We start from the raw sequence: 72,089 nt of genomic DNA, 5'->3' as shown, positions 1-72,089 counted from the left end.
TGGTCTGTTGCGGTAAGCAGACCACTATGTCTGCAATTGCTCTTAAATGCAGTGCAGTGACAGGTTCATTGGAGCAGCCTTGCCCCATTTTTCAGCTCGACCGATGCGAGCTTTTACACAAAATAAATCCCTTTGGATTGCTTTGGTCATAGTGTTACAATTTGTTTGGACATACTTTAAGCTCTTGAATAGCTTTCTTTCCGGAATCTACGACCAGGAAGTTTTTTTGACTAAACCAGGATTAGTAATTCCATTTGAAATACGCATAAGGGTCGTACAACATTTTTAATTCACCGTCCTGAAGAAGGTCTGAGAGATGTATACACCAAAACGTCGACAACCTCATCTATTTCCTCAGTGATTTATTTTGTAATAGGAATTGATGTCTGTATCGATCAGGTTCATTTTCTGTTTATGTATTTGTTTGGAATAAATGTTTACGCTAATGACCCTGGGGAATACGTTTTAGCATATCATCTGTCAACCTCGGCCATTGTGTATTTTTCCAGTCTCTTGTACCCTTTCTTATTTACATTAAAAAAGTTTTTATCTTGAAAAAATCACGCCCGTCCAAAGAGTATTTCTGCTAGATGTATTGTGACACAAATAAACTAATTGAATTGTTCATTGTTCCATTGTAAGTTACCGGCTGGGACTTACTAACATTGTTCTATATTTCAAACTGTTGAACTAAGTGCTTTGAAAGAAATCCCTTTCAGGAATAGTTACTTATCAATAGATACATTACCCAAGCCCCCAAGGGTTAATTGGGTTTCCCACTTTTTCTTAAATAAAGCAATCATATTTTTTAAAATGCATCACATTTTCCTTAAAGATAATTGGACCACTACCTACTTTTAATAAACTTTTTGTCAATGATTATGAAGTAGAATGGGTCACTTGGGGACCCCTTCTCATTTGCAAATGGTTTACTCCCATCTTTGAGGAGGTGATAAACAAATTAATGCTTTGCAACCTGATTTTGGTTGCCAAAATATTATTAGGTCCCTTAATGAATTGGTATCTGAAATGGACGCCATTAGTATGCCTCTTGCAAGTACCAATTCAAAATGTATTTTCAAATTGTGATTCGGTAATGTGTTAGTAAATCGCAAGTTGGGCTTTGTGATTACAAAATGCCATTTTGAGTTCACAAAGGCTCCGATTTTTAGAATCAGAGCTTTTGTGAATGTTAAATTGTTTTGTACATGACGGCCTACGTTCTTAAGTTCCTAAATCAGCATCTCTAACCCTTAGGCCTCATCTCCTCTCCTGAATGATCAAACATTGCATGTGTATAGAGTGTTTTTAATCTGAGTCTACCAAAAACGCTTTTCCATCTCAAAATGGCATTCTGTACATTGGCGAAAACATAAACAATGACTTCTACGATAGTTATCAATACACGGAAGCAAGCCTTCACGTCCTCTCCTAACATATCTCTTATTTTCTTTCTTTCAATCTACTTGTGCCATACACACCAACTGTTATAATTTAACATTCTTACGATACTGTTAAAAATGAAGTCCAAATAACTTGTGCTGTAACCTATCCACTGTCAGACCCAGTAGACCATCCGAAAAGAATCTTACCGAGGAGATCATCTTCTGAAACTTTCACTCACACAATACAAATAAAAGAGTAAGTATCTTTTTAGCTCCCTTTTTTATTTAATTTAAAAATAAAGCTCGATGTGCACTTGAGATATGTATGACTGTTTATGAATTGCGTACATTGCTCGAGTGGACTACAAAATAATTGCAGTCTATTTATATGTTCCCACAAATTCTAGTCCATGTCCATTTTTGATAGTGAGACTAATGATTTTGCAATGGCTTGTTGAAGGGTGATGATATGACTATGTATGACAAGTAATGAAATGCCCCGTACCATATATTAAAATTATATTTCAAGTCATTTCAGATGTCTGTGACCCGATTTTACAGCATTCACCTATGTGCATAAAATACTCATCAGTTGATTGCAAAATGCTAATGCTAATAATGTATAATGTTGAGTTCAAAGTGCCTACACCGATGTTGGCCCATTGAGAATGTCTTCATCGGAAAATCGTTCATCTAGAATGTATTAACAAGAACTTGTAATTTAATAATGCATAAGTTATATTATCATTCGCTAGGTTATGCTGTTTCTTTCCATCTATGAATTATAGGAATATATTCCACATTTCATCTAAACTTGCCATTGCTCCAGTGTAATGATTTATCCCTGGTCCAATATTTTCTCTCTGTACCTTTTTTTTTTTAAACTCTCTGAATACCCATAATAACCACAACCCACGCACAGACACAAATACACAAATTAACATGCAGTCATATTCCAAACATACCAGAAGAGGTGGAAGTAATTGTGATGCATAGATATATTGAAGGCTGTGTGATTATATACAAAGACTAAAACAGGGCTTGATAAATATGGGTGCACACAATGGTGAGTGGGAGATAGTGGTTGGATAGCTGCATGGATTATAGATAAATGATTGGGCGTGGGTGGATGGATATTGTAAGAAATTCACACTTCTTTTTCTTCATTTTTTTTGTCCTCATTCGCCTTTCCCCATAGTGAGCAGACCAATTTCCCTTCTCAATTCCTTAGGATGACATGGGCTCTTTCAGTGGATTCTCTCCGTGCCATCAGCCCGAAGGGATATGTTTTCAGCCCAAAAAGCCACTTCCCCTTGATATAGGAAGGATGGGTATCACTCCAAATTGTTCTGAGAAGACCACATGAACTCACAAGATGCCCCATAACCACATGGGAAGATTCAACGTGGTCCAATGAGTGTACAGTTGGCATAATCATTGGACTCACAAAAGAAAAAGAAAAAAAACACCTCACCTCCACTGCAACAGCAAGTCCCAGTATGCGATCTTTTTCGTACTGCACACTCTGGCCAAATCCATCTTAAATGTTTCATATAGAGAAGTCAGCCAGTCCGAATGCTTGGGAGGGGTAGGGTCATCCAATTGTTTACAGATTTGTCTTCTTGCCAGTAAGATTAAATACAATAGAAGAGATCTATTCACACTTCCTGTCAGGGTGAACCAGAAAAGTCAATAAATAAAATGTTGCTTTACCTTCTAATAGCTTGGCAAAAAAGCAATCTGGCTTAACTTAGAGTGATGTATAAAGTACTTATGCAGTACTCAAACAGTACAAAAGTTCAAATAAAATGCAGTAAAAATACCAAACAAATATTAATAAATAGCAAATATTTTAATTTAAAAAATGACACAACAATGTAAAAAAATCCATTCTGTAGAACCAGAATTAGAATTTGTACGGTTTAAGTAAAAATAGCACAACCAGTGAAACTTTCAGGTATGCGAAGAGGCTTTGCGGACTTTGCGTCACCAAGCATCAGATCCAAAGAAGGCTTCCAGTAGAAGCTGCAAGGATCTGCGAGGCTCTGCATCATTCAGCAATGGATCCAGTGAAGCTTTCAGCTACATTGCAAGGCTCTGCGGAGCTTCAGGTTGGATCCAGTGAAGCCTTCAAGTGGAAGCTGCACAGCTCTGTGAGTTGCTGCATTGCTTTATGATGGAACCTTCAGTTAGGCAGGGAAAAGTACACTCTGACTTTAGCCAAGGGTTCAGGACCTTGAGGATAGCACTTGGGGGATCAGGACTCGCTCCCACAGAGGCCAGCAAAGGGGACCAGGGCAGGTCCAGTTTGGTCTTGTCAGCTGGAAAACAGGAGAGGTCTCTGGAAGCTTGTTCTGTCTTTTTAACTTAAACAGGAGGTCAGCCAGCTGACCCTTGAAGTCACTTCTGGGGCCATGGATTTTAGGCAAGCCGGTCCAGTCTTCCTTCTTCAGACATCAGGACAGTCCTTCTTCTGAATATTTTCAGGTCTTCTTAGGTCCAGGAGAGGTCTGATGGGAGTTTCTGAGGGTGACTTTTTTATGCCCATTGCTGGATTGTAGGTAGGGGTTCCCCCTTTGTCTAACACTAAGCTGAGTAAACACAAAATGATGATGGACAAGAGTGCTGAAAATGTTCAACCACTCAACCCCAGACAAGAGATCTGGGTTTAATACATCGTTCTTTTGCTCAATATGCCAGCCCAGTTTGGTCCCAGCCAAGACCTGGCTTAGCAGTTCGAGCTGTACTTTTCCAATGAAGACCAGGGTCAAGACTGATTTGCATATGGCTGAACTGGGGTGGCGAAAAAGCAAAAAAATGATAATGACTGGGGGTAAGTGTCTGAAAAATTTCAGCGTTTCTTCCATCAGGCCTACTTGGTCAACGGCCAAATCACCTGGAGAAGGTGCCACCACACTTTGCTCTGGCTAAGACCCTATGATCTAGCAAGTTGCCCAAAAAACATGGTGAATAAATGAGAACCTGTTGAGATCAACTTTAGAACAAGATAGAACAAGCACTCAGAATCCAAACAAAGAACTACAAACCTAAAAACTGTACATTTTAGGAAAGGTTTTAAGTAGAAAAGCTGATTATAAACACCCCCTTTACATCCACAAAGACCTGAGGCCACTGACCAAGCAGAGCAGACACAAATAGGCCGATAATATCAGGCTGTAGCAATATAGCACTAGAGGTCAGTCAAAATGATTGCTACTTAATAGTGCTCATGCCATGTACACTAAGCAACAACCCAGCGCCGTAACCCAAAATGTTCTTGGAACAAGAATAAGTATAGGTAAGTAGTTACATCCTGACATTTACAAGCTGCTTTGAACTTAATGCATATTCCTCAGAATTTTCTGAAGCACTTGAAAGTTAGATGTACTCAGCAAATTGTCAAAGATAGAATGGTTCAGCAAAGAAAGTCACTGAGATAGAAGCTCCTAAATTTAAATACAAAGGCTCGGTGGCGGCTTCCGGTCCAGGGAAGGCATGGCTTGGCAGTTCGGGCTGGACTCTTCTCATGAGGCACAGGGTCAGACTGATTTGCATATAGCCATGTCTGAACTGGGGTGGCAGAGTGGGCTAAAGAACGGTGATGGATCAAACCCAGATCTTTTGACTGGGTGTGAGTGTTTGATTGGTTCTGATGCTCCGTCCATCACCACCCCCTTTTGTACCGCTTTGGCCGCCATAAGTGTGGCAGGGTATGCTCAGACGTGAGTCCCTTGCTCACTTTGCCACTGGATTCAAGCAAGCCGGGCTGAAGACGGCTGGAATGCCAGAAACTGGTCCTCGGAAGCTTGTTTCCGGTCCAGGGAAGGCATGGCTTGGCAGTTCGGGCTGGACTGTTCCCATGAGGCACAGGGTCAGACTGATTTGCATATAGCCATGTCTGAACTGGGGTGGCAGAGTGGGCTAAAGAACGGTGATGGACCAAACCCAGATCTTTTGACTGGGTGTGAGTGTTTGATTGGTTCTGATGCTCTGCCCATCACCACCCCCTTTTGTACCGCTTTGGCTGCCATAAGTGTGGCAGGGTATGCTCAGACGTGAGTCCCTTGCTCACTTTGCCACTGGATTCACGCAAGCCGGGCTGAAGACGGCTGGAATGCCAAAAACCGGTCCTCGGAAGCTTGTTTCCGGTCCAGGGAAGGCATGGCTTGGCAGTTCGGGCTGGACTGTTCCCATGAGGCACAGGGTCAGACTGATTTGCATATAGCCATGTCTGAACTGGGGTGGCAGAGTGGGCTAAAGAACGGTGATGGATCAAACCCAGATCTTTTGACTGGGTGTGAGTGTTTGATTGGTTCTGATGCTCCGTCCATCACCACCCCCTTTTGTACCGCTTTGGCCGCCATAAGTGTGGCAGGGTATGCTCAGACATGAGTCCCTTGCTCACTTTGCCACTGGATTCAAGCAAGCCGGGCTGAAGACGGCTGGAATGCCAGAAACCGGTCCTCAGAAGCTTGTTTCCGGTCCAGGGAAGGCATGGCTTGGCAGTTCGGGCTGGACTCTTCCCATGAGGCACAGGGTCAGACTGATTTGCATATAGCCATGTCTGAACTGGGGTGACAGAGTGGGCTAAAGAACGGTGATGGATCAAACCCAGATCTTTTGACTGGGTGTGAGTGTTTGATTGGTTCTGATGCTCCGTCCATCACCACCCCCTTTTGTACCGCTTTGGCAGCCATAAGTGTGGCAGGGTATGCTCAGACGTGAGTCCCTTGCTCACTTTGCCACTGGATTCAATCAAGCCGGGCTGAAGACGACTGGAATGCCAGAAACCGGTCCTCGGAAGCTTGTTTCCGGTCCAGGGAAGGCATGGCTTGGCAGTTCGGGCTGGACTGTTCCCATGAGGTACAGGGTCAGACTGATTTGCATATAGCCATGTCTGAACTGGGGTGGCAGAGTGGGCTAAAGTACGGTGATGGATCAAACCTAGATCTTTTGACTGGGTGTGAGTGTTTGATTGGTTCTGATGCTCCATCCATCACCACCCCCTTTTGTACCTCCTGCTGATTGGTAACACATTCATAAGTGAGCAATGACCGTCTCGAGACTGTTGTGTTTGATTTTAGATTCCGTATGAATTTCCCGATTCATGCCCTTATATTGGTATAATTCACATTGCCCTTACATAGGCATCGAAATCCAGTCCTTATTTAGGCATAGCCCATGCTACCCAAATACAGGCATTGCTATTTACATCCTTTCATCTATGTCAAAACGAATTCTTGGAAAACCAGACTCTTAAGCCGTTAGGCACTTCCCCTTGCTTCGATATTGATTTCTCCAAGAACTCATTTATTATGCATGAACATCTATTCCTTAGGGGTTCATTCATGACATTCATATGCTTGACTCTTACATCAATACTGGCATTCCTAAACACCTTCAAGGTATAAATATACCTTCACGTGCTATGACAAAGGACGATGTGGTTCGGTGCAGTACGACGACCTACTTGCACGACGCAGCTTGCTACAGCAAGTGCTGAAGGAAGCCAACTCCCAAGCTGACGCCCTGACTAGAAGCTGTCATCCTCCTGCTGAGAATCCAGCTCCAGTGTTTCTGACTCCCCTTGCGGGGTGTTCGGAAATCGAGTCCTGGGAAAGAGATACCAACCTCTCTCATTCTAAGGTATGGAGCTGATTAGAACTTAGAGAAACCTTTGGCAGTTCTTGGCAAAACTAAACTATAGCTAAGACTGCACCTATGTCTTACCTCGTACTAGACATAGGTTAGGTACACTGGGGTAGGCGTATTTTAGCCTGTGTTATTTATGTATGTCTTTTTATATATGTCATAGCAACAGACCATGCTATTACAGTATTATTTTATATTACTGTTTGCACTGTACGCATTATACTTCGCATTCTGTCTAACGATTATAGCAGTTCATATCTCTTGCATGAGAAAGAAGACTGTTCAATAAACCCTTTTTATTGAAACGCCCGTTTCTCCATTTCTGTGCAACTCTGTGGAAACGAAGCATGCACGATTAACTGAGTGAAATACTTATCTATTATTTCCACGACTCTGAAGATATTATTACAACTTTAAGGGAAACATAGTTGTCATGTTTATGCGGTTGTCAGAGACTAATACCTTCTTGTTTATTCGAGAAAGTTTCTAGTGTCAGTCAGTCAAACCACTTTATTCGATTAATTAAAATCATAAAAGTACAATACAAAACACTGAAAGCAAAAGTATTATCTTTCAGGACAAATGGGCGACATAAAAAGTATAAAATTCCTACACAAAATCTGTAATTTGTCTAAGCTTCAAAAATATAAAGTAAAAACAATTACAATAAAATGGTAATTGAAGAATTCATATCACATTCTTCATAGGAAATCTTTTTTTCCTGAGGCGGACAGCAGCAGCATGTAAACTATCAATGTTAAATATATTCCAGGTGTCATCTAACAATTGAAGATACATTAAAGCTGGTCTGACCTGTAAAAAACCCTTTCCCCTCAGTAGAGGGGTTAGAAACCTCCTCCGAATGTCATTGTAAAAATTACAAAACATAATAAAGTGCATGGTGTCCTGAGGTGAAAAATTGTCGCAGTGACACAGGGCTGTATCATCTGATTTACACCATCCAGGGAGGTTACTCAGGGAAAAGTGAATTAAGTTGAAGCAGAACCTAATTAAGAGCCAGCGATGGAAAGGCTTAGTAACGATTCTCAAAGAGGGCTCTATTGATGGGGAGGAATGTATTAGGTAAGGAGCCCTAACCAAAGGTTTTTGTATCTCCTGTTCCTCCCGTTCCAACCTCAGTATATTCTAGAATTGTGATTTCACCCATTTTACATTAACTTTTTTAATCCCTTCTGGGGCGTTCAGGACTCCCTAGTTTAAGGAACATACCCTTAACATACGACAACCATGGAATGCTGCTGGCTTTATCTAAGGAAACACAGTCCCTTAAGATCTGATGGTTCAAAGTTATCTCTGGGTTGAGCCAAGTTTTCATCCAACAGACCAAGGGTGCTAATCTCAACAAGTCAGTCACATAACCCAACCCCAATTCCTGGTGAATAGCATAAGTTGGGGTTGATTGGGGCACGGACAAAAGGGTACATAATAATTTATTTTTGGCCAGCTGTACCCCTGCCAATTGTTTATAGCCCCAAATGGCAGAGCCATATGTAGTAATAGCCAGACATTTAGATCTGTAGATGGCAAGAATTGCTTCAAAAGGCCTGGCTCCCAATCACTTTGAGAAGCCCAGTAGAGCTGATGATGATCTAACTACTGCATTCTTTTTAGCTTTAAATTGGGGGATCTAGGAACATATGTCGTCAAATAAAACCCACAGATATGTAGAAGACAGTCACTCTGGACGCCTCAACTCCATTACATGAGAAAGTTTTAAGTTTTCTATTTCTTTGGCCCATTTTCATATCGTGATTTTGACATGTTTACCACCAAATCCAGGGATTTCATATACATCCCACATGCCTCCAAGAGTCTCTGAAGGCCTATGGGAGTTTGAGATAATAACACAACATCATCCGCGTAAAGGAGGACCGGGATGGTCCTACTTCCTACATGCAGGATGTCCAGGCTGGCCTGATCCAGGGTTTTATCTAGGGTGTTGATGTAAAGGGTAAGAAGTAATGGCGTCAGTATACAACCCTGGGGAACGCCTCTACCTGATTTAAAGTGTCTAGTGCATTTACTGTCCTGAGTAACCCTAACAGCTACTAAAAGGTCCCGATGTAAATCTGCTAAAAAATAAACCAGACATGGATCAATCCCTATGTCAAGTAAAATAGACCAGAGCTTCAGTTTGTTAACCAGATCTAATGCTGAGGAGAGATCCATAAGAGCCAAATGCAGGGAACCTTTTTTGGCTACTGTGTATTTGCCTGTCAATAAATATAAATTAAGGCACTGATCCATGGTGCTTCTGCCTTGTCTAAAATCTTACTGAAGATTGGATAAAGCCCCATTATCATTTACCCAATCCGTGACTTTGACCAAGATTACTTTACCTAAAATTTTGACGGCTGAACCAATCAACGATATTGGTCTGTAGCACCGCGGATCCCCTCTCTGACCCTTTATGAAAACTGGTATATTGTCAGAAAGGGACCAGGATGCAGGGAACCCCTGAACGACTGAGGCATTAAACACATTTGCTAAGATCTTAGCCCAACATTTAGGATCACCCTTATAGAGGTCTGTGGGTACACAATCAGGGCCAGGTGCCTTATTGCTGGATGTATCTATTATTGCCTTCTCAATGTCCACCTCTTTAAAACCCAACAAAGGTAAGTCACCACCTGTATCTGAAACTAAAAAAGACTCATGGACCTCATTTGAGCCATAAATACTCTCAAAGTGTGATAGCCACTGCTCCTCTGGGGTGTTAGTTTCCAGGCTGTCATTCTCTTGACTGAGAAAAAAGGAGTATTCACAATAGCCCTACATTTTGAGCTATCCTCCCCTATTGGATTTAAACAGATATTAAAGCGTTCCAGGCCTCTGATTTAATCTAATTTTTGCAGGTATATACCGCTAGTTTATATTGCTTCCTGAGACTAACTATCTGCTTCCTGTCTCTTGGCTTATTTTTCAGGGCTTGTACTAGATTTTGATGGGCCCTAGAGCAATTTGCGTCAACCTACCTTTCACCTGAGTTAAGTCTGGGCTTAGTTGTAACAGTCAGATCAGTTACAACCTGGCCGCAAATACCTTCAAACGCTCTAATAACCTCATCCTTTGGGGTGGAATATTCCGCACACTTTGCAATATCATTTTTAGCCTTCATACATAAATTAGCCAAAAAGGATTCAGGGATTACCTCAGACCATTTGAGCCTCCTCCCTTGGTCACTAGTTGCCACATTATTGACTCCCATGTTCCTGCCCAAAGAGCACAAAAGATCCATATTTTTGTTTAACTCCAGGTTTACTGGTCGCTAAAGGGAGATAGCCTAGCATTATAAAACACCACGTTAGCTAGCATTGAGGAGGACGAAAATATATCATCAATAAAGGTATCCCTTCCCCTAGCCTTAAATGTCGGTACCCTCTCAGATACATCATGAAAACCAGGTTCAAAGAGGTCAGCTCCTACCAGAAGATCCTCCAGAGCCTCCCCCTTAAGGGTGTGCTCAAAATGGAGGGACACAGAATAATCAGGGCCCAGATCATTGTCAATATGGCAATTCAAATCACACAAATGAACATTAAAATCGCCCATAAATATGGTATAGTAAAAAGTGGATTGCTTTGATCTATAAGCTTCTAAAAACATTTCAGATAAGAATGGTGTTTATTTCTAGAATCACATTTCACAGAATTATAAAAGTTAATTAATAATATTTTGGGATGAATTAGGGTAATTTGGGAAAGAGGGGACGTGCTAGAAGCTAGTGGCAGTGGGTTCGCTGCTGCTGTGGTCGCGCGTGGGCTCGCTTCTGAGTTTTTATCGCAGGACATTTTTTAAAATCATTTATTCTGTTTGTACCTTTATCTTTGCCGCTGCTTGCCCTCCTAACTCATTTCCCGCTCCCCTAGCCCCGGTCCGGCACGGCTGAGTGCCGCTTGTTCCGAAGGGCTGACGGGGCTGCGGCCTCCATCTTGGAAGGGTAGTGGTAACTTCTAGGACAGCGCTCTAGCCATCGCGCACCTAGTCTACAAAAGCGATGCCCCATGCGCACGCGCAGCCGATGCGCTAGAACCTAGTGGAAGTGGGTTTGCGGCTGCTGTGGTCGCGTGTGGGCTCGCTTCTGAGTTTTTATCGCAGGACATTTTTTCAAATCATTTATTCTATTTGTACCTTTATCTTTGCTGCTGCTTGCCCTCATAACTCATTTCCCGCTCCCCTAGCCCCCGTCCGGCACGGCTGAGTGCCGCTTGTTCTGGAGGGCTGACGGGGCTGCGGCCGCCATCTTTGGAGGGGCAGTAGTAACTTCTAGGACAGCGCTCTAGCCATCGCGCACCTAGTCTACAAAAGTGACGCCCCATGCGTACGCGCAGCGGACGCGATAGAACCTAGTGGCAGTGGGTTCGCGGCTGCTGTGGTCGCGTGTGGGTTCGCTTCTGAGTTTTTATCGCAGGACATTTTTTAAAATCATTTATTCTGTTTGTACCTTTATCTTTGCCGCTGCTTGCCCTCCTAACTCATTTCCCGCTCTCCCAGCCCTGGTCCGGCACGGCTGAGTGCCGCTTGTTCTGAAAGGCTGACGGGGCTGCGGCCGCTATCTTTGGAGGGGCAGTGGTAACTTCTAGGACAGCGCTCTAGCCATCGCGCACCTAGTCTACAAAAGCGACGCCTCATGCGCACGCGCAGTGGACGCGCTAGAACCTAGTGGCAGTGGGTTCGCGGCTGCTGTGGTCGCGTGTGGGCTCGCTTCTGAGTTTTTATCGCAGGACATTTTTTCAAATCATTTATTCTGTTTGTACCTTTATCTTTGCTGCTGCTTGCCCTCCTAATTCATTTCCCGCTCCTCTATCCCCGGTCCGGCACGGCTGAGTGCCGCTTGTTCCGGAGGGCTGACGGGGCTGCGGCCGCCATCTTTGGAGGGGCAGTGGTAACTTCTAGGACAGCGCTCTAGCCATCGCGCACCTAGTCTACAAAAGTGACGCCCCATGCGCACACGCAGCGGACGCGCTAGAACCTAGTGGCAGTGGGTTCGCGGCTGCTGTGGTCGCAAGTGGGTTCGCTTCTGAGTTTTTATCGCAGGACATTTTTTAAAATCATTTATTCTGTTTGTACCTTTATCTTTGCTGCTGCTTGCCCTCCTAACTCATTTCCCGTTCCCCTAGCCCCGGTCCCGCACGGCTGAGTGCCGCTTGTTCCGGAGGGCTGACGGGGCTGCGGCCGCCATCTTTGGAGGGGCAGTGGTAACTTTTAGGACAGCGCTCTAGCCATCGCGCACCTAGTCTACAAAAGCGACGTCCCATGCGCACGCGCAGCGGATGCGCGCAGCGGGCGCGCCGAAGGCGTGCCAAAGGCAAGCCCGTCTGCGCCCGTCCGCGGCCGGCTGGGGCAAGGGGTACCTCATTATGCCCAATTTTTAACTTACACCTCAGAGGAACTTTACCTTTATCAAGGCACTTGGACCCTTAGTCCTAAAACCACTGCCACAATTGTTAAACTTGGCCTCGCCCGGCCTCACCCCACTTCCCCTCCCCTACCTGCCCTGCTTCCTCCATTACTCCCACTCCTTCCCTCCCCAGAACCCCCCCCGCCATCCAGACCAGCGTCTACTGTTTCGGCCTTTCTCTTAAACACAAGATCGGCAGTCAAGCACCACCTTGAACTCTTTGTGTTCCTTGATTCCCACAAACCTGATCTTCTGTTCCTGACAGAAACTTGGTTCTGTTCAGATTATTTGCCCAATATCCTCGCTGCCCTACCTTCCTCCTACTATGTCCTGCAGGCCAATTGGCCAGCAGGCAAGGCAGGCGGAGGTGACGCCTTGATTGTCCGTTCGGAACTTCATTTCCAAGTACTCTCTTCCCCGACCATCACGGCAGTCAACTGTTTAGTGATGTGATCTGCCTCCTTCCAAATTCCTATTACCTTTGTCCTTGCCTACCGTCCCCCCACTCCACTCCCCACTTCACTGCTGAGTTTTAGGAACTGCTCGCCACACTAGCAGTCAACAACTCCTCCGTCCTTGTACTTGGTGATTTTAACTTCTGGCCTTTTGATCCCGCGGAAGACGCGGTATCTAAAGACTTCACTGATCTTCTCCACAGTTTAAATTTCAACTCACATGTGTCCACCCCCCCCATTTCAAGGGGCACACCCTGGACCAAATTTGGTCACTAAATACTCCGGTCACATCCCCAATCATCACGCCCTGTCTCTGGTCCGACCACTTTCTGATTTTGTTCTTCCTAGACCTCAACCTGATTAAACGCCCCTCCTTTCCCAAAAACACCTGGGCTCGTAACTGGAATAAGGTCGACATGCCCTCCCTTTGCTCCTCCCTTCAAGACTCTTATCCTGCCCTAGAGGAGCTTGCCCCCTCATCCCAGCTAGCTGCCATCAACGTTTGGCTCTCTAGGACATGCAACCAAGTGGCCCCCTTGAAACGTGTCACAGTTAAACGCGCCCATAACGCCAACAAATTGTTTACTGATGACCTTAAGGAAAACAAATTAGCTGTGCGTCAGGCCAAGCGCGACTGGAGGCGTGTTTATTGCCCAACCTGAAAACCCACTACTCCTCCACGCTTAACATATACAAAAAGGCAATTCTATTGGCCAAGACCAACTACTTCTCGGGCAAAATACTCTCAGCCGAAAATCAGCCTAGGGAAATCTTTTCCACCGTCCACGAGTTGGCCTCATCAGATAGAACTTCCCTCAAACCTCCCCCTTCTCAATCCCTCTGTGATTCTCTAAACAATTTTTTCATTGAAAAAATTGCAGCCATTAAGGCTAACATACCTCCACCTTCCTCTTCCCCTCCTGCCTCTGAACCTCCACCCAACAGGTTCCATCTAGAACACATACCTCCTCTGACCAGGGAAACTCTATTTTCCCTGTTGGCCCGGGTTAAATCCGGTTCCCCCTCCGATGTTTGCCCAGCTTTTGTACTAAGAGAGATCTTTCTAGCTTGCTCCACCCCCCTTGGTCTTTCTTAACGACTCCCTCAGCAAAGGCTCAGTCCCTGACCTTCATAAAGCGGCAAAAATAATTCCTATCATGAAAAAACCTGGTGCCGACCCTTCTTCCCTCTCTAATTATCGCCCCATTTCCCTTCTTCCCCATTTGATTAAAATCCTGGAATGCCACATCACCACAGTCCTCGGCTCTTTCGTCGAGGACAGTGGCTGTCTGGCCTCCTGTCAGGCTGGCTTTCGCCCGCGCCACTCCACTGAGAAGGTCGTGGTCTCAGTCCTGGACAGACTTAGGGAGGGGATGGATGCCAACCGGTCCCAAGCCCTGGTCCTCCTCGATTTGTCCGCTGCCTTCGACACAGTTGACCACTCCATTCTTCTCACTCGTGTGGAGGCAGCGGGCATCAGGGGGCTCCCTTTGGCTTGGCTCACTTCCTTCTTGAGAGACCGCACTCAGGCCGTTCATCTAGCAGATTTCTCTGCTCTCCTTTTATTTAACCTTTACATCTTCCCCCACATTTTTGCTTTACAGCAACTGGAGGTCACGGTCTTCAACTATGCTGATGACCTCTAGCTGATTTTCAATCTTTCTCACTCCCCTGAGTCCACCCACAATTTTCAAACGGTTATGATGTTCATCAGGGACTGGATGAACTTCAACCACCTTAAACTTAACCCAAATAAAACTGAGCTGGTTCTTACTGGTGGCACATCCAGTCCCTGGACCCCCACATTTTGGCCTCCCTCACTTGGTCCCCCCCTTACCTTCCCACTCAGTTAAAACACTTGGGATCACGTTAAACCAACCTCTTACCCTACACTCCCAGATCAGTATGGTGGTATCATCTTGTTTCTTTACCCTTCGCACCATCAGGAAAATTTCCAGATTCTTTTCCCCCTCCGCCTTAAAACTCATTCTGATGGCAATGGTGTTATCACGCCTAGACTATGGTAACATCCTGTACAATAGTGTTCCGGCCTATGCCCTCCAACGCCTTCAGTTGGTCCAGAACCAAGCTGCCCGCCTCATTCATGGTCTCCCTAAACTGCACCACGCTACCCCTCTATTAAAGAACTTGCATTGGCTGCCCATTAGAGAGGGGGCCCTTTTTAAACTTGGCTGCACCATGTTTCAGGCCCGAGCAGGAACTGCTCCTGCTTTTATAAATTCCGAGATCAAAAACTACACCCCGGTCAGAGAACTCCGTTCCTCCACCAAGTCCCTCCTTTCCGTACCACGATTCAGGAAAAAAAGGATGGGGGGGTGAAATTCGCTGTTTTCGGTCCCACTTTCTGGAATTCCCTTCCCCCCACCATCAGATCCATACCTTTGTACTCTGACTTCCGCAAGGCACTCAAAACTCACCTCTTCCTGCAAGCCTTTTCGTTTTAATCTTCTGCACCCCTTCCCCTAGGTTCAATTGCATCCTCAGCGCCAAGAAACCGCTAGGTGTATGGGCGCTTAATAAATGCTTTTAAATTCAAATTCAAATTCAAATACTAACAAACAATTGTGGGAGCTTAACTTCAGCAAATTTAAGGACCCTTGCAACTTTAGGGAAAAAGGGAACACTAAGCTCCCCTTGGCTCTACCTACCTAGGTAGGACATGCTGGTGAGCAATATGTTTTAAACCCATCCAAATAAAAGTTGCTCTCCCTCTCCCATGTCTCCTGAAGGGCAATAATGTCATATTTGTTTATAAGCTTAAGCCAACTAGGATCATTCCTTTTGGATGTGAGCACCGCGATGTTCCAACTAATAATATTACAATTAGGGGCAACATCTATATCAGTAGTTTGAGGGTTATGGCTGGAATCAGGTAAACAATCATGTGGTATCTCTAGTGGGTCATTCTCGTCTAACTGGAGCAGTGGAGAGAATCTGTTTGATAGGGCTAAGCCCACCCCTAAAGGACCTGTTTGCGTATAAAGAATTTGCGGAACAGATGTGTCTCTGAAACTAGGACTTTCTAGATGAAGTTCAGGATTGTTAATTTCGCCAAGGCTTTGAAGAGACTGATAAGGCCTCCTCAAACCCACCTCTGAGTGGGTTTTAGCAAATAAAGCTGGTAATCTTACTAGGGGATAAAAAATCCCAATGGCAGGGCTCTGATACCCCCCTTCCCCTTCTCCAAGTCCGAAGCATCCCAGAACAGAATATCAGCTGCACCTCGTTTGTTAAAATTAACAATAATACAGTCCCCTTCAACTTGTTTTGGGTGTTTACCTACCCACCCCACCCGTCTAGCCATTATAAAGCTAGAGGAGATCTCAGTATTTCCAGTACAGTAATGTTCACACCATTTTTTGGCTTTCAATAGCAGGGCTGGGGTGGATTCATCCTCTTCAACACCAAGTGGTGGTACCCTTACAAGGACCGCGACCAGTGGGGTCGCTTCTGGGGGAGATTAAGACTACAGCAATTGGGTTTTACAAGCCTCTCATGTGAGGTGGTGGGCTCCCTTGTAGCCATGGTCTGAGCATTACCCATTATACCCACAGAATTCCTGTCATGACAGCTGGAGTTCCCCCCACTCCCAAGGGGGCCCTGATATCCCCCAACTCTCTCCATAATTCCTGAGTCTGCTCTTACTCGTGATGGAGAAATTAAAAGACCAACCTTATTGTCAGGTCCAGAACATAGCCTGGTCTCTAATTGGTCTTTAGGAAGCATAATTGAATTAGGAGGAACATGCAAGGGTCTCGAAGCTGTTAAAAAAGAGTCAATACGCTCACATTTTTCAAGATACCAGCAACACAAGTGTTCAGAGTATCAATAATGTCTTTAGCAATGCTGATCAGAGGAGATTCCAAACGAGATGTGAAAATCTCCTCCACCACATTCCGGACTGTCAAGTCTATATTTTCACTCACATCATTCCCTTGGATAAAGTTACTTTTTTTCAGACCTTTATCCCGTTTAACACTTTTTTCTGGTAGATCTCTTTTTCCCAGCAAGTCCCTGGGACTGCCCTTTTTGAGCCATTTCCGGCACAGGCAAAGGATCTTTAGTATCGTTGTCCATCCCCCGAGTCTGAGCGACATCATGAGTTAGGGCACCCTGCACGACTAACGGAGTCGTTAACAAATCCATGGGTTCCAAGGGAATGGGGATTTTTGCCACAAGGTCTGGTGTAACGATCCCTTCATCAGGCCCTTGGCTCGTACCCAGACCCAATTCCTTTTCCGCGTTAGCGATTTCTTTGTTTAAGGCTCCCACCGCCGAAGTTACGTATGATATAATAGTCGACGACTTTCTTGGCATTTTTGCTTTTACCCCCCCTGGTCTTGGCTACATAACTGTTTCCGCCTACCCATTGTAAATATAAGAGGGGTGGCCCAGCCCGGCCTCTTCCGGTCACTGACGAGCAAGGACGGGCCCGCCCACGCACATCCCTTGAAACGGGAGCCACGAGGAGCTTTATGCGCCTCCGGGCGCGTATTGCTGTCTGCTGGGGCGGCCCGGGGAACAGGCTGGGAGATGTAGACCCCCCCGTGGGGCAAAAGTTGCTGGTGCTGGCATTGTGCGGGTCCCGCGAAGCTGGAGCCGCGAGGAGCTTTATGCGCCTCCTGGCACGAATTGCTGTCTGCTGCGGTGGCCCAGGGAGCAGGCTGGGAAATGTAGTCCCCCCCCGTTGGGCAAAAGTTGTTGGTGCTGGCGTTGTGCGGGGTCGGCTTTACCAGGGGAAAAGTGAGGCTGTAGATGCCGTCACTGAACTGAGGAGCCTCGATTGTCTGTGCCCAGTTTCCCCAACTCCTCTGGTACTTCCTGGTGCTCAGGGATCGGGCACAGACTCAAGATGTTCTTTCGAGGGGAGCACTCAACAATGAGCATAAATAATAAAGAGATGTAAAAGAGGTGTAAAACCGGAGCTCCCCCACGCCACATGCTCCTCGCTGCTTTCGTGTCTCGCGCTCCTCCGCTCCACTCCACATTTTGCGAAGTCCAGTCTGCCCCAATTACCTCCTTGCCTGTATGCCTGCCACTCGTCTGTACCTCCGAATCTCTTCTGTGAAGACGGTGAAGACACGCAGGTACCCTTCAGGACAAGGTAGCCAGGGAGTTGTGTCGGCGTTAGAACTGCATCGGCTTGCTGCAAGAGCTGGGGGAGCGGGAGAGCGGCTCCAGTCACCAGCTCTTGTCACTCCGTTCAGAGCAAAGAAGCAAAGAAGCAAGGAAGTGGGGGAGCGGGTGGCTAGAGAGTCAACAGCTGCCGAGCTCAACCCGGCTTTTTGGGGCCAGCTCAACCCCAGCTCCACCGATCTCCGGGACCGGCACTACCACTGCTCTGGCTCCTCTCGCACCTGTAGGGGCATTTCATTTGGAGCTTCTAGTGACCTCTGAGTTAGCTGGCACACACAATTAAGTTTAATGTACTCAATAGAGACATACTGACCTCAGTCCTATGTCAAATCTATAGTGTATATTAGTCCAATGCGCAGAGCCTAACAAGGATATAGGAACTACACTACAAGACAGCCAAACAGCCTTGCGCACTACAGACTGCGTGGAGAACATGCCCAGGTTACCAGTCAGTACTTGAGCACTGAAATACGTCACTCAAACCAATCACAATGCTGCTAAGGCAGCGTTGGTATTGGCTGACTGGGAGCCTGGGTGTGCTTCCTGTTCAGGCCAGTGAGGGAAGACTACAGGGGAGAGACAAGGCGAGGAAGCGGCAAAAAGGCAAGCCAATTTTTTAATTCCTGCTTCCCCTGTGTCCTCCACCCTTCCGCCCCTGCCCCCGCCCCCTACAACCAATCAGTGCTGGCTGCAAGGGCTGCAAGTGGAACCTAAATAGAATCAAGCTTGATATTACCTTAGAATAGTTACAAACAAATCCTAGATTTCTGACTTTTCGTAATCACACAATTTCCCACAGGAAGTTCTTCTTTAGACAAGCTGCATTTCATTATTTGAATACGCACCGGGGCGAATGAACCAATCTACTCTGGTGCCACACCCAAATCCAGTAACTGACTTTTTTAGCCTGGAAAAAAATGAAATGGCGGACAAACCTTGCACTGGAATGACCAACCTATTCAATGCACGGGGCCTTCCTTGACCAGGAGATTAGATGTGGGACAGGTGCATCAACATCATGCCTCAGACAAAAAACACCCCCCTTTAAATATATAAATCTGATTGTCCTGCATAAGATCATACAGAGTATAAAAACAGATTCTACACCTACAAAAAAACACTCAGTAAAGCAGACCATGTGCGAGAAGAACACTAAATCATTTACCCGCACAAAAGCATACAATGTCAAATATCAGACCTTGCTTATGCAGAAGGACAGCTCCCGCTGTGCAAGTACATGGTTAAATTGTACCACATACAAGTGGCAGCCTCAGAAAGAATATAGCTTTACTTTTTAAGGCATTTGAATAAGTCATACATTATGAAGTGTACAGACCTTCACTTGAGGATGTCCTTGTGAGTGCCTGCTATGTCACCTCCTATTTTATGTTGTTTAAGATCACAGGTGACTTTGCATCCTTGAGGAATTAGTTATTAAACGGCAGAGTGTTAAGGAGCCAGGATTTAATGGTGCACAGAATGTCCAAATCATGTGAACATAGGTTGTGGATTTCATGATGATGAACGTTGACTGGCCTCACTTTTTGTAGCAAGTACATTAAATAGGAATTAGTGCTTGGACTATGATGTTGGATACTGATGATGTTATTTCTATTGGTACATGTGAAGTGTTAGCATTTTGGGCAAGGATAGGAATAATGGATGGTAGCATTGGGGTGGGTTGGATGTAGACACACTTTTGAGTTTGTGGGGTTTGTCAAACAGTGGAGAGTTAACCTAAAAGAGAGATTGGAATGACTCATCTGACTAGGCTTAAAATGTTTTGATATATATTATGGTCCTAGAAAAGCATCAGATTATTGGGGCAAATGTTGTCTCCTGTCTCAAAGGTTGGCTTCAAACTGAAAAAAAAGTGTTCTGCTATAATGAGAAATAGAAGGGCTAAGTGGATTGACTGCAGAAAGGAGAGTAAAATTGGGGATGGCAATACAAGTGGACATAGTACAGAAGATCGAAGGTGAGCTGGAGAAGGAGTAGGGGTAAGAGTAGTTAGAGTAGATGAGGCAAAACCATTGAGTAGACATAATGGACAAGGGAGGAGGAAGTGCAAAGGAAGCTGAGTTTGGCAGAGAGTAAAAGAGAAAGATTAGGAGTATTAAGGTAGCATGTAAAGTATGATTAGGAGGAGTGAGAGTAAGTAGAGTTTGAAGGAATAGTAGGAATAGGTAGCAGTGAGGGAAGCTGTAAATGTAGTAGTGTAGGAATATGAAGAAGAGTGGAAGATTCAGACTAGGGGTTATTCATATAATGGAATTCAATCACTCTTTAGGCAGACTAATATATCGAACAGCCAATAGTTTGATAGCATACATAAAATACTCAGATAGGCTAATTCATTATGAGAACGGCACGTTCACCATGCTATGGCAAAATAAGTCTGAGCTAGAGCAACCCATTGCTAAAGTGAGCTAACCCAAAGCTTCATACTGTGAATACATTTTTTGTTCTTCACATGAGCTCTGCCAGACAGTAAAAAGCTGTCAGTAGGGCACACCACAAAAGGAGATGGCCAGTTGTTTTACATTTCGTAGAAAATGAACATGGAGAATAACACATTCTGGATAATTCTTGAAATGTTCCAGGAATATCCAAGAGGTGGAAAATAAGAACAATTATTATGTCATCAAGTGCAATATGAATAGGTGAACTTCTTAGTAGGTTAAAAATGTTATTATTTAAAAAAGCAAATTGCACTTTATTACGTACTGAATGTAGATAATGGATGGAGTTCTTGTGCAGTATTCTTTGATTCATGTTTGTACACATTGTTGTCTCCAGCAGCAGATTAAATCAGAAGGCTATGAGCCATGTGGTTTAAACATAATAATAATACTACTACTACTACTACTAATAATAATAATAATAATCACCATCATCATCATCATCGTCATCATAATCAAAATAAATTCTAAAATTCACAAAGAAAATTGGAAATGTGTTCCTATAGGAACATTACTATGTTTACAGATCATTAGCTATTTAAGACACCAGTTAGCTCAATACTGTGTTAGTGAGCGGGGTGGGGGGGGGGGCATATCACACTCAGTGAGTACTTGGGCACTATGTTGAGACAAAGGGCCTAATTGAGAGCTATGGGTAACCGCCCGATCTGTCAACATGATGCTACTGTTTGTCAAACTATTAATATGTTTTTGTATTTTCTAAAACAAAATTTCAAAGCAGGGTTTTGTTTTTGGAAATACGAAAAACGAATGAATCCCATGCCAGAGGAGTTGTCTCCCATGGTGAAGGGGTCACTTAGCAGTTTTTACTTCCCGTTACCAACAGGTTTTACCCTGCAGTGACGGACAGTCAAAACTGGCCATTTGACCGGCCACTCTAAATCAGACACGCGGTTGAATAGCCAAACCACCAGTAGTCCTTACTTCACCAATGGAAACGGAGTATTTTTCACTGCTGAGATATTTAAGAACCATCCATCTGTAAATCTGGTGGGCAGACCATCAGTTTCTCGGAGAGGGTACTCCATCACATTTGTGATTGAGTACCCTCTCCAGCAAACTCTAAATCGCTACCACAGTTTTGGGATGACTGTTGTCTTAAGTAGGTGAATGCACTTGGAAGCCACCCAGGTGGCCCGGGGACTAGTGGGCCCAGACTCCTTTGAGGAGGGAGGTGAAGTGAGCCTGCAGCAGAGCCGAGTATATGCATTTAAACCACCTTTGCTTCAGTAGCATGGGACATACTTGGAAGGCAACTGTGGGACTGTAGTGTGACAAATGGGGCAAAACAAAGTGATTGTCACAAGAATTTAATAGTATACATACAAAAGGACCCGCAGGGAGCAGGACAGAAATAACAGGTGATTACGGGCGCCAGCTGTCAAGTCGTTGACAGTCAAGCTGACGTCATTTAAATAGTAAGTGAACATTCCATGATCTGTCATAGTGATGTCAGATCATGGAGATAGAAAATGCACTGCAAACAAAATACATACAGGGCCTAACAATACAGGAAGTACAACATCTCCCTTTATCCCATATGAATAACAACCCTTATATATTGATAATCACTCCATTACATAGTCTTTGAATCTTCCAGGAAGATTTATGACTCTTCCACCTCTAGAAGATATTCCTTCTACATTTCTATGAACAATATCATGAGCAGGCTCACTATATTCAGCAGTGTCAACATTTCCAGAACTCAAGTTTGCGCCACCATGCATTATAACAGAGTCATTTTCATCCATAGAGGTTCTCCTTGAGTTTACTATAAACTCCGAAGAATCCCTGTAACTGTCATTGATATGCTCTGCCATGGAAGTATTTGGCATGTCATCCCATTCAAGAACACTATCATCAACGCTACTTTCATGGTTTTCCTCACCTCTCATTATAATGCACTCTTGCCCTGGTTTTAGTTTCACCACATGGTCTTTACTTCGCCATCCTTCGCCTTCCACTAAAACTGGACCATTGGTAGCTCTGCCAACTCTCTTGGGTTTACCGTATTTGGACTCTCCCTTACTCACCATACCTGGTTTTTTCACTAAAACCCAATCTCCAGGTTTTATACATTTGACTTTCGCCCTGTTAACCATGTCGGCATATGCATTGGTAGTCTTTTGTTTTCTTTCAATGTTCTCTTTCACTCCTAACTCCTCATCATTTATCACTTTAGATTCAGTTGCAACACTACTCCATCCGCCAATCTTAGGCGTTAAGATATTGTTACACGATCTCCCTCTCATCAAGAAGAAAGGAGTGTGTTTGGTGGCATCTTTCGGAGTATTATTGTAGGTATTGACCTTCACCCTTATGAATTCTTTCACATCCACTTTGTTAGCAATTGCCATTTGAATTCCCTCTTTAAAGAACCTGTTCAGTCTCTCAACCAGGCCATTACTCTTGGGGCTGTACAAAGGAGTTTTCTCTTGAGCAATGCCTGACTCTTTTAGAAATTCGGTCATGTTGCTTGAAATTAATTGCGAACCGTTGTCTGACACCAGAATCTTTGGTTGCCCTTCACTATCAAAAATTTTTTTCAAAAAATCTATGACAATGTCAGTTGTGACAGCATGCACGAATTTGTAACAAACCCATTTAGAATAGTAATCTGTTAACACAATCAGGTACTTACTGACATTTGGCAGTATATAAAACGGTCCGGCAAAATCGATTGCGACTTTTGCCCACGGACCATTCGGAATTTCAACCTTCTGCAACACATTTTTCTCAATTTTCCAGTGCTTATCAGACTTCAAACACTGTTCACACTTGTCCACATAGCTCCTTACCTCATTGTCCACCCCAGGCCACCAGTAATGCAACCTGAGAATGTTTCTAGTGGCAGTGACGCCAGGATGCCCTTTGTGAGCAAGATTTATGATTTTTTGTCGTAGTTCATAAGGCGGCACAAAGACTTCGCCTCTTTTCAAATAGCCACTTTCCATCGTCAACTCATCACTCACTTGCTGATAGCTCCTTAGTTCACTAGGTAAGTTCCTTATGGGAGGCCAAGAACTTCGCACATACTTTTGCACTGTGGCTAAAACCGTATCCTTTGATAATTTTTCCTGCGATTCCTTCTCCGCTATGGATCCTTCACACATGACAGTTGCATCAATCAGAGCTACTACACATTCAGTGTCATCCATTGACTCCTCCTTTAAATTTTGAATTGGCAATCGTGACAAACAATCAGCTCTGCAGTTTTTTCCCCCTTTGATGTGCTCTATTACATAATTGAACTCCTGTAATTTAGACATCAATCTCAGTAGTCTAGGGCTAGCATTTCCGTTGCCACGTCCCGTACCATTCAGCATATAAACTAGAGGTTTATGATCCGTCACAAGAGTGAAACTTTTACCCCATAGATAATCTTTGAGCTTGTGCACAGCCCACACGCATGCTAAAGTCTCACGCTCAATGGTACTATAGTTTTTTTCCGTTTCATTCAGTCTCCTTGAAATAAAAGCAATAGTATTCTCCTCATTTCCAGATTTTTGACAAAACACAGCGCCGATCCCTTCATTGCTAGCATCTACAGTCACTATATTCTTTAATTGTGGATCATAGGGTTTCAATGCAGGTGCCGTAGCTATTTCCTCCTTCACTCTTTTGAAAGCTACTTCTTGCTCGGTCGACCATTTGAACACTGCGTTTTTTCTCAAAAGCATCCTGAGTGGTTCAACTTTTTCAGAATAATTCTGCAAAAACCTGGAATAATATTCACTGAGTCCCAGAAAACTTTTAAGTGCATCTTTATTTCTTGGTTCAGGAGCATCCCTTATGGCTTGAACAAGATCATCCTTAGGATGAATTCCGTCTGCAGACAACACATGCCCCAAATATTCAATTTCACTTGTCAAGAATTTACATTTGTCTTTTGACACTGTCATGCCTCTCTTTTTAAGGACACCCAAAACCTTGTCGATAAGTTGCAAGTGGTCCTTTTCAGTTTCAGAATGCAAAAGAATATCGTCCTGAAAGGCTTCAACACCTTTCATTCCTCCAAACAGTAAGTCCATAAGTTTTTGAAACACACCAGAAGAGGATGCTAACCCAAAAGGTAACCTCACATACCTGAAAGCTCCGTAGGGTGTAATAAAAGTAGTCAGCTCCTTTGACCTTTCAGATAGACAAACCTGATGGTAGGCAGCTCTTAAGTCAATTAATGAAAAAAAATTGGAACCGGACACCGATTGAAGGATGTCCTGAATCTTAGGTAGTGGGTGACAATTCACTAAAATGTTTCTATTTAAAGATCTCAGGTCCACACACAACCTGATGTCTCCTGTTTTCCTCTTCTTGGAAACGACAATTGCAGAAATCCATTCGGATTCTTCCGCTTCTTCAATTACACCTTCCTTGGTCAGTTTCTCTAGTACCTCTTTAAGCTCTTTTTTGATTGACAAAGGTACAGTTCTTACCTTATGTTTGCATGGCATGGCACCCTCTTTCAATTTAATATCATGAGTAAAACCTTTGACACAACCAATACTGTTTCTGAATATTTCTACATGTTTTCCCAGTATACTGTTCAAAACAGAATAATCACTCTCAACATTAATATTGTTAACCCAATCTTCTCTCAAAATAACTGGATCTTTGGCACCTGGCACTAATATGACACCTAATTGGGCTAGGTCTCTCCACCCTACCAATATCCTCCCCTTTTCAGCTACATATATTTTGGTTTCAATGGACCTTCCCCTGAAAGTCACTGTGTCATTGAAATAGCCTAACATGTTTATTTCCTTCTCACCAAATGCTTTGGGGTTTATATCTGAATCAGTGAGTGGTACATTTTTCCATTTCTCTTCAAATAGTACATCAGAAATTGTAGTTATAGGTGCACCTGAATCAGCAGTGAACTTTAGTTCAACATTCCCAATAGTAACATCCCCAATTGGGCCTACAATCTTACCATCTACCATTTCAACATAAAGAATGATATTCGAACACATTTCCTCATCAAAATTTCCCACCGTGTTAATACTCATGTTGTTACCTGATGTCTTTGTCTTACATAAAGTTGAATAATGGCCATATTTCTTGCATTTTACGCATTTCTTACCAATAGCGGGACAATTTTTGTAATCCGCTAGATGGTCATTAGATCCACATCTAAAACAACACATTTGCTTACCTCCTAATTTCTTATCCCATACATTCTTTCCAAAAGTCTTACCATCACTTTTCTTTTTGTCCTGCAAGTAAAATACATTAGTGTTATTCCCTGCATGTGATAATTCTCTGGTAGATACAAGTGATCTTTCTATACCCCTAGCAATATCTAAAACTTCCTGCAATGTAGGTCTTTTGCAAGCCAGCAACCTTTCCTGGACTTTCTTTGAGAAACAGTAGAAAACGATCTGATCTCTTATGTAAATATCAGTCATTTCATCATATTCACATTCAACAGCAAGAATCCTTAGACAAGCAATATATTCATCTACAGTCTCCCCTTCCTGTTGCTTCCTTAAAGCAAACCTATTTCTTGCCACCATTATGTTATTTTCCTCATCGAATTGTTTTTCAAGTCTTTTTAAGGCTTCATCATATTCATTCATGGGTATAAAAGTTCCAGGTGGGTTTTCAAATTCAGGCAGACTGTCAAAAACGTCCTGCCCAGCCTTTCCCAATAGGCCAAACAATAAAGAACATTTCCTTTCTGCGTCAAAAGCTTTCCCATCAATGGATACTATTTAATTTTCAAAAGCCCTTTTCCATTTCTTCCACTTCATAGTAGGTTTGCCAGGCTCTTCTAAGAAACGGGGTGGTGCACAAATATTGTTGCTCTCAGCCATGTTTTCCTATGTAAAAATATTGCTTAGAGAAAATATCTGTATCCTCAAAAAATTTAAAATTCTCAACAGTATTTGTTCCAAATTATTTAATTGCTCATATCATGTAAAAAGATTAAACTGTTTAAATTACCGCTTTACCAGAGTTAATCTTCCTTCAAAAAGTGACTAAAATAACATTATAATCAGTGCTCGGCATGAATCTCCATCAACTCTCGATGTTTATTTATGTGAGTGAAATAACTTCAAAATGGCCGCACGCTGCCACGTAAGATGACGTGGTATAATTGCGGGCCAATCAGAACTGACGAGGTACCTCCCAGAATGCTTCACGCGTCACAGCTGAGGAGAATGACAACCTCTAGCGAACGCTTGCTTCTGACAGGATTTTGCGCCAGCAAGTAAGTCCTCACAGCAGCCGCTTTATGCCGACAGTTTCCTCAGCGCTCGCCTCAGCTTCCGACAAAGTCAATTTCAAACACAAGCTCACTTTGCTTTGGACTGATTAAAGTACAGTCGCGTATAACTCCGCTTGCGGCTTAAGTCAATTCTGAGTCGCGCTCCGCTCCAATTTTGACTCACGCCGTCAAATCCTTTAATTAATTAAATTACTGCAGCGCTTCTTATGTGACACCGCTAACGCGTGGCAAATACTCACACCGTGAAGTATTCAGTCTGTCCGCTTCACCTCTCTTCCTACATGACAGGTTTCATCAATCAAACCTGGAGCGATAGGAATTTTCAAATAAATACCCGCAGGTCCTTTGCTCGATCTCCCGTCCTCGTCGCCAATTGTAGTGTGACAAATGGGGCAAAACAAAGTGATTGTCACAAGAATTTAATAGTATACATACAAAAGGACCCGCAGGGAGCAGGACAGAAATAACAGGTGATTACGGGCGCCAGCTGTCAAGTCGTTGACAGTCAAGCTGACGTCATTTAAATAGTAAGTGAACATTCCATGATCTGTCATAGTGATGTCAGATCATGGAGATAGAAAATGCACTGCAAACAAAATACATACAGGGCCTAACAATACAGGAAGTACAACAGGGACCTAGGACTTCTAGGCCCAGACTTCTTTGAGGAGGGAGGAGGAGTGAGTCTCCAGCAGCACTGAGTGGGCACATTTAAGCTACATTGGCTTCCCTTGTGCAAGACGCACCGGGTGAAGACCAAGGCTAGATTGGGCCTGTGTTCTTCCATCATTGCCAGTAGGAGGCTAGGCCACCACTCCTTCCCTTGAAATCAATCAGGTACAGTAAAAAAACTATTTTCTCTCCTTGCGACTTGTGTGGTCATGTTTTACAATGAGAAAGTGTTATCTGCCTGGTAACATGAAAAAACCCCACTCCAACACCTCCATAGATGTATTTCTCCAGCCTACTGTGAGTGTGCTAAAAAAGAAAGTGAGCTGGTCAAGCACCACTGTTCTTTTTCTTCTCCCCATCCTTTGACTCCTGCTACACAAATGGCAACAACAATCTCTCATACAGGACCCACAATTTCAATCGCTCCTATGAGACTGAGTTCCCTTAATCCCCCTCTTGACCCTCCCTCTACATTGCCTTGTGTACCCTTGGAGTCCGAAATCAAGTGTCACCTTCAACCTCTAATGGCCCTACAGGGAAACAGGGAAAAAGAAAAGAGCAGAAGCGTGCAACAAGTCCACGTGCCAGCAGAGAGCTCCCAAAATCCTGCAAAGGGACTCTCTGGACTATAATAATGAAAAGATTGAGCACTTATTAGGGGTTTCATGCAAAACCGTTGTTGGTGCTTTGAAAATCAAACTGAAGTCAAGTTATGAACGCTTGGCTGCATAATTAAGTGAACTAAATTGTCCTTGTAGGATCGATCACCAACTGCGTGCATCTTCTGACACTTTCCACCCTGTGGCCACTATTTCCCTCGCTTCTCTTACTGCTAGGGATAGTGATGTTGATTCCACAAGAACCTGTCCAACAGACAGGGTGGCCGTGCACTGATCCACCCCAGTTAATGGTGCACCACACAGGAATGAACAGGCTTGTATCAGTGGGGATAAGAGTGGTAATAAGTGTGGGAAAGATGGAGAGTCAGGGGAAGGCTAAGCCCCGACACAAACCTAACTCTGTTGTATTGACCTTCCATCTGAGGCATGTCCTTATGTGATTGTGTTGTCCAGTTTCTCCTGTTTGCCTGCCAATGCATTTGAGCAATTTTCTAAGCTCAAGAATAAGGTCCTCCACTGGTTACATTCATTTGCCCACCTTCCTTTCTCAGAAGCATCCAGCATATTGATGGTTCAAAGGGTGGGTTGGGTTGGTCCACTCGCTATATGTTTTTCAGGTGATTTTGTAGTCGTCAACCTCAGGTCTCCTATCATTGTTTACAAGGTCTTGGTAAACTGTTACTTGTATGGTGCGCTCTGATATCTCCCTTCGCCCATTGAGTTTTTTCTACCATCATCTGCAATCTAAGCCCATATTTGCAACCCATCCACCCAGGGTTGTGCTCAGTCAATTGCCACCAGGCCCCACCTGAACATATAGAGGCATCCTCCACCCTCACAGAGGTAGTTTGATTCATAACTGATGATAGTTCTCTAGACATTCTGGCCCTCTCAGCTCACAGAACTACTAATTTAACCCTGGGGCCACCAGTATCAGTTTTTCCAAACCCTCCTTTGTATTCTTATAATTTGCAGCCCATGTCCTCTGTGACACCCTTAGATTGTGCTGCCAGTCCTATGATTGCTGCTACTACTCGAACATGTACTGGTGAACATGCCCAGCCCACTTCTCCTGGCCCGCAACAATCATTGTCTGCCCCAGGTACTAGCATTCTCCTGTCACTCCACAACTTAATTCTAGAGCTATCATTAGCTGGAACATGGCAGGAATCAAGCCTAGGCTTGATAACCGTGTATAGGGCCAGTTTATTGACTAATACACAATCTGTCTCTTCCAGGAATCCCGGACAATTGACCACACACTTAGAAGTGGATTCAGGAGTTTTGTATACCAGCAAGTAGATCCTTAGCAGGGCGTCCATTGGGTGGGTTGCTTGCTTGGGTGATTACGCTACTCTCCTGTTGAACTCCAAACGGGATCCTGGGACATCCAAGGGTTAATTTTCTCCATCTCAAATGGTATGCTTCTTTTGTTGATCAATATATGCAAACAGGTCTTTAGGAATGTTGTGAATCACCTACTCTTCCCTTGCTGGACACAATCCTGGACAGCCACTCAGGCTCCTACTATGTTGTCATCGTGGCAGGTGATTTAAATCTTACATATGAGCCTAACACCATAATGCAGGATTAATCCTACGATGAGGATCAAACGTGGGGAATTCCAGAATTAACATCTCCATTAAACAGAAATCATTCAAGGATGTCCTCCAAGTAGTAGATCATACATTAGCCCTCTGGTTGCTAGCATGTAATGCCCACTTGCCCACTGACACAACTGCTCCCACATTCAAAAGATGCTCATACGCAAGTTTATTGACTACATTCTTCTAGACATTACACTCCTCTCCCAATACTCAACTCTAGCCAACTAATGGAGGTCATGTGTGACAACTGGGGGAACAGCTAAGTGGTTATTGCTGAGCACATTAAACTTTTGCACATGCTCAAAGATTTTTTCTTTATAGAGTCAACAAAGGTTTCCTGGGAGGGCACCACAATTGGGCGGTACACTCAATCCTGTGGAGAGGCCAGGAATACTCTCCTTATGGCAATCAAATTGGAACTAGCTAGGAGATAAGGACATGCAGAGCGCAGTGTCGGTTTGAAATAAAGTAAGCAAAAGCTGCATGGGGAGTGTATAACTTGGTCTGATCTCCCAGAGGCTTTATCTGCTAATGACAAGAAGAAATTCTGGTGTCTAGTCAGTGCACGTGGCGGGAATTCTAGGATTCAATCTGAGTCATCTATATTGCCCTGTGAGCGGGCCTCCCACTTTGGCAATCTCTACTAACGTGTGTACAACACAGACCCAGATATTACTGGATTTGAATGCATGTTTACTTTTATTTCACTCTCTACTTCCATAGTGTTCTCTCTAGCAGGACCACCCTTGAAATTGAATTATTGAAACAAGGGAAGGATCTGAGATTGAACAAGGTCCAAGCTGACCTTTTCAAATGCAACTCCAATATTTGGGTGCCCTCTATTAACACCATCATAAATGCAATTGCAGCAGAAGCAGTGATATTGTCCACATGGAGAGGGCAGAGATTATACCTGTTTTCAAATCTGGTAGTCCTAGTATCCATTCTAACTACCACCCAATTAGCCTTCTCGACAACCTCCAAATGGTTTTCTGAAAACAAGTTCTGGAGAAGCTATTAGAGTGGACTTTTGTGGTATTTGTCGACCTCTGTGCCGCTTTTGATCTGGTACCAAGGAAGAAACAATGGGAGGTCTTATATGAGACAGGGATCCCATATAACCTGTCAAAAATCATTTTACACCTCCATAAGATGAACATTGCCAAGGCTCGATGTAGCATAAAAGTAGAACTCACTGAGGGCAAGTGTCCACCAGGGTGTATCCTAGCTCCTACCCGTTTTCTTCTGTATATCAACAATTGTGTCAAGTATTTGACCAGTTGTGTTAATAATTCCCCTACCCTTACAGGGCAGAATGTTTTGTCTCTCTTCTTCGCTGATGTCACCCTCCTACTGGCCAAAATGAAGGTGGGTCTCCAAACCTTGTAGACAATTTTAGTCTCCTTTGCTCTGATTATGGCTTAGAAGTTAACGCCTCTACTAATAAGCAGATGGCCTATTCTAGGAAGAAAAGAGTGAAGCGCATTGTAGAACTGGAAAGTGAAGTCCTGGAAAGGGTGAGAGAATTTGGCACCAAAGATCAATAAAAGCTTGTATATGGTAACCAATGGAGTAGAGGCAATTCTTAGGCTTGCAAAGAAGGCTTCCTGTTTCCCAATTCACCCTGCAATGGGAATTTATAGGATGCAATCACAGAGTGCAGCACTATATGGGGCTGAATTATGGGGCATTGCAATTTGGGTGCCTTGGGTACCAAAGAAAAACACTTTATTAGAGCCTTTACCAGGGTATGGAGGCTAACCCCCTTAGTGCCATGATAATTGGAACTTGACATCAACCCCGTTACTAACCTGGCAGCCTTGAGACCACTGCTCTAATGGGTTTGTATTTGGGTTACTAGGGAACTACATGACTACAGAGCAGGACTTACTGACATCATTAAACTCCAATCTTCCTACAAGATTAAGCGACTGCCGTACATTAAAAAAAGCATGGATGTAGCTTGGCCTAGCCAATTTTTGGCGAGAGCCTTCATCCATCTGGGCCAAAGCAGGTCAAGTGGTAGAACTAAGATACTGGGAGAGAGTTGCTGCCCAAAATGAATGGTCCACCTATAGGGCTAGGCTCACTAAACGTGCACCCAGAGCAGAAGAATTCCTAGAATATATTTGTGCGGGGATTGCCGATTTGCTGTTAGATATGGGTCTCTCCCTATTGCCCTATACACAGCAACGTGGGACTCCGTTAAGCCTGGGCCTTGCAATGTAGATTTTGCACTTCCCTTTAGGAAACAGAGGAACATTTGATGTTGTTTTGTCCTAAATATGCCAACCCTAGACACAGGTGGACCATTCCTCTATGCCTTTGTCTAGGCCCGACTAATCACATTCATGCACTTAGACACTTAAGAGTGACTCTTCATCTGTGCTAGTGGCGGTGTTCTCTCCGTGCGTATGGTCTGTTAGACAAAAACTGATAGCAAACGTTTTAGTGAATTGATGTGTAATGGGAACCTCTACCAATGTTCATTTGAATAATTTTAACTTTTTATCTGCGTGTGTACTAGATTTTTAATCTTTTTATTAACTACAATTAATTACTGTATTTTATGATGTATTTATTCTTGTCATTTTGCACATTTTTATGCTGTCATTATATTTTCAATCGATCAATAAACTTTGAAATTTTGAAGTAGTGGAGCATCTGGAGCAGAGGTATTTTACCATCTCAGACGGTGGTAAATGGTTGCATTTGTTGATACAGCTGAAGTAAACAGCAAAACTTAACAATAGAACATACACAAAGCAATGCAACAACTCACTTTTAAAACATAACAGGCCACATCACAGCAAGGCAGAACAAGTGGAATGTAACAAACTACCACAATACACCACAACTAAATCAGAAATGCAGAACACAAATGCAGCAGCACAAGAAAACTACAAAACACATTATCACCTCAACAAAACGCTTCACATTTTTGAGCCTACAATGAGACTGTGTAGACAGGTTCAAACTAATGAGAAAGGATTTAGGCCTTTTCGCACCAGAGTGAAGTGAAAGAGCCAGTCATCAACCTTCCAGGTTTGTTGGTAGGCGGTCTACCCGTCAAAAGTATTTAAAACTGTGTGGTCTAATATGTTTTGGTAGGACTGTCCCTTTTGGGTAACAGGAAAGTAATTTGCATGTGATTGGTCCCTGTCTCTACTGTCACACTTACCTAAAAAACAAAGGAGTGTAATGTTCCCATTGTAAGTGGAAGGGATTAAGTCTAGTCACTGTTTCCATCCATTGCTTTTCTTTTACTCATTGAATCAACTTATATGAAAATGGAATGCAAGGGAATGAGACATGAATTTCCATGTACCAGAGGGACTCAAACTGCACCTCACCATTGAGGCCTGATAAGCCTAAAATATATAATGGGTTGCTTGTGCTCATATTCAGTGTGGATGTACCCAAGCAGTTCTGGCTGGGGTTTCATTTTTAAGTGAAAAGAAGACTGATTTGTGTATGTATGTATGTATAAATGTATGTAGTATTTTTATACTCAACCCTGTTTCAAAGGCAGCAGAGCACTAAGCAGGGTCGAAAGTACACATGCATGCAAACAGTGAACAGGCTGTATCATTCCAGCAGGTGTGCTTAGTGCCACAGGAGATGGTGAACTTCTCAGTAAGTTATGCATTGTAACTTCTGATGATGTATTTGCAGATGACGATGCTGGTTTTGAAAATGGTGTGGGGTGAATTGGTCATATTTCTTCATGGGGTATGCCGAGGGCTTGAAGAGTAGTTCTGAAGTAGTCACTTTCTGGAAGAAAGATTTTCACTTTCTTTTGTAGAAAGAGCTGCCTTGGATTTTGGTGTGATATATTCATAGTGTGCACGGCCGGTGACCAGGGCAAATTCAAGTGACTTGGTGTTGTGAAAAGTGGGCTTATAATGCATGCATACTGTTTTATTTCAGCTAGTTTGAACTGGATGTTGCGTGTTGTTCTTGATGAATAGTAGGAATTCTGCATTAGTGGGGTTAGCGCCAAAGAAGTGCTACCCATCCATGTTTGCATGAGATAAAGAAAGTTTTTGAGACACTGGTTGTCTGGAGAGGAGGTGACTTTCAAGTAGAGTTGTGTTTTCAGTGTATTCTTGAATTTTGATGCTATTATCAGTGGTAAAGTCAAAATGGACCCAATGTGGAGCTTGAGGTCTAGATGGTACACGATTGAACCCTGTGGCACACCACATGTGATAGGGAGCTTTGGACTCTAGACGTAGCTCTATCAACCAACTGGTGTTAGTTGAATAAGTGAGAGGAGTCAGCAAAGAATATTCCCAGTAAATCCAATTTGTGGCATCAGGGTATGAATAAGGGTGTCTTGGTCGACAGTGTTACTGGTGGCTGAAAGACTCTGCAAAATCACAAGGCAGGGGTCACCTTTATCTATGGTCAAGAGAGACTATCACCTATGATTTGAAAGATTTGTAAGATAGCTGTCTATGTGTTGATGGATCTGAAGTTGTGTTCTGCACAAGGGTGGTCCCAGTAGGTAATGGTCTATAATGAAATGGAATTTTCTCAGAGTAATCATCACTCATTAACATTTATATAAGCATTTATCCATCACTTCTTGTATTTTCTCCAGTGTGTTTCTGTAGCACCAGTCTGTTTCTCTGTAGGCTGTCTGCAATGCAGATTTCCACATGATACTTGTTTTTATGGGAAATGGTCTGTGAAAATTGGTTATATCTACTGAATCTTAAGCATTTGTACCAGTCTTCGTGGTGTGCACCAGCAGGGTCAGGCTGGCCTACAGAGCAATCAGGCAGTACTTGATGGCCTGGTCTGATAGATGAGTATGTGGGCCGACGTTTTAGGAGTTGTGGGACGGTTTTATATCAAGGCGGACAGTTGTTTTGCTGATTTCCCTGCTATTACCACTTTTTTAGCTTCCTGCTTTGTTAAAGGTGCCCACTTTTATTTTGGTATCCAGGCCTATTTTTTGCCCCAGTCCGATCCTGTGCAGAGGGTATTCTTCAGTGAAGCCAATGACAACTAGCTCCAGAACAGCTAGGTATTGCAAAATATTTGGAATTAGTGAAATGCAACAGAATTGACTTCATCACAAAGATGTATAGTGACCTCGTTGATTTGTTTACAAAGATATTCTCTCTGGTTTGGAGATCATTTGGAAACAATGTATTCAGCTGCGTAGGATAATCTCTGCCAACATTTCTAGAATTTAATCGGATTACCAAAAAGCTTCACCTATGCATTTAAAAGTGGATTTTCACTTCTCAAATAGTTTTCATCCGGAAAGGGGTAAATAGATGGAATGAAAACCAAAAGTTTATCGAGCAATATCTTCTTTTTTTATTTTTTATTCACACCAGAGAAGACATCTTCACAGTACAAAAACATTTAAAAAAAACACCATTACTTCAAAAACAAAATTCCTGGAATCTGAAAATTATAATACAATGCACATTACACAGCTTCATAACTAAGAGAGGAGAAGAAAACCAAAAATATGTAACATACTCGCCAATAATGTCTATTTTCTTTCAATATAAAGGATATGTGGCCTAAAAACAGATTCCCAACCTCCTGTTACATACAATAAACCTATGTCAATCCCCGCCCCACCACATCCCCACTCCAACTTGCGATACAGGCCCAAATTTCCCCCCCCCCCCCTTTCTGGCGTTCCTACCTCTACATGAACAAAGAGCTGCCTCCTGTTTCTAAACTCCTAGCAACCGTGCTAGCCACATCTGAAATGTGGGTGGTTCCTTATCCTTCCATTGTGCTGCCAACACGATATGATATATTGCTGTGTCTATGAACAAGAAATATTCTTGTTCCTTATTGCAACTGAGTGAACTGTCGTGACCCAGGATTACCAGTGTGGGCGTAAGATCAAAGCCCCTACCAAATATGATTCTCCAAAATCCCAAGATCCCAGATTTTAAAGGGGTCAATGGATCGCAATCAAAAAACATATGTTTTAATGTGGCTGATCCTTCCCCACACCTAGGACACCGATCATCCTCCCACTTTCCCCATGCAAACAGCTTTGCCGATGTAAAATATAGATTAAATACCGTTTTATATAACTGTGCTTTTAGATTACAGGATAAGAAGGTTTCTGCCGACAGGTCCAAGGTTCTATAGATATCTAGATCTGGATTACTCAGTTTCCCAGCCCAGGATGTTTCTACTTTCTCCAGATCATCTGGCATTTTTGCCAACAGTCGAGCAATATCTTCAATGTTAGTGCCCCTGTTATGAAAGCGAAGTGGTGAAGTTGCTACCATTAGTTGAATTCACCCATAATAGTACTGAGCACTCAGCTATGAAAATGTCTCAGGGATTCCACTAAATGATACCTTATCAATGCATGTTTCAAATCAAATTGTAATTATTTCCTATAGTCCTGATGCCTTCTTTCCAAATAACTATATTTGAATCGACTTGCTTATGCTCTCACCTGCTAAAATATCATCAGCTAAACATCAACGGTTTGTCTATTTCTTGGTGATTAATTATTGCTACGGTTATCTACATCTTTTTACAAAACATGTCTCCTATCTCCAAACCACATTTTAGTGATTTGAACGTGCGGGAGCTTTAGTGCCATAACAAACATAGGGTCAACAGAGTGCTCTACAACACTTGAATCAATCGATATCAGTGGCTCATAACCCACTCGGAATTTGATAATTTAGAAGCTATAAATATTATCCTACCAGGTCACCTGAAAGGGCCTGTTGTTTCTTACTCCTCATTCGGACACGTTTCCCTTTCTTGGAAATATTCTCTTCTTACGCCTAAGCGTGTAAAAGTCTATGTGAAAACTTACAAAACGTTTGAAGGATGTGAATTTTAGATTCAGCCAAAGATCACATTTGGTATGGGCCTTCTCATGTGAATCAGCTTTTCAGGGGAATTTCAGGGAGGCATATGGTCCGGGCATCTCAAATATAGCCTAGTAAAGATCCTTTGAGGAAGATACACATAAGTGTTGTATTCAGCATTCGGCAACAGAAAGGAATACATGAACAATTTATGCAGCAGACCGGTTCACTATGGTCTCAGCGAGGTTTCAAAGCAAGATGGTGCGGAGAACTACACACTAGAGCACATACGATCTACTAATTATGCCAGCACCAATACAGTGTAAAAGGACAGTGGAGAAGATTCTTTGTGGCTTTACATCTAATCTAGCAGTGAGGTTGACTAGACCATTGTAGAGTGCTGCTGCCCCTCCTCAGTGTTTTTTTTTCTCCAGTGATATCCAAGACTAGGAAAGCCTCTCGGGAAAGATGTGAGAAGACCCACAAAATACCACCTCCCTTGGTCCACCAGCAAAAGGGCATCAGACATGGTGAAACCGTGGAACCCCTAACCAGGACCATTTACCATCCTTTACCAACTCTGGAATTTACAGGAAGAGAAATAGGTTGTCTCTGGATATCATGAGAACAATACAAAAACATTCCTTAGACCAGTAATCCAGAGCCACGACCACCAAATGAGCACCTAAAGTCTCTGTCTATCAGCAGAAGAAGGAGACAGATATCGGAAACAATGCCTTCTTCTCTTCGTGAGAAAAAACAACTACCATGAATGCATCCAGCAGTCCTCCACCAGCCCAAAAACTAAAGGACCTGTTTAATCAGCTGGTAACCTAAAGGTGCAATCCTAATCAACTTCAACAAATCTAGATGGCAAAAAGCACCCTGCATATAACCCAATTAATGGAATCTGATAGTCTGATTGACACTCGGTCACTCCTCCCCTTTCTCACTCTTATCTTCCCTCCCTCGCGCTGCTACTTCTCCTCCCCCTAAACCCCTTCCCTGCCCTTACCTTTAACTACGACATCTAGCCTCAAGCATGGGCTCCCACTGAGCTCCCATTCTCATATTCCTCTAACCCCCACTCTCCTTATCTCCCACCTTTATCTTCTCTTTTTCACCTCCACACACCCCCCTAACCTAATTTCCCACTTCCTACATGAGCTTATCATTGTACTCTTGTAAATAGCACTCGTATGTTTCTGCTCTCCCTGTTATATTGGTTCGTATTGCAATGTTTTTGACCAAATGTATCGATTACTGTACTTCCTTGCACTCCTGTAAAGCGCTCTGATACCCCTGGGTCTAGCCAGCGCTATATAAACCTTTAACATAAATAAATAAATAAATAAATAAACTCCACTGCCCAAGCCCTCAAAGTACTTCACATCAGCCTCTCGATGTACTTCACATAAATGCAAACATATTGTTCAGGGATTCTCAAGGAGGACGCATCATTTGATTTCATGCCACTTGACTATAGAGAACAGTAGCTGATGTGTAGCTCCTTTTTGTCTGGAACCCCTCTCGCCAAGGAATCTGTGCAGAGTACCTGTTGCTTGTGCCCAAACGACAAGCATCCAACTCTACCAAATAATCTGGTGTTTCATGTTCAAGCCCACCTATAGACCTATCACAAACACACGTTGCCCATCCACACCACCAAAACAGAGACCCAATCCCATAGAGGACCTCACTCCTCAAGTCTTAAACCTTTATCCACTGCATAGCGTTGCAGTGCAGTGAAGCAGTAACTGTTGTTTGTATAAAGAAGCATAGCAAATGAGCGCGGAGCATCCTAATAATAGTTGGTTCATTACATAAAATGCATTGTACATTTGGTAGGTACTGGTCTACTGAGAGATCCCTTCATAAATTGCAGTAGCACGGGGCCAGGTGTACTAATCACTTAAATGCTTGCAAATTCTGTGACTTTGTGTTTGTGACCTTTAAGTCATTTTCTCATTTGCTAATCCCATTCAGAAAAGTTCTTCAGACTCCTAAAATGGGAGTCTTAATGGATACCAATTCAGTATCCGAAAGAGGCTTGTTCAGATAGTCTATAACAAATACTAAATTGGGATGTAATGTTGTGTGCCTTTTACCGTCATCTCAAAGGAGCTGGTAGACCCATTCCCCTTTGGGAATGTAAGAAGTTTGTTTAGAGGAGACAGTGGACCTGAGAACCACTACTTCCTCTTATGTAGACTTTTTTTTAAAAACTTTTCTTTTTAAATGTAGCCTCGTTTCCTATAAGGAAACCGGACTGCATTTAAAACATAAGGTTGCTTTATTAAAACACAATCACATACATGGTCGTCTGCTGAGCCCAGAAGGCCACCATCCAGGCACTGCCAACAGGTTTCGCTTTATTGTGTTAACGCATGCACATAGAGCAATTCTGTTCGGCAAATGCTGTTTACATGTATTGCATACATAAATGCTATTTATCATATTAAAGCTTGTCCTATTTCCTGTGTCAGTGCTGGGAAAAGGTAGCAATAAGAACTGTATAGAATGCATATATGAGATACACCCCTGAACATAGCACACAGTGTGAGGATTTAGTGTATATTTTTAGATTTCAAACAGCTCCTGCTTTATTCGAATAGAGCACTTACTAGTAGCTAAAATGTGAGACTAAATAGCCAATAGCATATTGTGAGAGAGGACTGTTCGTCTTGGTGAAGCCAAAACGCCCTCTATGCATATTTTAAAGAATTGGTAACAATAAGGCTCGCATTCTGCATTGCTAAACCAGACTTAGAACATGTGATCAGTTCCTGTGGCATACTGCTGAAAAGTGTTTTTGGTGACAGGAAACTGAAGAGATGCCACACTTAAATGAAAATATATATATGCATATATATGTAATGTGCAGAGGAAACACAATCATTTTTAAACGCATTGTGCGTATAGATCATTGCTCACTTTAGGCTAGTCCACAGTACGATTTAAGTAGGAACAATGCCTGGTTAACCATCAGGACTCCATAGACATGTATCTGTGCATCTTCAAGGGGGTAGAGAAAAGCAATGCATCGCTTCGGTATTTCAGTTGTCTACAGACGCTCTGAAATCAGGTCAGAATTATTTAACTGATGTTGACAAAATCATTTAACCACAGTGGAGAAATTGTGAAATCCTTTTAGGCTAGCGCAAGTGAATCCAGCTATTACAGTTACACTCCATTAACCCATTGAGTGCAGCTACTGTAACTTGAAATTTAGTTTGTTATTGGCACAGATTAGTTATGTTTTGTAAGCCCTTGTGACAATGATTGCAAAGTAATGCATTTCCTTTCCTTTCCTTTGCTTTCCTTTAATTGAATTTGTTTTTGATTGCTATTTATTAGTTGATGTTTGTATTTTAGGGCCTGATTATGTCCCTAGCGGACCAGGAACTGTTGTCGCTTTTTGGCGGTCTGACCACCTGCATACCTGATTATAACACCGGATTTCAATGCAGGCGGGGAGACGCATCCAGATCGCTGCCCCCGCCAAGATCTGAGCTCCAGTGGTGGAGGGGACAGCAGCAGTCAATGATAGTGGCACCGGCATTGGCACTGCTGTGTGTATTATGACGTGCCTTTCTGCCAACCTTTTCCTGGTGGGGACACTGCCATGCGAGGGTCAGCGAAAAGGCAGTTTTTAGGGTGCAGGGCTGTCTCCGGAGTGAGTATGCCCTTGAGACATGTTACCACTGTCTGCAGTGTTGGCCCCAAGCCATTGTGTCGGTTGCTCCCACTGTTTCCCTTGCAGAATGTGCTGCAAGGAAACAGTGCACCCGACTGGCTGGGGGCAGTGCAGCATGACTGGCAACTACCTCAGGCTCAGTAGTAGAGCTGGAGCGTGCCACCGCCATGTCTCCGCCTGACACACACCACCAGCACAATTGTGAACTCATGATGCGGTGGGCAGGATGCCGCCGGCTTATCAGCGTTTCCAAGACCACTGCGGGCTGTTGGTCCTCCCGCCTAACTCATAATTGGACTATGACTCTTTACTACGCATGCATAAACATTGCATGCCCTTACAATGCAGTTGTTACAACGAACGCGTTGTTACCACGTGAACCAGTACATCGCAAGTCATTACAATGACTTGCTGTAGGGGGTGCGCTGGACTTAGGAATAGTATTATTTACTATTCCTACTCCAGTTTGTGCAACACCAGGGAAGGTGTTGGATTGTAAATCCAACACCAGCGCGCCGCGTACTACAAGTGGTTGTAATGACTTGCGATGTACCGGTACATGTGGGGCCGTTGTAACAACTGCGTTGTAAAGGTACCGCGGCGTGGAGACAGCGTTGTAAACGCTGTTTCCCACTTAGCAGTGAAAATGATTTCATCCCACTTTGCGACATCTTAGCTCCTCTCCCAATGCTCTTGTCTAGCTGACCACTCCCCCGAGAGTGGTCACCCATGAATATTCGTGTCAATTAAAAAAAAAAGCTCCGTGGGATTTCTCATTAAGATTTTGCAATACTTGAATATTAATTTCCCAGGCACCTCGTTCATTTGCTTTTTCATTATCCACATTTAACGTTTGATTTGTCAAATGTCTGTGATCCATTTCATCCAAATTATATAGCTGAAGAAATGATCCCTTTTTAATCTTTTTGTGCAGTCTTATGCATGTTTCGCCTAGCCTGTGATTTGGAGAATTCATCTTAAATTGCAAATGACGGACAGACTTCCCATGCAATCTGGTTTTGAGGGGGCGCCCTTGGTGTTTTTTCACCTGGCACTACTTTACTGTCCGACTTTAAAGAAAGATCGTGTTTCAGATATCATAGTCAATTTTAGTTTTGCTTACTGTTGGAGCTGTAGAGACATTTTTGTTCTTTGAATCTGCGGACAGGTGGTTTCCATCTCTGCTGGGCCGCGCGCTGCCCAGTATCATATCTTAAGAAGTGTATATGGCCTGTGGTTTTGTTGCAGCTATGCTCCTTGGTCAAGCTGAGAATCATTTCTTTTTCCAGATAGGTTGTCAAAAATGTTGTTTCTCACAGTGTTGGTCCAATGAAAAAATCGTATGTTTTGTAGGTTATTTTTTCCTTATACTAGACAACGACAAGAACTTCAAATATGAAATAGTACATCAGATATTGAGACCACACGCCTCTTCTTCAGATGTGAACAGTAAAAAACAAACCGGGTTTTGAGTTCATATTACAGTTGTTTAACCATTTTAAATCCATATTATTCCATGAAGCTTAATGTCAGATAGAGTGATGGTGAATGGTAAAAAAGGAACAGGGCTGCGTGTGTGGTGGTCATAGAACCAGACATGCCTTGTCACGTACCATGGAGTTTAGTGGGTGGTCAATACTATTGCTGCTCTTACTGCTGGAACAGCGGATGTTGTATTGAATATAATCTGCTTTCCATGGGCAGAAGTGGTAGAGTGTCCCTGAGTGGGAGCAACATTTCAATATAAGTTGCATTTGATTGGTTTTTTTTCCGATAGGGCCTTGCAAGAGTGGACTAGGAGTAATTGTTCAGTTGGGTTCAGATTTTCTGCAGCTAGACTTTTTTGTCTTTGGGAAAAGTTACGGCAGGACGACCCTATCAGGAAGGATTAAAGCTGTGTGAGAAACTGAATAGTTGGTTGAATGGGGTTGACCCCTATTTACGTAATAGCCACAATCCTCACCAGGGCAAACCACAAAATTCACTAAATTAACCTGTGCTTAAGCCTCTGGTAGCTAGGGACAATCAATCAATCAATCAAGGCATTTGTAGAGCGCACTACCTACCCGTAGGGTCTCAAGGCGCTTGGGGGGGGGGGGGTGCCGCTACTGCTCGAACAGCCAGGTCTTGAGCTTCTTCCTGAAGGAGAGGTGGTCTTGGGTCAGGCGCAGGTCAGCCGGGAGGGAGTTCCAGGTCTTGGCGGCCAGGTAGGAGAAGGACCTTCCTCCTGTGGTGGCTCTACGGATGCGTGGGACGGCGGCGAGGGCGAGGCTGGCAGATCGGAGGTGGCGTTTGGGAGCGTAGAAGTTGATGCGGTCGTTGAGGTAGCTCGGGCCTTGATCGTGGAGCGCTTTGTGAGCGTGGGTAAGGAGGCGGAAGGTGATTCTCTTGTTGACCGGGAGCCAGTGCAGGTCTCTTAGGTGTCCGGAGATGTGGCTGTGTCGTGGGATGTCGAGGATGAGTCTGGCTGAGGCGTTCTGGATGCGCTGGAGTTTCTTCTGGTTCTTGGCGGTCAGGCTTAGCTTAGGCAATGTGTAAAGTATTTACTAACAGTAATAACATGGAAATGTAATACAAGTAAGATTCCACACCAATTTAGAAAAATAGACTACATTTTTATTAATTATTTGACATCAAAACAACAGCAAAAACAATCGGTAGTACTGGACTTATGAATTTTTAAGGTTTTAAGTAAAATCTAGCGCCTAAAAGATCAAGGTGACAACTCAGAACATCTAGTCAAGCAAGACTAGTCAAAGTCAAAACCTATGGCAGACAGCAATGGAGCGTGAGTCGACTACAAAGAATGAATTGGGCCCCGTCAGCGCTTAACTTCGGGCTTCAAAGAAATTCTGATAAAAGGATGAAGTCATAGTGTAGATTTCTACGTTCGGTCTTTGTCACTTTTTTGGAAGTTGAAAATCTTCAGCAGGGTGAGACAGGAGGCTGAAGCCGATGAGAGTTTCACGAGGTTGGATACCCCTTTGGCAAAGAATCACTGAACAGGATTTGCTGCTGCAGAGAAGAACATAGTTATGAAAAAGAATTGGTCCTTCAAACATTACAATTCAATTAACGATAAATATAGACTGAAATCAGTACTATATTTTATAAAGGGTGTCAAGCCGGACACTAATTTAATGAATCAAGGTAATTCAGTGGTGATACAACACAGAGCGATCGAGTGGGACACAGTTCTGTATCCTCCGTAAACAAACAAAAAGACATTCACAAATAAACGCACATTTTTCAGGCAAAACAGGGAAAAGCTTTTAGCCAATACAATTGATCAGGGCAAGCTTTTTGGGAAATAACAGCTGTTGAACTGGTTTTAACAAATCAGGTTAGCATGCAAGCAGTCACAAAAGTCGACGACGTTTCTATCCATGACTAGATACTTTGATCATCATCAGGACAAGGAGATTTGCAAGCCTGAGGTAGTACGCTGCCTGCGGAAAAATTGGAACGGGGAGGGAGGCAGGAGACATAGAGTTAAGGTATTTAGGGAAGATTTGAGAATAATATAAAATAAAATAAAAGTGAAAGTGACCTCCTGGTGATCCACACACTGTGAAATAGGTGACATGAGTAAACGAGCGATGGTGGAATGGTAAATGATCTAGTTTGTAGCCAGTGCATGAAGGCAACAGGGGTGGTGCCTCTTACTAGGTATATTGGGGCTGGTATGATACGTTTCAAGGTTGTGGACGTGGTGAGTGGTGAATTAAGACCTTGCATAAACTGTGAGGAATTAATCATGCTAGTAACAGTGCTGGTCTTTAAGGCGTGTGATGATTCATTTGACGGGGGATCAGCATAAGATTGCGGTGTCACTAGCGGTGAGTTCAAGGACGCATTGGGAGCCGGGGCGGGTGAGTGGTTTGAAGAAGTGAGGGCAAGGCGCTTAACGTTGCTATCAATGTAATCGACGGGGAACAGCAAGGTGCTTGTTGGCAGTGCAATTGCGGTTTCACTAGGGGTAAACTCGTGAACGTGTCAAGAACCAGGGCGGGTGAGCGGTTTGTAGAGGTGAGAGCGAGGCGCACGATGAAGTTTACTCATGCATTAGCACTGACCTGGATCGGAAGCGTGAGCTGTTAATTTTACAGAGCGAGAATACATTCACAGTGGTTTAAGAACTGCTTATATAAGCGCTCTGAAAAAGAAATGCAGGAGTTGTAATGCTGCTAGGGGTGTCCTACTAGAGGTGCAAGACCACAGTGTGCATCCAATGTTAGCGGTTGTGTGGCACATGGCAGAGCTGCTCGTACCAGGTGGTCTTTCAAGATGGGAATTTTTCGAAAGGCAACCAGACCGCCCGCCGCTCCTGTATCCCTGCGATTCAGCTTGTGATCTACTCATACCACCAGTAAGCAATTGAAGTAACTGTGCTCATTTCCCCTAGGGGCCCTTATGTTCATGGGCCCTTAACCCCATGGATGCTCAGCATATTCCCCTGCTGTGCTGAGAAATCGTCAATCCCATACAACATGATGAGCTGGGCTCGTCATGAGCGTGCGAGGAGGCTACTTCATGACGAGCCCAGCTCGTCATGAGCGTGGAAGGGGTTAATGAGACCGGTTTCCCTTCCTTTCTAGGCTTTAAGTGTGATCGGAACCAAGCCCTTTAACTGAATACTCGGCCATCCATGTATGACGTCACCTACTCCTCCCAATAAGTCTTGTACACAGTAACCATGCCATTCCGATTCGGTAAGTGCTTACTCTATTTTAATCATGTAGCACGGCAGATCCGCGCAGAATCTGATGTGGTCTCCGCCATTCATGACTCAGGACTCAGCAACACATCTGAGATCGGCGGATTATCTGATGTGGTCTCCTTCATTCAGGACTCAGGACTCAGCAACACATCTGAGATCGGCAGGGTTTTGATGGGCACGTGGAGTCCCCCCACTGCTGCACACTCCGCTTGCACCAGGTAATTATTTGCTCATGGATGCGCAGATGCGACAGTCTCTCTCTCTCTCTCTCTCTCACTTCCTTCTCTTCTCTCTCTCACTCTCTTCATTCCATTCCTTGTATCTCTCTCTTCCTTCTCCCTTTCTCACTCCCTTTCTTTCCTTCCCTCTTTTTTTCTCTCTGGCTTGTTTTTCCTTCTCTGTTTCTCTCTCTCAGTCCTTTGATATGAGCATTACACAAGTCCTTATTTTGAGCTTTATTTTTCAGACTCTGTCGTCGACATCCATGGCCCCCACAGCACTCTCCCACCTTGTTCTTTTCTATTATGTTTGTTAAATTTTGTTTATTGGTTTATGATGCATATATATATATATATATATATATATATATTACCTACTGGCGGTCGCCAGTAGGTATATATAGTTAGGATTTTTTCTCTATGGGTTTTTTGAAAATTCTATGTCTAATAACTTTGGCGTTTGTGGACGGAATTGGCTGAAATTTTCAGGAAAATGGCACATTTTGTTTCTGAGCAGCCCTTGAAAATTTGGGGGGGGTTCGTCAAGGGGGGGCCGAGAAAAAAGGGGGGTCCCAAAACGTGTTTTTAACATTGAGTTTTCCATAGGGCGGTTGGCCTCACTTTTAGCCCGAACGGCTGAATGGATTTGCACGAAACTTGGCAAAATTGTAGGGACTGGTAGCCCGATGTGCCTTTTGTAGGTCTCAATATATGTGCTCCAGTGGATTTTGAGAAATTAACGTTTAAAAAAAGATATATATCTGTAACAGCGGACCGGGCAGCGTCCTAGGACGCGTACTTTTCGCGCAACGGAGCTTTGTGAAGCGAAGCTGATTGGTTCTCCGGCGTCTGTCAACATTCCAAACAGTCCGTAGCGGCCGCCATCTTGTCTCTCGGTAGGATCGAGAGACAAGAGGAGGCCAAAGCGAAGGGGCAAATGACCATAAGGGGGAATAGTAGATCCTCGCTGACCCCCTAGGTTTGATGTGGAGGTTTTAAAAGGGCCCCGCGGGGCAAAAAAAAATAATAATAATAATAATCGAACACCTGAATGGATTTGCACGAAACTTGGCAAAATATTAGGGACTGGTAGCCCGATGTGCCTTTGCTAGGTCTCAATATATGTGCTCCAGTGGATTTTGAGAAATTAACGTTCAAAAAAAGATATATATCTGTAACAGCGCTCCGCTTCGCGTACTTTTCGCGTTACGGAGCTTTGCGAAGCTGATTGGTTCTCCGGCGTCTGTCAACATTCCAAACAGTCCGTAGCGGCCGCCATCTTGTCTCTCGGTAGGATTGAGAGACAAGAGGAGGCCAAAGCGAAGGGGGAAATGACCATAAGGGGGCATAGTAGATCCTTCCTGACCTCTTAGGTTTGATGTACCATTTTGCCAAGTTTGGTGTAATTCCGTTCAGCCATTCAGGCTGTAGACGTATGTAAATGTCCTATGGAAAATTGCATGGGGAAAACACATTTGAAAGTGTTGAAATTTAGAACCAATTAAAATGTTACTTTGGTTTTGTATTTGTGTGTGATGAAAGTTAATTGGTTATGTATATATGTCAAATGAGAGGAATCCACAGCCATTTTGTGATACTACTGTCTGAGGTACATTTGTGAGGAATTTTTGGTGGTGAATTTCTGGTGTTTGATTTACACAGTACTAACACTTCTGCTACTTTTAAAAAGGTGAGTTGTTAATTTGTAAGGGGAACTATGTTGTACACTTGAAGATAATTTGAAAAATGTTTTCTGTTATTTATTTGCAGTCCTTCTGTTATACTAAATACTTGATGAAGTTAGTTTTATATTATGTATTACTAAAAACGATAAATGAAAGTGATTATTTTTTTCTGCAATTTACAGCAAGCAATTTCAAAATAAAATGGCTCACAATGAAGAGACCGTGGCAATTTCTTTTGAATTGTCCACTACATTGATTGAAATTGAGAGCACCAATAATGAAATATTGTCACAAGGAGGACATGACTTGTATGATTCCATTAGATTGATTGAAATGGACAGCACCAAGAATGAAATATTGTCACAAGGAGATGACTTGAATGATTCCACTACATTGATTGAAATTGAGAGCACCAATAATGAAATATTGTCACAAGGAGGAGATGGCTTGTATGATTCCATTAGATTGATTGAAATGGACAGGACCAATAATGAAATATTGTCACAAGGAGGAGATGACTTGAATGATTCCACTACATTGATTGAAATTGAGAGCACCAATAATGAAATATTGTCACGAGGAGATGACTTGAATGATTCCACTACATTGATTGAAATGGACAGCACCAATAATGAAATATTGTCAGAAGGAGGAGATGACTTGAATGATTTTTTTGATCAATCTCTTGATGGCGAATTTATCGAGTGTTTGGAGACCATAGAGTTACAAGAATCATCATTGCAGACTTTTAATGAGGAGATTCCAGATGAGATGATTGAAGAGGAAATTACTGATGAGGACATGTTACTAGTTGTTTCAAATTTAGAAAATTTTGAAGAATAAATTTATATTTAGAAATCAAAAATTGTTTGAGACATTATTTATTTTTATTTTTAATTTATGAGGTTGTAGCGAAGTGATTGTAGTATAAAATGAGACTTATAGTATAGAGTGCAACATTTTTATGTTACATGGTAAGTTTACTCATATTTACTTCCCTTCTGCCACTATATTATCTCCAATGTGTATTTGACATGTCTTCTTCATCTCCGGCCTCCTTTCTCTCACTGTGTGTCTCCGATGCATCTTATCGCTGGTATTTTGTGTAATTACAGAAGAGAGTAAAATAAAATAGTTCGGAACGTGAAAAGGGGGCAAAGTAGAGTACTCCTCACCCCCTAGGCCTTTTTAGGCGGTCCCAAAAGGATCAGTTTCTGCTTTCCTGAGAGATTATGGTATGAGTTCCATATACCACAATAACTTGCATTACAACATGCAAGATATCTATCTCCTATTACCAACTTTTGGAGATATTCGCGCTAAGCGCGAATATCTCCAAAAAGTAACACCTGCCCTGAGCAGTTCTTAGCCATGTTATCCAATGGGAGGTGGATAACATGGCTAAGAGTATTAGCTTGGTAATGCATGAATATCGCTGAGTTTTTAGCGATATTCATGCATTGCGGCCGTTTATTATCGCATTTGCGATAAACCTTGATAATAGTAAGGTTTATCTTCGATAATTTCTGACGATGCTTAGTGGTAAAAAATTGGTTGGTAAGCATCGTTAGCGATAAATATCGCTTAACTTTGGTAATATGCCCCAACGTCTGTTAACGTTCGATTCGAAGGAAATGAGGAAGTGTTGAAAAACATTGTCTGCGCCATCTTGCCTTTTTTGAAATGCCACACTTTTGTCGTGCACGGCAGCCATTTTAGATGTCTTGACCAGACCCACTCTCTGCACGCTGTCGATTCGTAGCATGGCTCCTCACCCTCGCAAGCATCTTCCCCAGGCACTGGTCACCCCCGCTCTCTGTCTTATGCATGGGCAATAAACCTCCCCCCATCTGCGCTGCTCTTCCCTGAGAATCACACTGTGCCCGCCCGACACCTCCCTTTCGCCCTATTCACTACCGCACCCTGTGACACTCCTCTTCCTCTGTGTCCGATTGTCCAGGCTATCAGCTAGCCCTGCAGATGTAGTTTATGGCCCCAGCTGTAAAGAATCACCCCTCTTCAAAGGAGTTATAGTAGATCAAGGCCCACACCCGATGAGATCCGTCACACCACACGTGTTCCTACTATCTGAAAACTATCCTGTATTGTGATTGGGGAGGGGACCGAGCCTGAAGCGGAAGATTCCAGGAATGACTCTTTGTACATCAAAGTTTTTACAATTATGTGTCACATAAAAAATATATAGCACTCCAACAAAGTAGTAGGAATATAAAACTTTAATAACATATAAATATATACAACAAAACAAAAACAGTAAAAACATTTAAACAACGAAGAGACCGTGGCAATTTATTTTGAATTATCCAATAGATTTATTGAAATTGACAGCACCAATAATGAAATATTCTTGTCAGTAGCGGTCTGTTGTGCGAATAGTTCCAAGGCAGCAGAACGCGCTGAAATCTGGATGTCACGAAGGTGATGTCTAGCAAGTTGCCGCCCAGCAAATAACGGCGTGGGGCGCCGCGGGGGTGAGTGAGTCCAGTAGGCACCACAGCTATTCTTACCGGCATTGCAGAATTACTGCTGGGGACAATGCCTGTGCTGGAGCAGGGTCACAGCAGAAACAAAAAGGATTCTGTTGAAGATGTTGTTGGTTTTCAATTTGAAAACAGTTCTGGTGTCAACTGCTATGCTAATGTAGTGGTTAATGTTTTGTTTTCTCTAGAAAATGTAAAAGAGGGGGAGGCAGTCCAAAGTTCCGTTAAAAGGGCAAAGGAAAGGATCGGTGGTTTGAACTATCAGTCAAAAAGGGGAGGGGGTGCAACAATTTTTCCTACCGGGTCACACTGTGCTTTCACCGGAAGTGAGGTCTGCAGGATTCTAGTAATTCAAAGTGAGGCTGGCGCCGACGTCCCGCGGATACAGTTTCGTCACTCCACGGGTGATCATGGCAGTCATTCCCCATCGGGGGTGGGAGACTCCCGCGGCTCCTCTAGAATCTTCAAGGTCGTGGAGGACTACGGTGGTGGAGTCAACCAGTGACCGGGCCATTTCTTTATGCTGGGCCCGCTCTTGCCAGGTCGACCGCCATTTTGAGAGTTCGGTAGCTACTGGCGATCGCGGGGTCAAATGAACGGACGGGCTCCACCCTGCCGGGCGAGACGTTGCAGCATGGCCACAGTGGAAGAACTCTTTTCCGGGCGCCTGGACCGCTGAGGGTGCAGCTGGGAAGCCTACACTGGGGAGGCGGGAGAGGCCTGTTCGCACCGTCTCTCCCTCCCAGTGCACCCCACGGCGTCTCGCTTGAGATTTGTTATGGCCGGACCAGGCGATGAGGACGAGGGGGGGGTCGGAGGCATGTGCAAGACATCCCCCCCCAGTGTTGTCGCAGCCATTATAAAAGAAAGAAGTGTCCCGTCCGTCTTCGGGCCGGGCTTCCGGTGGATGTCGGCCGGACGCCCCTGGCTCTGGCCCCATGAACGGGTTTCTTGGTTTATCGGCTGCAGCCGGATTCCGTCGGCCTCGGCCCCCCGACCGTTGGTGGCCGGACCGGAAGAGCATGTGGCGGGACTACCTGCAACTCTCAAGGGCCACCGCGGCCGGACTGGGAGAGAGAGGGGAGGGTCGAGGAGACATTCCCCCCCCCCTGCAACTGTTCAGCGTTGTAAAGGCAATCCCCTGGCCGGGTCCCGTTGGTCTCGGCCTCTCCTCCGGCTACACCCTACGTTAGGATCTCCTGGCCGAGGCGTGGCAGCAGGACCTGCCTTATATGGGCTGCTCCCGGCTGGGCGTAGCCGGAACCCTGCCCCACCTTGGAAGTTTCCAGAGTGGGGGCGGATGTTCTACTGACTTGCATTTTCCCTAGTCTATCGATTTTTTTGGCGTGGCAGGCGGTGGGACAGCGAGGGGTGATTTGGTTTCTCTTACTGTTTTTCTGGTCTCTCACCACTGGCATATTTTAACGTTTTCTTGTTTCTAGGACATTAATAGGTTTTATCATTACGTTATGTTATCGTTTCTTTGTTCGTTGTTTAATAAAAGTTCATGTTCATCAGTGGCCTACTGATTTTCGTTTTCCTATTCTTTTCTTTCCAGGTTGTTTCATGCTAAAGTTTCTGTTAACAGGATACAGTGATCACTTCGTTATTATTGCATATGTCCTTTTCACTAGGGGTGCTCTCTGGTCGGGCCAGATGACGTATGTCTAGTAAATGGTCCGGGTGAAACAGGTGCATCAATCAGTGGGGATAGGCATGATAGATTACAACGGGGGAGAAAGGTCCGCATTACGTACCCTTTCACTACTTGCAAAGATTTTCCTACGTTTATTTGCAAACAGGGAATACCTCCAAAAAGAACTAATTCCCAAACAGTCAATGTTCGGACAATCAATCAATCAATGAGGAATGAAATAGGTACGACGTGTTAAAGGCTTGCGTTACCTACCCTTCACTATCTGCAAAGGGAGAGAGAATATTCCTATTCTTCCTCGTTTGCAGGTAGAGAAGATCCTTAAGAGAATTAACATCGAACAATTCAATGCTCGATTGAAACAATCAACAAGGGGTACTGTGAACACAAATGAACGCCGCTTATGTACATACGCATTGCTATTTTCAACAGGTTGTTCCTAATGTTTCTATTTTAGCGAGGTCAAAAAGAGATCCCATTAGTGGCCTACTGATTTTGCTCGATTCCTTTTGTTTTTTTACACGATTTTTCGCTATCTGCAAAGACTAAACAGAGTATTGCGACTCTGTGCTTGTTTGTAAATAGAGAATGAACCAAAGAGAACAATCAATCAAATGGAGAGAGAAGCAGGCACGACGGATTACAAAGGGGGAAAGGGCTGCGTTAACTACCCTTCACTATCTGCAAAGAGAGAGTACTCCTAATAGAAATGAGGGGTGGGGGGCAGCAATCAAAGCAGATCAGTGTGCATAAACACGAAAAAAAAAATTCTTACCACGTACTTGACATTCGACAGCTTATGATATTTGCTATTAAAAAACCATTGAAATTCACTGAAAAAACCATAGGTTATAGACCATATATAGTTAGGAATTAGCATTTACAAAACCTTGAAAATTCACTGAAAAAACCATAGGTTATAGACCATATATAGTTAGGAATTAGCATTTAAAAAACCTTATTTTACTCACACAAAACCATTGAAATTCCATATATAGTTAGTTGCACTAACTATATATTGCGCACCCGCAATCCACTGCTGATGATGTCACATATTACATCATTCATGACATGGTCAGTGACATCACTGATGACATCACTGATGACATCTCAAATGACATCACTGATGACATCTCATTTGACATCAATGACCACATCACTGATGATATCATTCATGTGACAATACAATGCATCTCCTCACATTTTAATATAACCTCTGTTTCACCCAGTGTTAAAAACAGAGTATAATTTTTGAAACCATTGACACACCAATACTAGTTACTACATACGTACTCACTGATTCCTACGTCTACACACACATTCACTCATTCACCCATACAATCATTCATACATACAATCACTCATGTTTACAACACAATCATATGCACTCATACACCTATACAGACACTCACACTCTGCCACTCATCCATGGAGTTACTCACACACCTAGTCAGTCCTGTAAAGAATCAATCACACTTCCATTTTCTACTCTATACAGTTAAACATAGAGCACCTTACGTTTTCAACCATATACTAACACATACTTACTCTCTTATACAATCATTGATACAAGTACACATTGATCTGTACAGAGTCACACACCTCCCATCCAGCCACACACACACTCAGTCTCCCATGCAAATACTTGGGCAATCAATCAATAACCCATATAGTTACTCATATAGCTACTGATCAACACATGCAGCAGTTTACAGAACAACAGACATAATGATGCACAAATTAAGACAGTTTAGTCACTAACCCATGCACTCAGTGAGACACATTTAATCACTCACTCATACATTCAGTCATGCACCTACTAAATCCTTCGTCCAGACACTTATACATCCACTCATTCTTCAATATGTAAGACATATTTTAACTTTACAGAAACATAGTCACTGGATGTTGTCATCAGTGATGTCACTGACCATGTCATGAATGATGTAATATGTGACATCATCAGCAGTGGATTGCGGGTGCGCAATATATAGTTAGTGCAACTAACTATATATGGAATTTCAATGGTTTTGTGTGAGTAAAATAAGGTTTTTTAAATGCTAATTCCTAACTATATATGGTCTATAACCTATGGTTTTTTCAGTGAATATATATATATATATATATATATATATATATATATATATATATATATTATTACAAAAATACAATTTAAAAATAGTTTATGGTTAATATATGTTTATAAAAAGATAAAGTTTGACAAAAAAATAATTATTAACCTTTTCGGTTGTTTTCTTAACTGCTGTGTGACTCTTTTTTGTTCTTATTACTGTTATTTGATTGGTATCCACCATGGTATTACATTTTGGAGCACTTATCGCAGGAATACTGGTGATCTCTGCAGTTTGCACAAACTTCTGAATACTGTGTTAGATTTATCTCAACTTTAGTTGCATTAAAGTGCTGTTAATGAAATGCAGAATAGCTGTCCCGTGCAAAAAGAAATGAGGTGTGCCTCTGCGATTTATTCAAAATACTAAAATCCTGTATTGAATTGCACATAGGTAGTGCCTCCACGTACAGTGGACACAGAAAATCAATGGAGAAATCTCATTGTATTTATATTGATTAGGAATAGTGCGTCAGGTGCTGCATCTTGACGGGATACACTGCCCAGTTCGTATATTGTTCTGCACACAAAAGAATGACATCACAACTTTCACAACTGCAATGCGAAATTAATTCCGGTGATAACCCACGTTACCACCAGGAATTTTACACCTGCTTTCTGCTGGTGTTAAGCAGAACGACTACCTGCAGCATGAAAGGAAACACAGCCAAGAGTCACACCAGAACACCCACAGGTGCCATAGAGTCAATGAGCATGATACAGGGATACCCATGAGGGCCACAAGACTCATCGCAACAACACCAGTACCACCAACGCCCACCAAACCCGCATCTGAGCAAGTGGGATGTATGACGTTACATCGCATACTTTTACAACGCCTACCTTTACATCGCAAGTTTTACAACGCATACCTTTACAACGCATAGTGCTTTTAGGCGCTGGATAGTGAATTGTTTAATTTACTATTCCAACTCCAGTCCCCGTGGATAGTAGGGAAGGTGTTGGATAGTACATTAAACCTATTTCCTATCCTAGAGCGCCCCCCAGCGCAATGCGTTGTAATAGTTTGCATTGTAAAAGTTGCGTTGTAAAGGCACTGCGTGGTAAAAGTTGCATTGTAAAGGTTGTTTACCAAGCAAGTGTGTCCGTGTGGTCATTGTGTTAGCATGATAGTCACGGGCCCTGCAACATCACAGGGTGCTGTCTTCAGCAGACGTTACCATGTCACCTCAGTGTTGGCAGTGACCCTGGACATGTAGCTACGCACGCATCCTCCTGCAAGCACAACACACGTGTGCTGGTCCGGCGCACACAGGTCAGTGCAAGGTGTGCCTATCCGGCAAGGAAAATAGTGTGTCTCGGACATGCCCGTGTGCAGGAAGTGCGGTAAGTGTGTCTCTGTGTTCTGGTGTGGCCTGAAACAAGGGCTGCAGCAGACGATGTTGTAAACTAGGATACACCACCACCAAACGGCACTCTCATGGTGTACTTCAAATGCCACAGGACATGCCGGAATAGACATTACAATGCTGTGCTGTACGAGTGCACAGGATACAACAGCGCACAGCACAAAAGTGTGGGGGCTCGCGGGTGGGAGAAGCAGCTGTTTGGCAACGTAACACACAGTGAACCCACCCATATGCCACGTGCTGGGCATCTCATCCATGATGACCACGGTCGCAGACATCCCACAACACCCACAACCGGTCTTTCTACACATCCTGTATGAATGCAGTGTGGTTTTCACTTCTATGCTTGTTCAGTGGTGTGATATTGCCAGATTGTGTTACTTATGCTCCTTGTTGGTGTGTTTCATTTTGGCCATTCTTTGTCTATACTTGTGCTGTACTTCATTGTACATGTGTGCCATTGTGCCCATCTCCCCCCATCCCCCTACTCCCTGCTTCTTCCTCTTCCTGGTGCTGTTTCTATACTTTTGTTCCTCCACACATAAATACAAGTAACAAACAAATTAGAATACTTCCTTGATTCTTTTACGTTTCAAAACTTCTCTCTATTAGTTTCTTTTTAATTTTCCATTTAAACAGTTTTTTTCATATTCAACGACACATAGAAGTCAGCAGTGCAATGTATTTTATCAACACGCTTTCTAGAACACTTGCAAGTTAAAAGTTCATACATTTTTTAAAACCTAATGATATTTTTTTGCAACATTTTCTCAAACATTTAACAGCACATGCAGGTTAAAAGTTCACGATGATTTTAAGTTCGAACAGTGCCTTCCAAATGCAAACAGCAGATTAGATTTTAACTTGTTTAGAAAACAATTACTTTCTTTTCAAAGATCAGGTTTTTAATCAGATCAGGGGCGTGGCCTTGGGGGCTTATTTCTCTCTTAGTTATGCTTGTTTGCATATGGGACTATGAGAGGAACGGGTCCTCATGGCAGCCTGTGGTGATATTATAACTAAGCATGTCTTATGCTGGTAAAGGTATATAGACGATATGTTTGTGGTTTGGAAGGATACAAATGAAAGTGCATGCGACTTTGTGAAATAATTGAATTGCAACAATTTAAAGTTTAAGTTTAAGTTTAAGTTTGTTTTTATTGCACAATTATTTAAAATCATTGCAATATGCAAGAATACAAAAGACAGTAATATAGACATTCGAGGCTGTTAAAAACTAGAACTAAAACAGTAAATGGATAGGAAGGGAAAAATAAAAAGACAAGGAAAGTAAAAAAAAAACGATTACTTGCAAGGAATTGAATTCAGGCATTGCACGGAGGGAAAAGTCATGGAATTAATTTCGGAAATGAATTTGACAAAGCGGGTCGCCATTTGAGGCGAATCCCCCCTCATGCATTCCTCAAGTGCTTCTTGACATGTCCTGATACCTAGAAGGAGCCAAATTGGTCTCAGCCAAAATATTCTTTGTGGCCGCAATTGATGACAAATGCACAAAATATGAATTAGGTTTTCCTCTCCCTGTTTACAAAACCGGCATTGAGAGGAGGCTCCTATCTTATATCCTTGCCCAAACTTGTATGCTTTCAACGGAATTAGGTCAAATCGGAATCTCATTAGCTGGTGTTTAATATACGGTTTCATTGCTGATGCAAGATAAGATGGAAGAGTTTTCGGAGCGTATAATTTGGCTGCCCAGGTGCCATGAGAGAGCTTAAGTACCAATTGTGTGTCCGATTGGCTTGAAAGGATTTTAGCTTGCTTGACTAAGAGATTTCCTTTTGTTTCGTTGGGCAGAGAAGAAGAACATATGTCCCCCGCTTCGGGCGATTTGAGGCAGAATGTTAGATATTTATTCCATGATGTAGCGGGGTTTTTGAGGACCTGCCATATACAGCTCTTTAGCGTATGAGAGTTTGCTTGTTTCGCTTTTAAGCAATATATAACGAATCTTGCAGCCATAATCCAACGCATGGAGGATAGAGAAAATTCTTTCCGTATTTGGGCATGGGAAGTCGAGTTTGGCAATCGAAAGACCCGGCGGTAACATGATGATTGCGCTCTATCAAGCCAGTTGTTCAGTTTGTCCTTAAAGATGATAGCTCCAAAGGTAATTGTGGGCAAAAATTTTGCATTAATCAATTTTATTAATGGGACAAAATCCTGAGAATGTAGAGCATTCTTTGTTCTCAAAAAGACCCCCTCTAGACGGCGAGCCACTGTCATCATCTCAGATATATGCACCGAGCATCTACCTTTGTGGTCAATCCAGACACCTAAATATTTGTATGTAGGAACAGTCTCCAGTTGCTTCCCTTCTATGAACCACAAGAGCTTTTTTGTGTTCGTAGGTGATACTGCCATCGCCTTGGTTTTGCCTACGTTTATCTCGAGCATATTGTTTTTACAATACTGAGCGAGAGAGTTAAACAGCCTTTGGAGGCCCACCTGAGTTTGGTCCAACAGAATCGTGTCATCCGCGTACTGCAAAATTTTAATTTTGCTTTGGCCAATTCCTGGGGGGAAGGCTCTTGATCCAGTTAACCATTCGGGAAGGTCAGCGAGGTACAGATTAAAAAGTAGTGGTGCAAGGGTGCACCCTTGTTTAAGGCCTCTATTTGTATAAATTTTGTTAGAGGTGGTCGATTTTGATGTTACTCTGACCTTGACCCATGTGTCCGTGTGAAGGGCTATTAGCGCATTTAATAGTGCCCGCGGAATTCCCCATTTTGACAGTTTTTCCCATAATTTGGGACGGCTAACGCTGTCGAATGCTTTGCGGAAAACAATAAATCCCATGTACAGTGATTTGCCTTTTGCAGCTATGGTAGTCTCCATCAAATGGACTATCGAAATCAAATTGTCTTCGATGTGGCAGCCTTTTTGGAAGCCAGTTTGGCTAAAGGGGATTAGATTCTTCGATTCCACCCATTTTGTAAGTTCTTTCAACAGTATACTTGCATAGGCTTTCCCATCCACATCGAGTAGAGCTATCATCCGATAGTTATCTGGATCAGAGCGCAAACCTTTTTTATGGAAAGGTACTAAAAGTGATCCTTGCCACGTATGCGGGATGGTGCGTCCCAGTATAGCATCTTCGAATAGAGGAGTCAACAGCAAAGCCCATTTTTGTGCAGCAGCTTTAAAAACCTGTGTTGGGATTCCATTGGGGCCTGGAACACCACCAGAGCGCATTTTCCTTATTACCGCAGCTATTTCTTCAGTTGCTATCTTAATAGGGCATGGGGTGTCTTCTCCTCGACTTGCAGGTCTGGTGTTAGTTGGACGCCCCTACTGCCAGTTGGTACGCCCGATGTTGTATACAGCTCTTTAACATACTTCTCCCAATCAGCGGGGGAGATATTAGTTGCAGTCGGAGGTTTGGCAGCTTTGGATGCCTCGTTCACCCAATTCCAAAACTTCCTTTGATCCTTGGTTTTAATTATCTCGAAGGCTGCCGCCCAGTGACGCTCTTCTTCTTGTCTTTGTAAGGCGAATCTGGCCTTCCTATAGACTTTTCTAGCTGCTGATATATCGTTCTTCAGAGATTTGTGTTGGCTTTCGCTGTACGTGTGAGCTCGTTGCAACTTATTTAGTTTACTCTTTGAGAGAGTTACAGCTTGTTTTTGCTCCAGCAAGAAAGTCGAAGCCGGAAGCACCTGCGGATGGCTGCTTGTTATTTTTAATGCCAACTGGTCTCTGAATTTACTCAGTCTTGTTTCCCAGGAGGGACCTGCCAAATTCTCAGCCCCATCTTGGCAGTGTTCGGAAAGAAGATTATCAATCTCTGTTTCAAGTACTTCACAGTTCTCCTCGGACCATCTCAGTTTTTTTACCTTCTGAAGGTTTAATTCCCGTCCAATCAGGGGAATTATTGGGCGATGTTGAGGGCAAAGGGTGATATTACATACTAGAATGGCATGATCGCTGTCTGCAGATGGCGTTACCGAGAACTGGCGCACCAGATGGAAGGCGAAAAGAGATATCCAGATGTAATCTAAAGTAGCCATGCGGAAAGGGGATATATGAGTATAGGCTGCAGGATTATCGGTGGTAAATCTTCCATTAAGAGCACGCAGACCAGATTGATTTCGTTTTGTTGCAAGTCTCATTCTGCTAACTTCCTTCCGTTGGTATTGAGACTTTATCTCCGGTATTGCCCACTCTTCATTTCCTAGTGCTATTTGGAAGGATTGGCTTGGGTCCGGGTCCATTAGGTTACAGTTGAAGTCTCCCATTAGCAGCCACAAATCATTTGGAAATAGAGCTTCCAGATCCTCTATTATGGGAATCAAAGTGTTTAAAGTTGCCTCCTGGCGAGTTTTTACAGGGTGTAGATAAATGCAACCGAGGATGATTTTTTGCCTTAATTTCCCCTTATCGTAGCTCTTGATCTAGAGATTGAGAAAAATATAATCGCCCTTCCCATTATAGAGTGTCACTAATTTTGCGTCCAGTGAGTTCTTTACGGCGATCAACACGCCCCCGGATGCATGGCCGCCTACTGCAGAGGGAATAGCAAAGGATTCGACTGTAGTGAAATCTTCCCAGGTGGTATTCTCCATTGCCCAAGTCTCTTGGATCGCAAGGATGTCATTTAGCTCCTGGAGGTCCTTAATTGTGCGACTCATTTTCTCTTTGGTAAGGCCCCTAATGTTCCACGAGCAAATGTTTAAGCATCGAGCTTTGTCAGACTTTGGTTTACCTTCTAACTGACTTGCCTGTGTACTACCCTAAGGCCTTGGAAAGCCAGGACCAATCATGAGATTTATTTAATTTAAATATGAACTTGCGTGGACCGCCTGCAGCTGTGGTGATTACTTGGAGTGGAGTGTCCATCCAGGGTGCTGCTTTTAATTCCTGTCTTAGGCCCCGTAACCTCGGCTGTTGTTGATGTCTTCTCCCTTCCACGTTTAAATCAGAGCCCGTATTGTTGGGCAACGGGGTTTCAAGTTTTTTTTTAAGAAGGTCGGGTAGTTAAGGGACGTATAGGAACTTACTCGAATACCCCATTCACTCAGTTGTTTTGAGTTTTTAGCTAATATTGCCGCTGGCTCTGGATTGGTAAAAATTACAAAAGTTGACTAATTTTTTTGGCCCCAGGCTGGGTCAATAAAAGCCACTGTTTCGATGTCTGCTGTGTTGATGTTTTCTAAGCCTGGCAAATTCTGGCAGAGTTTTAGAACATTTCCCCTATTGAGGATGTCCCATTGACCCTGCGATTCATATTCTGGATAGAGTAATACTTTTTTATTCTGTCGCTGCAAAAGGCTAGGTTCCTGAATATTAGTAGTAGCTTTATGCAGTTGTGGCCGATTGGGGGCACCAATGAGAGGATCTGTTTGGGGCTTTTCCCTGACATGATGTTCTAGGTGTTCTAAGACAGTATGCTTTAAAGTCAAGGAGTGGGTGCTTAATAACTGGGCGCTTGTAGCGGGTTCTTGGGGGGAAGGTGTTTTATTGTTAGATCCGACCTCCTCTTGTGCGGCCCCTTTGTTGGTTTGACTTTCGTCTCCTCTTAATGTTGGTGTTTCTATGTTAGAGACTCTTTTTATTTGCCCCAGGCCTTCAGCAGTGGGCATGTTTATTCTGTTTATAGCAGTTGAAGGGTTTTTAGAAGCAGGTTTAATGGACTTTTCACTTTGAATCGGATGGTTGCAACATGGCATTTTCATATTGCTGTTACTTGTAGGTGCTTTTTCCTCCTTTAGGTCTATTGTTTTCTGTGTAGGATATTGAATTGGTTTTGATTTTTCAGCAAAGCCTTTGTGGGGGTCCGTTGATTCGTCTAGCTCCTCCACCTGGTTTGATGAAGTGTTCCTCCCATTTGTTCCGAGCCATTGTATTAGTGCAGTGTTCTTTTTATTAGCTTTATTTCGTTTCTTCAGTTTTTTCTTATTTTTTCTCGACAACATTGTTCCTTCCTTCAGGACTTGCTTGGGCTCACTTAAAAGCTTAGAAGAGTTTATTGTGGCAGGAGCTTGATCAGGAGGGAGGCTTATTACGATATTTAATTGTTGCTGATCCTGTTTAGAGCTGTTGTTATTATTACTGGGGCTAGCTAAGATGTTAAGAGTTGATCTAGATTTCAGTGGTGTTTCATGGATTTGGGGATTGGAAGCGAAACTAGTTTTCTGCTGGATTGGAGTGCATGCTTTCTGCGGTTTTGTTTGTGGCCTTGTCCTTAAGTCTTCAATTAGCTCGGACATTATTTCAGGCAGAGTCTCGAGTTTTTTTATCAGAGGCTCACAAATGCAATTGGTATGCATATTGTTTAAATGTGGGGTGATGTTTGCTAGCAGTTCCTGGTTTAGGTGTGCTGCGGAGGTGTGATTTTCACCTACATTATTTTGGACCCTTCGAATCAGTGAGTTTAATTGTTCAAGTTTTTTATCAATGCCCATTATAGAATCTGCTAGAATTTGGAGAATAGCTATCTGCGTCTCAAGTTTATCGGCATGCATATGGGCAGCAATAGCCATAGAATTCAGGGCCTGGTTGGTGGCTACAAGCAGCATTTCAGTTTTAGATGTTCCTGGGCTTGCTTGAGGAGACCTTTGTATAGTATTTGCCGCCTGGAAATTTCTTCCATTTTTCTTAGAATCGAAGTTGGGACACTCGTTTTTATCTTTATCTTTATTTACAGTTTTACTGTTGGTGGAGTTTGCAGCCAGAACTTTGGGCAGTGCCTCAAATGAGTCGATATTGCTAAAAGGCATGAAATGGGGGGCTCCATTTGGAATTGGGGTAGATGTATGAGATAGGAAGAGAGGACTACATTTTTGAGAGTAGTCATTTGGAGCGCCCTCTGTCATGTTTATCATTTTTTCATGTGGTTGCACTTCTTGCTGAGATAGTATTTTTGGTGAATGATTTAAGGAGGAGGACGATGTAGTTTCTTTCTCGGGGTCATTTGCAATGGCGAGACTATTAGCATGCGATGTAACAAAGACAACAGACGATGACATGGGTGATAGGGCAGGCGATGGCGCAAGTGGTAATTTAGTCATACTTGACTGCATCCAATGTTCGTTTGGGATAAGGGGGGAATGGGTAATAACGGGGGAGAAAGGGGAAGGCTGTCCTGTACATTCCCTAGTTTGGTGCCGGGGACCAAGGCAGTGGCTTGACGCTGAACAGTTATTTCTGGGTACAGAGACGGTAGGTTAAAAGGGTCAGACGAATTTATAAGTTGCTGCTGTATTTTCACGGTCTTCTTGCATGCTAATTGGGGTGTTGCACTATTTCCTTGGCCAATCTTGTAGAAATGATCTCGAATATCAGTTATTCCACTAATTTTCCCTTTTGATGTGTGTGGAAGGCGGGCCCTTAACGCCATTTGTGCAAAGCCTCTGCTGGGACTGTTTTTAACCTTTTTATCCTCAGGAATTCCCATTGAGGCGCTAGGAAAAATTTCTGAAGCCTCTTCCATTTGTTCCGCTTGCTTTGGGCAGAATCGAGAAGGATATTGGCGACTGCAACCTGTCGCCTGAGGATATAGCAGTTTTGATTTCTGGCGCTTGGCAGACTTGTGAGGACGGTGTGTTGATTGCAGTAGAAGGCAGCTCCTAGTGCGCATTTTAGTCGGTATGTGGTTGGGTTATGTATAGGCTGTTGCCTTTATTAGAGTCAGCTGGAGAGTACCTAAAGCTGATGCGAGAGCAGGGGGAGGCCACCGGCGGGATCAGACCTAGTCGGAACAGCCTGGCCTTCCACCCCCGGGCTCTTACTTTAAAGCTGCCTCTAACGGCAGCTGAGCTCACTATCTCCCACCAGTGCAACAGCACCCCCAGGCAAACTTTTACCGGTGTGTTGCTGTCAATGTGGCTGGCTGTCGCGAGTCACAGATGCAATTCGCCAGTATAAGTTTAAGTTTTAGGTGCGCGAAGAAATGCGGGACGCCAATCTATCGGGGTTCTTCGATTCTTGGCTTGCGTGCTCTATCGCCCTATCCTTGCATTGCTTTCGCTGGTTCAGTTAGCTGGTAGTGCGACTAACCTCTGATAGCGGGCTCTGCTCTTCCTGCGTTGCTACCAGCGGTAGTGGTGAAGTGAAGGGGGAGCGCAATAGCATCAGCGCTAGCACAGCCTGCAATGGCTGTCTCCTCGATTATGGCTCCTCCTCACGAACGCTGCAACCATAGTAATCCATGATTGTCCGTACTATATTGGTTCCCGCAGCCTCGGACAGTGAAGGACAGTGAGGGCAGCAAGCAGTAGTTGGAACAGTAGTTGGAGTCCGCTTTATGCCGCTTTTGCCCTCCCTTTAATGCAATTGTTACTTTTCTCCCGTTCTGCTTTCTGCTTTCTCTCTCGCCCGGGGGAGGACAGCAGATGGGGCAGAAGCAGCAGAAGCAGCAGCGGCGGCCGCATCCAATGGCGGGACTGTTTCTCCCCCGCTTATCTATCGCCCGGGGGGGCAGCAGGAGCAGTGGGAGCGGCAGCAAGTGAAAAGTGAAAACAACAGCGGGAGCAACAACGGCCGTGTCCGATGGCGACGGCGGTTCTGGCGTTTCTGGCGTCCTCTCGCAGATTCACGGCGCAACAATTTGAACGTACAGTTTTCAGCCCAGATGAGTAGGGAATTGATTTGTTTCCTTGATATTGAAATTTGTATTATGAAAGAAAAACTACAAACAAAACTACATAGGAAAGCAACAGGGGGAAAACGGTGTTACATGCTCTCAGTCATCACCCCAGGCATTTAATAAACAGCATTCCCTATGGGGAAATGTTGCATATTCGCAGAATATGTAGCTCCAATATTGACTGTACATTGGCCCAACAGCAAACCAGGGACAGGTTCTTGGACAGGGGCTATTCTCAAGAGGTGTTAAGCAGAGCTATAAACAGGACTACTAGTATCAATAGGTTGGAAGCACTCACCTACAAGACTGACAAGAGAAATAAGATTCTGCATCAGAATCAGTCTGAGGCATCAACCAGATTGTTCTTAGCATACAACCTCCAACATAAAGCCATACGCAAAATCATTAACAGAAACTAGGCCCTGGTGCAGAGTGATCCCGTACTGAACAGACATATCACTAGATCTCCCAACATCACCTTTAGAAAGTCACGCTCTATAGCAATTCTTTGGTTAAAAAGTAGCCCAGAGGTGAAACCAACAAAGACATGGTTGAGTTCTAGGAGGGGCATGTAAATATGGGGCCAACAAAACTACTTATTTTACACCTTTTTCTCCCAATCCAATACCGATCACCAAAAGCCTTAACTGTAAAACTGATCATGCTGTTTACGTGCTGGAGTGTTCATGCGGCCTGCTGTATGTGGGTAGCACCAAGCTGCAGGTGCATATATGAATACTCCAGCACATAAGGGCCAATACTAATAAAGATGTCACTTACCCGGTTGCCTTACATTTTAAGATTTGCCACAGCAGCAAACTGGATGATCTCAAATATTTTGTTGTGGATTCGATCCTCCCCCCTCAGACGGGGTGGCAACCGTGAACTATTATTAAGGAGACTTGAGACCAGATATATTCTTGAATTAGACAGTAAAATGCCTCAAGGTCTTAATCCGAGTGAGGATTCCCACACCAGGCTTTGACTGTTCTGTATGTTTTTCTTAACGTTTTCATTACTTCATGTAACCGCTACCTCTAAAAGAAAAATTGTTAGCTTTCACATTAAACCTATTTATTTTTTATACACATTAGCACTTTAGTAAGTCACGGATGTGATTTCTAAGGGTGACCACTTGCACTATTTGCACTTGCACTTTACGTAGTATCTGTCATTGGCCATGTGCCAAGGCCCACTGGGGCAGGATTTTGCTTAGCTGATTGTAAAATAACATTTTAAGCACATTGATGATACATGGCCTAACTCTGTATTTATATGAAGGTCTGTTCACACATGCATTAGAGCTTTAATTAACTGACTTTTGACTTGATTTGAGGATTGAACATTAATGATTTGACCTATTTCATGTCTTAATTCTAGAGTTGTTTTTTAGCTCAGTTATTAGCATACTTTTATGAAATTTTAAAGCATGCTTTGCCCATTGTGTTTTAAATATTTATTATTATATAAATAATGAAATGAAATGGAATGAAATGAAATGAAAAGAAAATGTATAAAGCGCGGTAGCAGCCCTGAGGCGTCCTAGCGCTAGAGTGAGTAGTGCTTTTCAGGTAAAGCTGCTAGCAAGAGGCTTTATTCAGATTTCTTAAAAAGGAAGGTTTTTAGGTGTTTGCGGAATAGGAGAAGGTTGGGCTCGGATCTCAGACAGAGCGGGAGAGAATTCCACAGTTTGGCCGCGTTGTAGGAAAATGACCGGCCCCCGCATCTTGATCTCTTGATCCTAGGTACTGTGGCGAGGAAAGAGTGTGCCGAGCGGAGCTGTTTGGTGGGGTGGTAAGGGGTGATCAAGGAGTGGTTAATGGCAGCTCCTGTTTTCTAAAAAGCTCGTTGGGAGATACAGAGGGTCTTAAAAACAATTCTCTCCTTGACAGGAAGCCAATAGAGGTTTCTCAGACTGGGCTTGGCTGAAAGACGGCGGCGGAGCTGAAGCAGAGTTTGGGCAGCACACCTTTGTATTATTTGGAGCTTTCGTAGGGTGTTTTGGGGGCTCCTAAGTAGAGGGCATTGCGAAAATCAAGGCGGGACTGGATTAGGCCTTGAACTACGGTCTGTCTTGCCCCAAAGGGCAGGAGAGGGAGGATCTTCTGGAGGAGCCTGATAAGCCCGAATCAAGTGGCTGCTAATTTGGCTGCTTAAAAGTTAAAGCTGAGTGATTTGTACAGCCAGACGCCGAGGCTCTTTATAGTGTCTTTGGGTGTAAGGGGGGGGGGGGGCAAGGCAGGTGGGCCAGAGTGAGTGTATCGAAGGGGCCGGGTATCTACCGAGGAGCATTAGCTCCATCTTGTCTCCATTTAATTTGAGGCAGGAGGAGGTCATCCAGTTGTTGACTTCTTCTAGACAGTCCCTCAGGTTGACCTGTGCTTTGTGAGTATCTAGCTGGTTGAGGGATACCACTAGCTCAGTGTCGTCGGCATATGTGATGATCTTTATCCCGAAAGGAAGGACTATCTCAGCTAGTGGACTCATGTAAACATTAGATAGCGTCGAGCTCAACAAGGAGCCCTGCGGCACCCCACAGCCCAGGGGTTTGCTGGAGAAGATGGTATCGCCCTCAAAAACCTGAAAAGACCGGTCATCCAGAAAAGATTTAAGCCAGACGATTGCAGTCCCTGAGACTCCCAGACTGAGGAGTCGATGCAATAGAATTCTATGGTTCACCGTGTCAAAGGCAGCGCTTAGATCAAGGAGGATGACTGCCACGATCCTCTCCGATCCAAGATTCCCCACGGCTTCTTCCGTCACTGCATTTAGGGCAGTTTCGGTCCCGTGCAGGGGACGGAAGCCCGTCTGAGAGGGATCGAGTAAATGGTTAATCTCGAGAAACTCAGTCAAGACCTTGTTGACATGCTTCCCCACGATTTTACTCATCCAGGGGAGCAGGGAAATGGGGTGATAGTTACTGGGGTTGTTGGGGGTCTAGATTTGGTTTTTTTAGTAGCGCCCTGACCATTGCTCGTTTCCAAGGAGGTGGACAGTGCCTGTGGAAAGGGAGGCATTGAGCAGGTCCAGGGTGATGGGGAGGATACTATGGGTGGCAGAGACCAGGCTACTTGGGGGTGCCGGGTCACAAGGGGAACAAGACTTTACTTTGTGCATAATGAGGTTGAGCGTCTCTGGAACCAGAGGTGGGAAATTTTCAAGAGTGTTAGAGGGGTGCCACCCAGGTTCCGATAGAGACATGGGTGTGCAATCGACTGTCGGTGAGGGAAAATGAGATGTAAATCTTTGAAATTTTTTGGAAAAAAAATTCCGCCAGATTGTTACAGCGAGTTTCTATGTTATGGGCGGGGGGGGGTTTGAGGGAGCTTAGTGAGGCTTTTTACAATCTGATATATTTCTTTTGGCTTGGATGAGGCTGCACTGATTATAAATATGTTATCACTATGTGCTCCTTATATATAATTATATAACAAAGACAAATGCCAGAACTGATACAACAAATTAAACATAAATTTCACTCAAAAAGGAAGAAATCTTATTTCAGCCCGAGATATTGCTAATCAATAGCGATTTATTCATTCAATTTTTGGTGATTATTTTTACGAAAATTTTTACATTTTATATACAAACACTACACCATTATTACATGTAACAAGAATCATTCACACTTATCAAACATATCACAGTCGTTCAAAATCAAACATCCATTCATACATAAATCTGACAGATCCGGACTTTACGGAAAAGCCAGAGGGGGGAAATTAGTGGAGGGAGGGGGAATGAACACAAAGGTTGCTCAGGAATTTCAGCATGTATGGTATGATATAATATACATATGTACACTTGGAATTTAATCACAATCGATTAGATTTAGTCAAACGCAATACGTCCAAAAGGATAAGACACAGCATTTATCGGCATTCGACTTTAGTAAGAGCAACACTTTGTACAGAGGCCTACGCGTTTCGAGTCCCAGCCAGAAGTTAGAAAGGGAGGACTCTCATCAGGGCCAATGAAGTATCCAAATGGTCTACGAAGCCACTTGACGGGTGTAGAGGAGCGAACAGTCACTTTTAATGATGCACAGCGAGTGGGGACTTTTTCTTTAGACGGGCGCTTTTGGGGGGTCACACTCACTGAGTTGGACTTCTGGAATTCCGGGGGAATCCACGGATCCAGGACAGTCAGGAAGTCTAATTCTAGGCGTTATGAAATCTGCACAAAGGGGAAAGCTTCACTCAATTAAAGAGCGTGGCGGGTGGACTGGAAGCGGAGACATCATCCAAGTAGGTAACTCCTAGTGAAACCTTTTCGCCAGCAACCCGTGTTGGCGTCTACGAAGCACTACTCCTTAGCCAGGCTATCTGGCGCATGCGCTAAGGAGTAGTGCTTCGTAGACGCCAACACGGGTTGCTGGCGAAAAGGTTTCACTAGGAGTTACCTACTTGGATGATGTCTCCGCTTCCAGTCCACCCGCCACGCTCTTTAATTGAGTGAAGCTTTCCCCTTCGTGCAGATTTCATAACGCCTAGAATTAGACTTCCTGACTGTCCTGGATCCGTGGATTCCCCCGGAATTCCAGAAGTCCAACTCAGTGAGTGTGACCCCCCAAAAGCGCCCGTCTAAAGAAAAAGTCCCCACTCGCTGTGCATCATTAAAAGTGACTGTTCGCTCCTCTACACCCGTCAAGTGGCTTCGTAGACCATTTGGATACTTCATTGGCCCTGATGAGAGTCCTCCCTTTCTAACTTCTGGCTGGGACTCGAAACGCGTAGGCCTCTGTACAAAGTGTTGCTCTTACTAAAGTCGAATGCCGATAAATGCTGTGTCTTATCCTTTTGGACGTATTGCGTTTGACTAAATCTAATCGATTGTGATTAAATTCCAAGTGTACATATGTATATTATATCATACCATACATGCTGAAATTCCTGAGCAACCTTTGTGTTCATTCCCCCTCCCTCCACTAATTTCCCCCCTCTGGCTTTTCCGTAAAGTCCGGATCTGTCAGATTTATGTATGAATGGATGTTTGATTTTGAACGACTGTGATATGTTTGATAAGTGTGAATGATTCTTGTTACATGTAATAATGGTGTAGTGTTTGTATATAAAATGTAAAAATTTTAGTAAAAATAATCACCAAAAATTGAATGAATAAATCGCTATTGATTAGCAATATCTCGGGCTGAAATAAGATTTCTTCCTTTTTGAGTGAAATTTATGTTTAATTTGTTGTATCAGTTCTGGCATTTGTCTTTGTTATATAGTTATAGGTGCTCAGCCTAACTGATTAGAGCCAACTCTTCTTTGCTAATACAAATACCTTATATATAATATCATATTTTACACATGTATTTATTTATATTTTGGGTTATTGCAGTGTCTCTAAGCCATTCAACGAATGTTTCTTTTATGTCTATGCTACATTTTTTTTAACTTAGTCAAGTGTAAACACTATCACTTTAAATTGGTGAAAGCACTTCACATGCGCGTCATGTGATCAAGGGCACTGTGTTGCTCGAAACACGTCATGGCGGTGGTGCAGGGCATTTACAAATAAACAATAAACGCACCAGAAACGGGTCTGCATTCGTCTTTTTTGACTGAGTGATCTTCATGGTGAAGCAAGCAGTATATATGAACAAGGCTCGGACGAGCCGAAACGTTATGGCGGCATATTGAAAATAAATTAATTGCACTTACCTGCTGGTCCGTGTCCGCTGATTGTGAGGCAAAGGAAAACTACCTGCTATCTAGTCACGGAAGTGTGGAGGTATAAATATATATATATATATATATATATATATATATATATATATATATATATATATATATATATATATATATATATATATATATATACATACATATATATGTAGGTATATATATATATATATATATATATAATTATATATATATATATATATATATATATATATATATATATATATATATACATATATGCAACAACCCCTCCTCCATAAGAAAAGAGACGTGACCCACAAGGGAGATTAAAAGGAGCACTTTACTGTACACAGGTCTCGGGCGAATGCATTTCGGCACTCATTGCCTTCTTCAGCGCCCCTCTCCAGTTGCTCCTTATGCTGCGAATAGTCTGCCAGTCACGCTGTTGTTAACAATTGCCATGCTCCGCCCCCTCGATGTAATGCAATCCAATTGTGTAGTCCCGTGTAGTGGAACTACACTTCCCACAAATCCGCAATGCTGTGCCTCGTGGAAAATGTAAGTTGCTGTGGGGTGATGAAGGTCGAGTCGGCTTTCGTGACAGGCGCAGCCATTGAAGTATCTTGGAGAGGTGAGGCGAATGAACACTTCGGTGCCCCCCCGGGTCCCCCTTGTTAAACCGCCGCAACCTCTCTGCATGGTATCCATTGCGGGGGTTGGCGCGGGAATCCCGGTCACCCAAAGAGGGGATATAAATATCCGCCTGCCGCGTTGTCTGCCAAGCGTCCTGGTGGGTAATGAACAGATTTGCTATCGCAATGAATGAAGAGTGCTCATACGAGCTCGCCAGCAAGTCCATACCACTTAGGCGGCGGGGGTACACGTAACTGCGCCCTGGCCTGGCGCACAATGTCTGCAACAACCCCTCCTCCATAAGAAAAGAGACGTGACCCACAAGGGAGATTAAAAGGAGCACTTTACTGTACACAGGTCTCGGGCGAATGCATTTCGGCACTCATTGCCTTCTTCAGCGCCCCTCTCCAGTTGCTCCTTATGCTGCGAATAGTCTGCCAGTCACGCTGTTGTTAACAATTGCCATGCTCCGCCCCCTCGATGTAATGCAATCCAATTGTGTAGTCCCGTGTAGTGGAACTACACTTCCGACAAAGCCGCAATGCTGTGCCTCGTGGAAAATGTAAGTTGCTGTGGGGTGATGAAGGTCGAGTCGGCTTTCGTGACAGGCGCAGCCATTGAAGTATCTTGGAGAGGTGAGGCGAATGAACACTTCGGTGCCCCCTCGGGTCCCCCTTGTTAAACCGCCGCAACCTCTCTGCATGGTATCCATTGCGGGGATTGGCGCGGGAATCCTGGTCACCCAAAGAGGGGATATAAATAGCCGCCTGCCGCGTTGTCTGCCAAGCGTCCTGGTGGGTAATGAACAGATTTGCTATCGCAATGAATGAAGAGTGCTCATATGAGCTCGCCAGCAAGTCCATACCACTTAGGCGGCGGGGGTACACGTAACTGCGCCCTGGCCTGGCGCACAATGTCTGCAACAACCCCTCCTCCATAAGAAAAGAGACGTGACCCACAAGGGAGATTTAAAGGAGCACTTTACTGTACACAGGTCTCGGGCGAATGCATTTCGGCACTCATTGCCTTCTTCAGCGACCCTCTCCAGTTGCTCCTTATGCTGCGAATAGTCTGCCAGTCACGCTGTTGTTAACAATTGCCATGCTCCGCCCCCTCGATGTAATGCGATCCAATTGTGTAGTCCCGTGTAGTGGAACTACACTTCCCACAAAGCCGCAATGCTGTGCCTCATGGAAAATGTAAGTTGCTGTGGGGTGATGAAGGTCGAGTCGGCTTTCGTGACAGGCGCAGCCATTGAAGTATCTTGGAGAGGTGAGGCGAATGAACACTTCGGTGCCCCCTCGGGTCCCCCTTGTTAAACCGCCGCAACCTCTCTGCATGGTATCCATTGCGGGGGTTGGCGCGGGAATCCCGGTCACCCAACGAGGGGATATAAATATCCGCCTGCCGCGTTGTCTGCCAAGCGTCCTGGTGGGTAATGAACAGATTTGCTATCGCAATGAATGAAGAGTGCTCATACGAGCTCGCCAGCAAGTCCATACCACTTAGGCGGCGGGGGTACACGTAACTGCACCCTGGCCTGGCGCACAATGTCTGCAACAACCCCTCCTCCATAAGAAAAGAGACGTGACCCACAAGGGAGATTAAAAGGAGCACTTTACTGTACACAGGTCTCGGGCGAATGCATTTCGGCACTCATTGCCTTCTTCAGCGCCCCTCTCCAGTCTGCCAGTCACGCTGTTGTTAACAATGTCCATGCTCCGCCCCCTCGATGTAATGCAATCCAATTGTATATATATGAACTCCAGCCTGTCCCTCGATGCACTTTTCGTGCGGACAAGAACGGGGACACCAAGATAACGCCACAGCCAGACTGAAATGTTATCGTAGATGATTTTCTTTTATTAGTTTCATACAGGGTGCAAAGCCTTGTCAAACGCGTTTAGGGCACCGGCTGTGCCCTTGCTCACTGACAATTTGCCTTAAATACTCCACCAATATAAATACAACTGAGGAAAAAATGCGCGCCAACTTTCGAATTCAAAAATCAACATAGGCAAAGGACTAATGCCCTTTAGGGCTACACAGGTAATAGGAAATACTTCCGCCATGTCTGAACGGTACAATGTAAAATATATATATATATATATATGTAGGTATAGTTAGGACCTATTTTCCATAGGAAATCGCAACATTCTATTTGTAATAACTTTGGCGCCGGTTGACGAATCTTTGTGAAATTTTTAAAACTGGTGCAGCACTCCTGTCTGCTCCTATCCTGAAAGTCTCGGGGTGATTTGTCAAGCGGGGCCTGCAACCTTTAGTCGCAGCTACAGCCCGAACTGCTGAACGGAATTACACTAAATTTGACAGAGAGGTAGACCTTAGTTCAGAGTCGTGCCTTTTGCTTAAATGGTGTAAATTCGTTCAGTAGTTTCTGAGAAAATCAAAAGTAAAATCACATATATATCTATGGCCACGGAGGATCTGCGCACCCTAAGAGCACCCTGCTGAGCACGAGCTGTATTCTAATTGGCTGTCAACGCTCCAAATCAGGAAGTGTTGGCAGGTTCTACCAAGGCACAAGAAACCTAAGAAAAAAACACAAAAAGAGGGCAGGGTAGAAACACCCAGACCCCCTAGACCTGCTCAGGGGGTCCTACAAGGGCCCCCAAGGGCCCATTTTGTTTTTATTTGCAAAATCCACGACGATAAAAAAAAATCGAAGCTCGGGCTCCTGCGCTTTTTTGGTAATTGGCCCAG

This window comes from Lissotriton helveticus, chromosome 1_1 (genome assembly GCF_964261635.1).
Source record: "Lissotriton helveticus chromosome 1_1, aLisHel1.1, whole genome shotgun sequence".
NCBI lineage: Eukaryota > Metazoa > Chordata > Amphibia > Caudata > Salamandridae > Lissotriton > Lissotriton helveticus.
This window is presented reverse-complemented; position numbering follows the sequence as displayed.